At 54.6% G+C, this 72,089-nt stretch overlaps 1 protein-coding gene across 2 annotated transcripts; it reads right to left on the minus strand.

The window, feature by feature from the left end:
* Positions 1 to 9,319: 9,319 nt before the first annotated feature.
* Positions 9,320 to 32,967, minus strand: LOC306769852 (four and a half LIM domains protein 3-like; the record flags this gene model as incomplete). Of its 2 annotated transcripts, none has more annotated exons than XM_079258595.1 (6): positions 32,932 to 32,967; positions 25,998 to 26,170; positions 13,536 to 13,710; positions 13,047 to 13,216; positions 11,952 to 12,138; positions 9,320 to 9,471 (listed from the first exon to the last, which is right to left on the minus strand). In XM_079258595.1, the coding sequence occupies exons 2-6, from the start codon at positions 26,151 to 26,153 to the stop codon at positions 9,320 to 9,322; spliced, it is 840 nt and encodes a 279-aa protein (XP_079114721.1). In that variant the 5' UTR covers positions 26,154 to 26,170; positions 32,932 to 32,967. The 2 variants fall into 2 exon arrangements, with proteins under 2 accessions (XP_079114721.1, XP_079114720.1); XM_079258594.1 differs by lacking the exon at positions 32,932 to 32,967 and adding an exon at positions 32,760 to 32,850.
* Between the last annotated feature and the right edge of the window lie 39,122 nt (positions 32,968 to 72,089).

Consider the following 72,089-nt stretch of genomic DNA (forward strand, 5'->3'; position numbering starts at 1 on the left):
GGACCAGAAACTAGCAAGTTAAGTCAAAAAGACAGAAAGAGAGGTACCTGCTGTTAGTGAATAAACTTGCTGGATGACTCAGTGACTGTGACACATGCAGAACATTCATGCAGAACATTCAGAGTGGAACATGTTCAGAGAAGAGTGATCATGCCAATGTGACCCCCGCCCGCCTACAGCTAGAGGAAGGCCAGGAGAACCCAGAGACCCGGGTAACCGACAGTCACCCCCAGGTACAGATCCCAACCCCCCCACTCCGGAGCCAGCCATGCATCCGCCCAGGAGGTGGCGAAGGAGGTGCCCAACCAGAGTCCCCCGCAGTCAGGGGGAACAGGCCCCAGCAGGCCCAGGCCGGCAAGGGCCGATCCCACCGGGCACCGGCCCCCCAGGGCAGACAGAGCGCAGGCCCCATGGCCCCAAGAGCCCGAGAGCAGCCCCCCGCCCCCGCAGGCAGAGGGCACAGCCCACACCGACGGAGGACCAGGATCCCCAGACCGCCACCCAGCGGCAGCCAGGTCGCACCCCAGCGCACCAGCTGCGCCCCCGGGTACAGGACACCACCCCCCCACCACCAAACCACACACACATATACATGCATACCCCCCCCCCCAACACGCACTCCCCTCACACATATACATGCATACCCCCCCCCCCCCCCCAACACGCACTCCCCTCACACATATACATGCATACCCCCCCCCCCCAACACGCACTCCCCTCACACATATACATGCATAACCCCCCCCCCCCCCCAACACGCACTCCCCTCACACATATACATGCATAACCCCCCCCCCCCCCCCAACACGCACTCCCCTCACACATATACATGCATAACCCCCCCCCCCCCCCCCCAACACGCACTCCCCTCACACATATACATGCATACCCCCCCCCCCAACACGCACTCCCCTCACACATATACATGCATAACCCCCCCCCCCCCCCCCCAACACGCACTCCCCTCACACATATACATGCATAACCCCCCCCCCCCCCAACACGCACTCCCCTCACACATATACATGCATAAACCCCCCCCCCCCCCCAACACGCACTCCCCTCACACATATACATGCATAACCCCCCCCCCCCCCAACACGCACTCCCCTCACACATATACATGCATAACCCCCCCCCCCCCCCCCAACACGCACTCCCCTCACACATATACATGCATACCCCCCCCCCCCAACACGCACTCCCCTCTCAACCCCCATCCACACAACCCTCTGCAATCCATGCACATCATCCATAACATATACAACCCCACCCCACCTCTACTCACTCACCCATACCAAGTCACACGAACCCCAATCGCCCCCGCCCCCACACACGCTCACCCCCCCACACACACGCTCACACCCCGCCACCCCCATCCCTCTACTTCTACCCAACCACACATGCCCCACCAAACACCCCTCCACCACCCATAGCCCCCCTCCAAACTTCACCCTCACTCACACATCCCGTTCCGCATATACACCCCCCCCTACACACACACACACACACACACACACACACACACACACACACACACCCTCACTCCTCCAACACAGGCACACCCCAATACAACCCACGCGCCAACATACCCCTCCACACACACATCTACTCATCCTCACACATCCCTATCCCCTACCCACCTATATCCCCAACCCTAATCCCCCCCCCAGCCATCCCACCATCCATCTGTAACCCCATACACCCACTCCCACACATCCTCACCTCACCCCTCCATCATGTCCCATGTGAGATACCTCAGAGGGGGCAGAGGACAGGATGGCCCCGATCAGGGCCCCCATAATTACCGCCCACCACTCCCAGCGTCCCCCCCCACCACCCCACAGATGCAGCTGACCCAGCACCCCCCCAGGGCCGGCGACAACCCTCCTACAGCCAGGCCAGCCCAGACTTAGGCCTAATGGACGGCACTCTTCCCCCACCCGTACCCCCCCCCAGTAAAGCCCCGAGAGCAGGGGCATGAGAAGACCCTATCGTCCCTGCCTCCCCCCCGCTTATGACTGGTTGTGAAGTATGTATTAGTTGCAATTAAAACTGAGGGAATTGCCACGCGGTGTTGGGAGAGGGACCACCTAAGCAGCCCTGCCCACCATACACCGCATGCTCTTCCCCCTAATCATGTGAGTCGTCAGTGTTTTGGTGTTTGGTGTCTAAGTGTAATTAAAACTGGGAGGTGAGCCGAGGCTGGGTGCAGCGATCAAGACCACCTTGATGGCCTTTCTCACCACCCAGCGCCACGTGCACACCTCCCAATACCCTGCCTGTGTGTGATGGGGAGCGGGGAGGAAGAGGGGTTGAGGGATTTAAGTCTGGAGGAAAGTGAGCTTTCCTCCAGAAGGTGAGCCGCCCGCAGCACTGGGCATGCCCCCTACTCCCAGGGCCCCCCAAGGACCAGGACAAGCCGGGGACAGCCATCCCCGTAACCAGAGCCTTCGGCGACTCTAACCAGAGAGTCATCACCGACCCAAGAGGGGACCAACTCACCACATGCAGAAGGGGGGCACGAGGACAAAGAGGAGGCGGGGCGGCAGAAGGGGAATCCCAGACCGATTGTCCACCGCCCCCTCACTCACAGAGGACACCCCCACCTGGGGACATGAAGTCCCCACCTTGTCCACACATCGGCACTTCACACTGTCTCAGCACAAACCTACAGCCACACACACACACACACACTTCCGGACACATTCAGGTCCACCCAGCCACCCGTTCAGCCCACCCTTAAAACCATCCTCCTGACCCCCACGTCACATCCAAATCTCCCCCACTCCCATCCATCATATCTACACTTATCCACCAACCTACCACACACATGCACCACCCACTCCCCCATACATACACCCCTGCCCCCCCCCACACACACACAGACAGCACGCCCCCCCTCCCCCCTCCTCCCCCCCCATACACACACCCGTATACATGCACCACCGCCACTCCCCACATACACGCATCACCCCACTCCCCTACACACACGGCACTACCCCCCCCCACAGACACCACGACACCCCCCCCCCCCCCACACACATCCACATACCTATGTACCGCCACCAGTCCTCAACGCACACCCCCTACACACATCCCTCCATACACACTCACATCCCATCCACACTATCAAACACCCCCCACTCAACAAGTCCCAGGGTCGCAACCAGGCACCAGAGCACGTACCCGCCCGCCGCCGCAGCGGCAGGTCCAGGTCAGCCCAGCCCCCCCCCGGCACAAGCCGACCCCCCACCCCCAAGAGACAGGGGACAACCCCGGGCACCGGAGCCCGGGACCCCGCCCAGCCCACCCCACGGCGGCACAGGCGCCCGTTACGGAGTCACGCCCGCCAACCCATCCCCCGCCAGCGACCTCGCCCCGCCGCTGGCCCATCCAGGTCCACAGTAGGGCTAGAAACCTAGCCACTCCAGCAATGGAGCAGTCAAAATCCCCCCCCAGGAGCCCACCACAGACCCACAGCCCCCAGAGAACCCCAACCGGCCACCAACCCCGAGCGCAATAAGGTCACATTCTCCCCCCATACTAAGTGATGGAGCTGATCACAGGGGACCAGAGGGAATAAAGTTCAGCCGACTGATCTCTTGAGGAGGCAGACATCATCTCGACACTGATGTGATCTAATAAGAGATTTCTGAACTGCTGGATACACAGACTTTGTTTGCTTTTCCAGTTTAGAAGGATAGTTTTCTTTGCGATACATAAACTGGTGAGGATTAAGTTTGCAGAATTAAATTCTATGTTAATTTCACCCAAGTAACCCAGTAGGCCCAGTTTGGGGTTTGTAGGGATGTTACATTTGAAGCAATTTGACAGATCTTTACATACCTGAAACCAGAATTCCTGGACAGGTGGGCAAGACCACAAAGCATGGTAGTAGCTGTCAGTCGTGTTGCCAGTGCAGTGTGGACAGATGTTTGATTGTGACAGACCCATCCTGAACATCCTGTGTCCTGTATAATGACTTCTATGCAGAATTTTAAATTGTATTAGTTGCATGTTTGAATTCTTAGTCATTGTAAATGTATCTGAACAGATTTGTGACCATTCATTTTGGTCAAAGTTACTGGATAAGTCTGCTTCCCATTTAGAAGTTGGGAGACATATGGAATCGTCTAGCTTTGATAGTAATCTATATATTTTGGATAACAGTTTCGGGGCATTGAGATTTAAGAATTCTGCAGCCCTGATAGGTAGCTGCAAGTTTAATTGATCAGGGGTTTATTTCTTACCTATAATAGATTTAAGTTGGTGGTATTCTAAGAATTTTGTGCTGCTGATTTCATATCGTGAAGTAATTGTATCAAAAGGGAGAAAGTTCCCGTTTTCTATTAAATGTTCTAACTGTTTTATTCCTTTATTCTTCCATTGAGGGAAGTTTATCATTTTCCGGTTTTGCTGGATGTCGGGATTGTTCCAAATAGGTGTAAGTTTGCATGGAATAAGCAAGGATTTGGTTAGTTTAAGAAATTCCCACCAGGCCATTAGTGAGGAGCTGATATTAATGCTTTTAAAGCATTTTTGGCGTTTGACAGCTGTGCTGATAAATGGCAGGTCTGAAATTGCCATATCCTCACACATAGCTTCTTCTATATTAAGCCATGGTTCATCTAGATAGCTAGGTTTAAGCCATTTAGAGATGTATTGTAGTCTATTGCTTATAAAGTAATTTTGGAAATTAGGCAAGTCTAAGCCACCGCTATCTTTAGTCTTCTGGAGTGTTTTTAGACTAATCCGTGGTGGTTTGTCTTTCCAGAGAAATCTAGTAACATTAGAGTCCAGCGATTTAAACCAGGTGGAGGGAGGTTTAATGGGGATCATTGAAAACAGATAATTGATTTTAGGTAGAATCATCATTTTTATAGTTGCAACTCTTCCCATTAGTGATATGGGTAAAGATTTCCACCGTGTGAGATCGTCCTCAATTGTTTTTAGTAGAGGGACATAATTTAGCTTTATAAGGTCTGACAGTCTGGGTGAGATGTTTATTCCCAAGTATCTAATATCTCCTGACTGTAAAGCAGTGTCAGGAGTATTATGGAAGGAACAGTTGATGGGTAGAACGGTGGTTTTAGACCAATTAATGGAATATTCAGAAATTGATGAGAATTTATTGATGAGTGCGATTGTCTGACAGATGGATGATTGTGAATTTTGAAGGAAAAGTAATACATCATCAGCATAAAGACTGGTCTTATGCTCCATATTTCTACAGTTAATGCCTTTAATGTCTTTGTTTTGTCTAATGCTAGCTGCTAAGGGTTCAATAAAGATTGCAAAAAGTGAGGGGGAGAGTGGACAGCCTTGTCTGGTGCCTCTCTGCAAACTGAAGCTGTGAGAAGTTTGATCATTTGTCCTGACGCATGCATTTGGATTGCTATACAGTATCTTTATCCAGTCGATAAACGATGAGCCAAACCCGAATTTTCTTAATGTTGCAAATAAGAATTTCCAGTTCACCCTGTCAAATGCTTTTTCAGCATCTAGAGAGATTATTGTAGTTTCCAGGTTATGTATGGTGGCATAATCAATTAGATTTATTAGTCTGTGCGTATTAGTGGTGGAATGTCGTCCCTTGATAAATCCTGTTTGATCAGGATGTATGATAAGTGGAGTTATTTTTTCTAGTCTTGTAGCAAGCACTTTACTGATTATTTTAAGATCTACGTTCATTAGTGATATTGGACGATAACTAGATGGGAGTTTGGGGTCTTTTCCTGGTTTTAGTATTACTGTAATACTAGCCAAATTCATGTTTTGAGATATTTGGCCTTTTTCCTTAATTTCTAAAACCATTTTATAAAAAGTGGGTGCTAGTATAGACCAAAATTCTTTATAATATTCAACTGGAAAACCGTCTGGTCCTGGAGCTTTATTGCTGGGCATGTGTTTTAAAGCTTCATGTAGTTCCCCTACTGAAATGGGTGCGTCCAAAACCATTTCCTGATCCTGTTGTAACTTTGGAAGATTGAGGTAGCTGAGAAATTCCTCAATGCTGTTGTCTGATGGATCTGTTTCTGAGGAATATAATGTTTTATAGAAATCCCTAAATGTGTCATTTATTCCATCAAGGTCATGGAGGATATTTCCTCTTGAATCTTTAACAGAGGAGATGGTTGTTTTCTCCTTGTTTGCTTTTAATTGATTTGCGAGAAATCTTCCAGATTTGTTGCTATGTTCAAAATTCTCTAAGCGAAGTCTTTGTAGCAAAAACTGGGTTTTTTGGTTAATTATTTCATTCAGCTCTAGTTTAGCCTTTCTTATGTGATTCAGAACTTGCTCTTCTGGAGAAGCCTTGTAGGCATCTTCTAGTGATTTTATTTTAAGCTCTAGTTCAGATATTTTTGAACTCTCCTTCTTTTTCTTATGTGATGAAAATGAAATTATTTTCCCTCTCATTACTGCTTTTCCTGCCTCCCAAAGAACACAAGCTGATGTTCCTGGTATGTCATTGTTTTCTATATACAAAGACCCCTCCGTTTGAAGTAACTGATAAAATCAGGATCTTTAAGTAATGATGTATTAAGTCTCCATTTGCTATAAGATGGTTTAGTTTTCTTATTAATTAGGGTAAATGATACTGGTGCGTGATCACTGATAGTGATGGAATGGATTTTAGTTTCTGAGATATTGTTCATCATAGAGCTGTTAGTGAGGAAGTAGTCTATTCTGGAGTATGAGTGGTGGACAGATGAAAAGTAAGTGTACTCTCTAGCAGTGAGGTGTTGTGAGCGCCAGACATCACAAAGACCAAAATCCTCCATATATTGTTTAACAACTCTTGCTGACTGCCAGACCCTATGTTTCCCTGCTCCGCCCCCCTTGTCCATCCCAGAGTTTAAGGTCATGTTGAGGTCGCCCCCAATGATAAGTGTATTATCAAGGTGATCATATAGTAAGGAGAAGAAGGAATGAAAAAAGGAGGGGTCATCAGTGTTTGGGCCATAAATATTTGCAATGCATAACTTCATGTTTAGGATAGATAATGTCATTATTATGAATCTTCCACCTGGGTCTAAAATTATATTATTAGCAGTAAAATGAATTTTCCTGTTTATCAGAATGGCTACTCCTCTTTGTCTTGAGTTGAAGCAGGCCGAGTACACGTGAGGGAACTGTACTGTAGAGAGTACGTTAGCTGTTGTTTTTAATAAATGAGTCTCCTGTAGCAGGACAATGTCTGCCTGTAGATCATTCAATCTGCTAAACACCTTCAACCTCTTCTCCCTGGAACCAGCTCCCCATATATTCCACGTAACAAACCTCAGGGTGGTCATGCTCAAGCTACTGAAGTGTTTCTATAAAAGTATGTGTGTGTTTGTGTGTGTGCAAGCCCACATTAATGCATGCATGCTGTGTGTAGATTGTGTGCGTATATAAATTCATCTGTGTGTACAATGTTCCTATATGTCTGTCCACATGCTTAGAGTGTGTGTGAGAGTTGGGGGTGAGTGTTGATGTGATTAAACGTGCTCTGTGTTGTAGGTGTGTTATGTGCATGGCATTTAGTGTCTGTGTCATGTGGATGTACGTGCGTACCCTACCTATTATTGTTGTTATGGCATAATAGAATGAAAGAGCAGCTAGAAAGGAAAGGAGTGAGAAAAGCAAACAACTACAACTACACATAAAAAGAAAGAAATAGCACAAACAAAAGAGCAAAAACAAAAGCCCTAAAGGGGGGGGAAGGCCAAAAAACAAAAACAGAACAAAACGAAAGCAACAACAACAGCAAATTTACAAAGACTGGCAGTAAATGTACAGTTCTGGATGACCATAATTAATGTGCTTATAGCAGATTAACATGTAAATTGAACAATAATTAGCTGTATGAGTGATAGATATTACCTGAGGTTAGTAGAGCCAGGGGGTGGTATTTTTGTCACGGTAAAGCTGTCCATTGACGAACAATTTGCCGTGATTTTTGCCGTTAAGCTCCTTGTTAGAGAACAGCAACTTGTGCAAAATTTATTGAAACATTTAACAGTTGGACATGTGCATTTAAAAGCTTAGAGAAGATCACATTAAGTTCACCTGTACAGGTTTGAATGCATTTTAGGCTTGTTGTGAAATTTCACCCAAAAGCTGAATATCCCTAACTTTTTGTGAGTAGTGTATATATATATATATATATATATATATATATATATATATGTATATATATATCATATGTACACACACATATATATATATATATATATATATATATATATATATATATATATATATATATATATATATATATATATATGTATATATATATATATATATATATACATATATATATATATATATAACTTTATTCATTAATTATCTGAACCACTAAATCCCATTAAGGGTCACGTGTTCAGCACCAACAGAAAGCTTAGCAGAAGTTCTGGGAAAAGCTCAGCGCGAAGATGGAAAACAGGATTCCTGAACTCGGATGACTTGGTGGGTTTAAGTTCTACTGAAGACGTTTAAACCAGAATGGATACGAGGTTTACACCAACCATCTGCTGGGACAAGCAGGACCAGCGTCCCCGTCTTCTGTGGGACAGAATTTTCTTCTGCATCTGACTGAGTCAGAGCCTTGGCTCCATGATGGGATATCTGGAATACTTGCTGAGCAGCTTGACTCCCATCCTTCCTCCCCCTCCCCATACTCCTCCTGGGACCAAACAAGACCGTTCTCCTAAATCCTTGAGGACAAGGTCAAACATATTTCAGGAGGAGTCATGGGAAAGGTCCCGGTCCTGCAGGGCCCCGGAGTCCACGTCCTGATGAGATTTTAAAGAAGAGAGTTGTCAACAGACCGGGGTCAAAGCAGGAGGTGATCACATGACCAGATCTTCCCTCTGATCCCAGTCAGAGCCCAACACCCTATCCAGAACTCTGAGTTTCCAGGTTTTTCAGATCAGAACTGGACTCAGTGAAATCTGTCCTTGTTCCCCCTCCTCCTGACATCAACTCCAGTCTGGAACTCGGAACCAACCTGGAAAACCTGGGAAACCTGGAGAACCTGGAAAAACCTTGGCCAGTGTAAACTGGGTTTAAAGGAGGGTGAGGACATCTACGTGGTTTATCGGGCTGAAATTAGAAACCTTGTTGAATTTAATGACAGAAATATTAAATGTTTTATTGTTTGTTCAAAACATTAAAAGAGGAAAAAAATACATTATCTGTTTGTAGATGTACAGGAGCATGGCAGGTGGGGACTAGGATGAGTTTGGACTGAAAGTATTTCAGGTTGACTGGCAGGAACTTGCTGATGCTGATGAAGCTGAACCTTCCAGCTCCTCCTGCCGCCATCATCAGGCTATTCGTCCTCGTGGCAGTCCGTGCACAGGATCTTGTCTCGGTCTGGGAAGAAGCCGGAGCCCACGAGCGACACAGAACAGGTGGAACACTTGAAGCACGGCTGGTGCCACTGCCGGTCTTCAAAGGAAATATATTTCCCATCTCCGAATCCTGCAAGACAAACCGCATCATGATCCAGCTGCAGGACTGATAACACCTGCAGAAAGCAACCAGTTCAGGCTTCCAGGTGAACTGGTCGAGCTGAACTGGAGCCTTTCTGCAACATCTGAAGCCGGATAAACTGCATCTAAACTTATAACCAGCCGATGTGATGAAGTAATAAATGTTGTTTCAGGTGCGAACTGGTGTTTGTTGCAAACAGAATGTGCTCATGGCTCCCAGCACCAAAAACACCTCCAACACAGGTGGACACACCTCCAGGTGGACACACCTCCAGATGGACACACCTCCAGGTGGACACACCTCCAGGTGGACACACCTCCAGATGGACACACCTCCAGATGGACACACCTCCAGGTGGACACACCTCCAGGTGGACACACCTCCAGGTGGACACACCTCCAGGTGGACACACCTCCAGATGGACACACCTCCAGGTGGACACACCTCCAGATGGACACACCTCCAGATGGACACACCTCCAGATGGACACACCTCCAGGTGGACACACCTCCAGATGGACACACCTCCAGGTGAACACACCTCCAGATGGACACACCTCCAGATGGACACACCTCCAGGTGGACACACCTCCAGGTGGACACACCTCCAGGTGGACACACCTCCAGGTGGACACACCTCCAGATGGACACACCTCCAGGTGGACACACCTCCAGATGGACACACCTCCAGATGGACACACCTCCAGGTGGACACACCTCCAGGTGGACACACCTCCAGATGGACACACCTCCAGGTGGACACACCTCCAGATGGACACACCTCCAGGTGAACACACCTCCAGATGGACACACCTCCAGATGGACACACCTCCAGATGGACACACCTCCAGATGGACACACCTCCAGGTGGACACACCTCCAGATGGACACACCTCCAGGTGGACACACCTCCAGGTGGACACACCTCCAGGTGGACACACCTCCAGGTGGACACACCTCCAGATGGACACACCTCCAGGTGGACACACCTCCAGGTGGACACACCTCCAGATGGACACACCTCCAGATGGACACACCTCCAGGTGGACACACCTCCAGGTGGACACACCTCCAGGTGGACACACCTCCAGGTGGACACACCTCCAGGTGGACACACCTCCAGGTGGACACACCTCCAGGTGGACACACCTCCAGATGGACACACCTCCAGGTGGACACACCTCCAGGTGGACACACCTCCAGGTGGACACACCTCCAGGTGGACACACCTCCAGATGGACACACCTCCAGGTGGACACACCTCCAGGTGGACACACCTCCAGGTGGACACACCTCCAGGTGGACACACCTCCAGGTGGACACACCTCCAGATGGACACACCTCCAGGTGGACACACCTCCAGGTGGACACACCTCCAGATGGACACACCTCCAGATGGACACACCTCCAGGTGGACACACCTCCAGGTGGACACACCTCCAGGTGGACACACCTCCAGACCTGCGGGTGGAAATCCCTCCTGTTTTAATCTATCTCCAATATTAGAGATAAGTGAAATAAAGACAGAACTGGTCTACAGGTCGGCTGTAAATCTGGGTTCTTTGTTCCAGGAAAACCTGCTGGACAGCAACATAATTCCCAACTGGTTTTCCATGTATTCGGCGGGCTTAAAGGATGGTTGGTGATGTTTCTCTTAGTTACTGGAAGGATTCATCAGAAAACCAACATTCTGCGCAGCAACACCTGCTCACCTCGTCATCTAAATCTGACCTCCATCCAGAATCTTCTCCAAACAGCTGATTAATACCGTTAACGCTCATTTATGCTAGAAGCTGATTGTTTCCTCTGTCTCCTGCATCGGTTATGTACGTGACTTGGTCCATTTCCATGGAGCTCAGCTGTCCATCACTTCATGCAGAAAATGAAGCGATGCCACCGGAAACCACCGGGGGGCAGTGTTGAGTAGCATAGCTGCACAGATCCATGGAAAGGAACAAACCAGAGAATAAGAAAAGGAACAGGAAGAAGATGAAACCGCAAAATAAAAAACACCTGAAGAAGTTGAGAACAGCGATCTTCATGGCTTTCTTCTTCTTCTGGTATTTTCAGACGGTTGTAAACAACTTCAAAGCGGTGCGTTACTAACGTGAAGGCTGAACTCTCCACTGCCCCCTAGTGGATGAACTGCCAAACAACCATGGCAACGTAAAGACGCGTGGACATACGAGGACGGAGATGTATGGTGTTGTAAAAGGACGTCCTCGTTTCCGTATGTGGAGGAAACGTCTGGATCAGATGATCAATGAGGCGTTTCTGGAGAACAAACTTGGCTGCCTCTGATGTGAGAGAGTGACGCTTGTCATCAGGAATCCCAGACATGGGATGAAGATGGAGGAACAGAAGCAACGCGGATGCATCAGACATTCATCAGACACTCATCAGACCACCTGGACCAGTTTCAGGAGCCAGACTGGAGTCTGGGAAGGGGGAGGACATGCCGTGTCTGACCTGTGATGGCCGTGTTGCAGCCGACACACTTCTTAGCGTACAGGCTACTGAAACACTTGACGCAGTACGGACTTTGGCCCTGCGACGTGAAGGGTTGTCCGGCCAGTGGAGCTCTGCAGCCGCTGCAGAGGAAGCAGTCCTTATGCCAGACCTCGTCCCGGTAGGTCAGCCCTCCTTTGGTCAGAGCCTGCGGGACACGAAACGGACAGAAAGGTTATTCCCACATCTACGCCTTTCCTCCTCCTCTTTCTGGAAGCAGATCTTCTTGTTTCATCTGGAAGGAAATTATTTCCTCTGAATATTTTAAGTGGAGTTAAATGTAGAAATGCTGAATTAGTGTGATCTGTAGATTCCGCTTCGCCACATGTACCTCATGCAAGACAAGTCGGCTCACTCCTACCAAACATTTAACTAAATCCACACAGATGATATCAAAACAAGCGTCTCGATCTGAAAGTGTAAAAACGGCATTTCTGTCGAATCCCAACGAGGGTTTCTGCTGAGATGAAAGAAGGCAGTCCAGTTTGGGACCCGGTAAGTCACCGACAGCTTCACGTAGAAACGTCATGGAAGATTTCCCTCTGAAAGGATGTCTCCATACGTCTTACTGCTCTACCCGCCCCCCCCATGCCAACATGCCACTTCATCTCCAAATGATTCTGGATTTCAAACAATTTCTTCTCGCGTCCAGTTTTTCCTGCACAGACGTGACAGCGTTGGGATTTCTGCTGTCGCCATCGTAGCGACAGGATGTTTTCTGTCCAATCAGCTCAGAGCGCAGAGCTCCCTTCTACTGGCAGCAGCAAGCGGGGTTTCAACTCGGAGTAAAAACAACATAGAGGACAATAAATCTATAAAAATGGGACCTCGGCAGCTCGCTGTTAAAGAATCTTTTCATTTCCAAAGAGACATAAATCTGCAGAAATGTTCTCATTTAATTGAGGTTTATTGATGATTCATTTTCCTTCTCGTATCAACCTGAGCTCTGATTGGTTACGATCAGGCAGAATTCCACATAAATCTGGAATCCGATGTATGTTGCGGTTGAATGTCTGGTCAGGAACAGATCTGACTGGCTGTTGTGGGAACCGGCACCTTGTGGCAGCGGCTGCAGCGTGGCGCGAAGCGGCCCTCGTAGCACGCCGTGCAGTAGAAGCTGCTCTTGTCTGGGACGAAGGACTCGGCTCCGATCGGCTTCTGGCAGCCGTGGCACACGAAGCAGTCCTCGTGCCACGTGGAGCCGCCGAACTCCAACATCCTGGATCCTATGAGAAACAGGACAAGGTCCGAGCTGAGAGCTGCTTCTGATTGGTTCATTCTTTTCTTTTCATCACCCTCCTGCCGCCTGAGTTCAGTCCAGTTCACATGTACGACCCAACTACGTTCCCTTCATCCTATCTGAACCAGAACCAGCATGCCGGTCCGATCAGCCCACAGAAAGTGGTGCTGTAGCGGCCCACATGGTTGGGCTGTAAAACCAGGTAAAGCGAGCCTGAACCTGCTTCTACCAGCTGTGGACTGACAGGGGGAGGTTTCTGGTGGTCTCTGTATCTCTGTGAGCGATGCGGTGGGAAAAGTCTCTACCTGGATCAGCAGCTTTGTTGCAGGCCACACATTTGGAGGAAAACTGGCTGCTGTAGCAGTCGCTGCACACCAGCGCCTCCTCCTGGCTGGTGAAGGGCTCCTCAGCCAGCGAGCGGTCGCAGAGGAAACATCGGAAGCAGTTCTCGTGGTAGAACCGGTCCTCGTAGACAAGCTCCTGGGGGAGGATGGAAAAGACGAGATCAGTAAACCTGTCTGGACTCTTTAAATGTGGGTTTGTTCAGGGAACACACAACTGTACCAGCAGGTTTTAAGTCTTCCAAATAAAGACCTGAATGAGGAAGTCTGGAGGACCTTAGCAGGCCTCAACCTGACAGATTAACTTTGGAATGAATCAGACTCTGAGAAATTCCATCGACACACTGAAACTACCTGGAACGTTTTCCCAGGAGATTCTTCCCAGAATTAATCCCAACGGTTTAACGATGGACATCCCACATGTTCCACTTCTTCTGGACCTTTAGTGTCTCAACGGGACCACTCAGGTTTCTGGACTTCCAGTATACACTCAGTTACGATGAAACATTCAGTTCTGTTCCAACTTTAACAAGATGGAGGGAAACTGTCCACAAGCATCAATAAGCCTTATTCTGGTCTGGTCTGGTCTGGTCTGGTCTGGTCTGGTCTGGTCTGGTCTGGCCTGGTCTGGTCTGGTCTGACTTGGTGTGGCCTGGTCTGGTCTGGTCTGGCCTGGTCTGGTCTGGTCTGGTCTGGCCTGGTCTGGTCTGGTCTGACTTGGTGTGGCCTGGTCTGGTCTGGTCTGGCCTGGTCTGGTCTGGTCTGACTTGGTGTGGCCTGGTCTGGTCTGGTCTGGCCTGGTCTGGTCTGGTCTGGTCTGGCCTGGTCTGGTCTGGTCTGACTTGGTGTGGCCTGGTCTGGTCTGGTCTGGCCTGGTCTGGTCTGGTCTGACTTGGTGTGGCCTGGTCTGGTCTGGTCTGGACTGGTCTGGCCTGGTGTGACCTGGTCTGGTCTGGTCTGGTCTGGTCTGACTTGGTGTGGCCTGGTCTGGTCTGGTCTGGCCTGGTCTGGTCTGGTCTGACTTGGTGTGGCCTGGTCTGGTCTGGTATGGTCTGGCCTGGTCTTGTCTGGTCTGGCCTGGTCTGGTCTGGTCTGACTTGGTGTGACCTGGTCTGGTCTGGTCTGGACTGGTCTGGCCTGGTGTGACCTGGTCTGGTCTGGTCTGGTCTGGTCTGACTTGGTGTGGCCTGGTCTGGTCTGGTCTGGCCTGGTCTGGTCTGGTCTGACTTGGTGTGGCCTGGTCTGGTCTGGTATGGTCTGGCCTGGTCTTGTCTGGTCTGGCCTGGTCTGGTCTGGTCTGACTTGGTGTGACCTGGTCTGGTCTGGTCTGGTCTGACCTGACCTGGTCTGATCTGGTCTGGTCTGGTCTGGTCTGGTCTGGTCTGGCCTGGTCTGGTCTGACCTGACCTGGTCTGACCTGGTGTGGCCTGGTCTGACCTGACCTGGTCTGATCTGGTCTGGTCTGGTCTGGTCTGGCCTGGTCTGGTCTGACCTGGTGTGGCCTGGTCTGGCCTGGTCTGACCTGGTCTGGCCTGGCCTGATCTGGTGTGGCCTGGTCTGGTCTGGCCTGGTCTGATCTGGTCTGGTCTGATCTGGTCTGACCTGACCTGACCTGGTCTGATCTGGTCTGGTCTGGTCTGGTCTGGCCTGGTCTGACCTGGTGTGGCCTGGTCTGGCCTGGTCTGACCTGACCTGACCTGACCTGGTCTGGCCTGGTCTGACCTGGTTTGGTCTGGTCTGGTCTGGTCTGACCTGACCTGACCTGACCTGACCTGACCTGACCTGTTCTGGTCTGGTCTGGTCTGGTCTGATCTGGTCTGACCTGACCTGACCTGGTCTGATCTGGTCTGGTCTGGTCTGACCTGGTCTGGTCTGGTCTGGTCTGGTCTGGTCTGGTCTGATCTGGTCTGGCCTGGCCTGATCTGGTCTGATCTGGTCTGGTCTGGTCTGGTCTGATCTGGTCTGGCCTGGCCTGATCTGGTCTGATCTGGTCTGGTCTGGTCTGGTCTGACCTGACCTGACCTGGTCTGATCTGGTCTGGTCTGACCTGGTTTGGTCTGGTCTGGTCTGGTCTGGTCTGACCTGGCCTGGTCTGATCTGGTCTGGTCTGACCTGGTCTGACCTGGTTTGGTCTGGTCTGGTCTGACCTGACCTGACCTGGTCTGGCCTGGTCTGACCTGGTTTGGTCTGGTCTGGTCTGGTCTGACCTGACCTGGTCTGATCTGGTCTGGTCTGACCTGGTTTGGTCTGGTCTGGCCTGGTCTGGCCTGGTCTGACCTGACCTGACCTGGTCTGGCCTGGTCTGACCTGGTTTGGTCTGGTCTGGTCTGGTCTGACCTGGCCTGATCTGACCTGACCTGACCTGGTCTGATCTGGTCTGACCTGACCTGACCTGACCTGACCTGACCTGACCTGGTCTGGTCTGGTCTGGTCTGGTCTGGCCTGGTCTGGTCTGGTCTGACTTGGTGTGGCCTGGTCTGGTCTGGTCTGGTCTGGTCTGGCCTGGTCTGGTCTGGTCTGACTTGGTGTGGCCTGGTCTGGTCTGGTCTGGTCTGGCCTGGTGTGACCTGGTCTGGTCTGGTCTGGTCTGGTCTGGCCTGGTCTGGTCTGACTTGGTGTGGCCTGGTCTGGTCTGGTCTGGCCTGGTCTGGTCTGGTCTGGCCTGGTCTGGTCTGGTCTGACTTGGTGTGGCCTGGTCTGGTCTGGTCTGGACTGGTCTGGCCTGGTGTGACCTGGTCTGGTCTGGTCTGGTCTGGTCTGGCCTGGTCTGACTTGGTGTGGCCTGGTCTGGTCTGGTCTGGCCTGGTCTGGTCTGGCCTGGTCTGGTCTGGTCTGACTTGGTGTGGCCTGGTCTGGTCTGGTATGGTCTGGCCTGGTCTTGTCTGGTCTGGCCTGGTCTGGTCTGGTCTGACTTGGTGTGACCTGGTCTGGTCTGATGTAAACATGCTGTACATATGATGTAAACAAGATGTAAACAGGATGTAAACATGCTGTACACATGATGTAAACATGCTGTACACATGATGTAAACATGCTGTAAACAAGATGTAGACATGCTGTAAACAGGATGTAAACATGCTGTACACATGATGTAAACATGCTGTAAACAGGATGTAAACATGCTGTACATATGATGTAAACATGCTGTACATATGATGTAAACATGCTGTAAACAGGATGTAAACATGCTGTAAACAAGATGTAAACATGCTGTACACATGATGTAAACATGCTGTAAACAGGATGTAAACATGCTGTACACATGATGTAAACATGCTGTAAACAGGATGTAAACATGCTGTAAACAAGATGTAGACATGCTGTAAACAGGATGTAAACATGCTGTAAACAGGATGTAAACATGCTGTACACATGATGTAAACATGCTGTAAACAAGATGTAAACATGCTGTACACATGATGTAAACATGTTGTAAACAAGATGTAAACATGCTGTACACATGATGTAAACATGCTGTAAACAGGATGTAAACATGCTGTACACATGATGTAAACATGCTGTAAACAAGATGTAAACATGCTGTACACATGATGTAAACATGCTGTAAACAAGATGTAAACATGCTGTACACATGATGTAAACATGCTGTACACATGATGTAAACATGCTGTAAACAGGATGTAAACATGCTGTAAACATGATGTAAACATGCTGTACACATGATGTAAACATGCTGTAAACATGATGTAAACATGCTGTACACATGATGTAAACATGCTGTAAACATGCTGTAAACATGCTGTAAACATGATGTAAACATGCTGTACACATGCTGTAAACATGATGTAAACATGCTGTAAACATGCTGTAAACAGGATGTAAACATGCTGTACACATGATGTAAACATGCTGTAAACAAGATGTAAACATGCTGTACACATGATGTAAACATGCTGTAAACAAGATGTAAACATGCTGTACACATGATGTAAACATGCTGTAAACAGGATGTAAACATGCTGTACACATGATGTAAACATGCTGTAAACAGGATGTAAACATGCTGTACACATGATGTAAACATGCTGTAAACAAGATGTAAACATGCTGTAAACAGGATGTAAACATGCTGTACACATGATGTAAACATGCTGTAAACAAGATGTAAACATGCTGTACACATGATGTAAACATGCTGTAAACAGGATGTAAACATGCTGTACACATGATGTAAACATGCTGTAAACAGGATGTAAACATGCTGTAAACAAGATGTAGACATGCTGTAAACAGGATGTAAACATGCTGTACACATGATGTAAACATGCTGTAAACAAGATGTAAACATGCTGTACACATGATGTAAACATGCTGTAAACAGGATGTAAACATGCTGTACACATGATGTAAACATGCTGTAAACAGGATGTAAACATGCTGTACACATGATGTAAACATGCTGTAAACAATATGTAAACATGCTGTACACATGATGTAAACATGCTGTAAACAGGATGTAAACATGCTGTACACATGATGTAAACATGCTGTACACATGATGTAAACATGCTGTAAACAGGATGTAAACATGCTGTACACATGATGTAAACATGCTGTACATGTCTGGTCTGGTATGGTCTGGTCTGGTCTGACTTGGTGTGACCTGGTCTGGTCTGACCTGACCTGACCTGGTCTGATCTGGTCTGACCTGACCTGGTCTGACCTGGTGTGGCCTGGTCTGGCCTGGTCTGACCTGACCTGGTCTGATCTGGTCTGCTCTGGTCTGGTCTGGTCTGGTCTGGCCTGGTCTGGCCTGGTCTGGTCTGACCTGGTCTGATCTGGTCTGGTCTGGTCTGGTCTGGCCTGGTCTGGTCTGACCTGACCTGGTCTGACCTGGCCTGGCCTGATCTGGTCTGGTCTGGTCTGACCTGACCTGGTCTGATCTGGTCTGGTCTGACCTGGTTTGGTCTGGTCTGGTCTGGTCTGGTCTGGTCTGACCTGACCTGACCTGGTCTGATCTGGTCTGGTCTGACCTGGTCTGATCTGGTCTGGTCTGACCTGGTCTGACCTGGTTTGGTCTGGTCTGGTCTGACCTGACCTGACCTGGTCTGATCTGGTCTGGTCTGACCTGACCTGACCTGGTCTGGTCTGGTCTGGTCTGTTCTGGTCTGGTCTGACCTGACCTGACCTGACCTGGTCTGATCTGATCTGGTCTGGTCTGACCTGGTTTGGTCTGGTCTGGTCTGGTCTGACCTGACCTGACCTGGTCTGATCTGGTCTGGTCTGACCTGGTTTGGTCTGGTCTGGTCTGGTCTGGTCTGACCTGACCTGACCTGACCTGGTCTGATCTGGTCTGGTCTGACCTGGTCTGACCTGGTTTGGTCTGGTCTGGTCTGGTCTGACCTGGTTTGGTCTGGTCTGGTCTGACCTGGTTTGGTCTGGTCTGGTCTGGTCTGGTCTGACCTGGTCTGATCTGGTCTGGTCTGGTCTGGTCTGACCTGGTTTGGTCTGGTCTGGTCTGGTCTGGTCTGACCTGGTCTGATCTGGTCTGGTCTGACCTGGTCTGACCTGGTTTGGTCTGGTCTGGTCTGACCTGACCTGACCTGGTCTGATCTGGTCTGGTCTGACCTGGTTTGGTCTGGTCTGGTCTGGTCTGGTCTGACCTGACCTGACCTGACGTGGTCTGATCTGGTCTGGTCTGGTCTGACCTGACCTGACCTGGTCTGATCTGGTCTGGTCTGACCTGGTTTGGTCTGGTCTGGTCTGACCTGACCTGACCTGGTCTGATCTGGTCTGGTCTGACCTGGTTTGGTCTGGTCTGGTCTGGTCTGGTCTGAACTGACCTGACCTGGTCTGATCTGGTCTGGTCTGACCTGGTTTGGTCTGGTCTGGTCTGGTCTGGTCTGGTCTGACCTGACCTGACCTGGTCTGATCTGGTCTGGTCTGACCTGACCTGACCTGGTCTGATCTGGTCTGGTCTGACCTGGTTTGGTCTCCATGTCAAAGAGTGAAATTTATGTTGAACTTTAATGTTGAATAAAAATGTATATTACTTTACTAGAAAAAGAATTTTTATTGTCACATTGTAATATTAATACAAATTATTTTAATGATCATATTTACAGGAAACATTGCCGATGGGAAGGACAACAGCAGGGTCCCTGGAACCACCGAACACTGGCGGTAACAGCTGAGAAGTAAAACATCTAAATTATTTAAATTCATTCACCTGAATGAGTTAAATAAATTTAATTATACGTAATAATATCATGTTTTTATGCGGATGATTAGTTATCATAAGGCCACATGCCCTGCCCACCTGGAGACACTCAGTTGATTCAGATTTGGAAGACTTTATCCTTATTGCAGCTGAAGTGGAATGTGTGGGTCATGTGATCAGGAATGGCTTTCATTATGTTGACATTCATAGACAGCTTGTATATTGTAAGCTCGGGTAAACATGCTGTAAACATGGTGTTCACAAGCTGTAAACAGGATGTAAACATGCTGTACACATGATGTAAACATAATTTACACATACTGTAAACATGCTGTAAACATGATGTAAACATGCTGTACACATGATGTAAACATGCTGTAAACATGATGTAAACATAATTTACACATACTGTAAACATGCTGTAAACATGATGTAAACATGCTGTAAACATGATGTAAACATAATTTACACATACTGTAAACATGCTGTAAACATGCTGTAAACATGATGTAAACATGCTGTAAACATGCTGTACACATGATGTAAACATAATTTACACATACTGTAAACATGATGTAAACAGGATGTAAACAGGATGTACACATGATGTAAACATGCTGTAAACATGATGTAAACATGATGTAAACAAGATGTAAACATGCTGTAAACATGCTGTACACATGATCTAAACATAATTTACACATACTGTAAACATGATGTAAACAGGATGTACACATGATGTAAACATGCTGTAAACATGATGTAAACAAGATGTAAACAGGATGTACACATGATGTAAACATGCTGTAAACATGATGTAAACATGACGTAAACAAGATGTAAACATGCTGTAAACATGCTGTACACATGATCTAAACATAATTTACACATACTGTAAACATGATGTAAACAGGATGTACACATGATGTAAACATGCTGTAAACATGATGTAAACAAGATGTAAACAGGATGTACACATGATGTAAACATGCTGTAAACATGATGTAAACAAGATGTAAACAGGATGTAAACATGCTGTACACATGATGTAAACATGCTGTACACATGATGTAAACATGCTGTAAACAAGATGTAGACATGCTGTAAACAGGATGTAAACATGCTGTACACATGATGTAAACATGCTGTAAACAGGATGTAAACATGCTGTACATATGATGTAAACATGCTGTAAACAGGATGTAAACATGCTGTAAACAAGATGTAAACATGCTGTACACATGATGTAAACATGCTGTAAACAGGATGTAAACATGCTGTACACATGATGTAAACATGCTGTAAACAGGATGTAAACATGCTGTAAACAAGATGTAGACATGCTGTAAACAGGATGTAAACATGCTGTACACATGATGTAAACATGCTGTAAACAAGATGTAAACATGCTGTACACATGATGTAAACATGCTGTAAACAAGATGTAAACATGCTGTACACATGATGTAAACATGCTGTAAACAGGATGTAAACATGCTGTACACATGATGTAAACATGCTGTAAACAAGATGTAAACATGCTGTACACATGATGTAAACATGCTGTAAACAAGATGTAAACATGCTGTACACATGATGTAAACATGCTGTACACATGATGTAAACATGCTGTAAACAGGATGTAAACATGCTGTAAACATGATGTAAACATGCTGTACACATGATGTAAACATGCTGTAAACATGCTGTAAACATGATGTAAACATGCTGTACACATGATGTAAACATGCTGTAAACATGCTGTAAACATGATGTAAACATGCTGTAAACAGGATGTAAACATGCTGTACACATGCTGTAAACATGATGTAAACATGCTGTAAACAGGATGTAAACATGCTGTACACATGATGTAAACATGCTGTAAACAAGATGTAAACATGCTGTACACATGATGTAAACATGCTGTAAACAAGATGTAAACATGCTGTACACATGATGTAAACATGCTGTAAACAGGATGTAAACATGCTGTACACATGATGTAAACATGCTGTAAACAGGATGTAAACATGCTGTACACATGATGTAAACATGCTGTAAACAAGATGTAAACATGCTGTAAACAGGATGTAAACATGCTGTACACATGATGTAAACATGCTGTAAACAAGATGTAAACATGCTGTACACATGATGTAAACATGCTGTAAACAGGATGTAAACATGCTGTACACATGATGTAAACATGCTGTAAACAGGATGTAAACATGCTGTAAACAAGATGTAGACATGCTGTAAACAGGATGTAAACATGCTGTACACATGATGTAAACATGCTGTAAACAAGATGTAAACATGCTGTACACATGATGTAAACATGCTGTAAACAGGATGTAAACATGCTGTACACATGATGTAAACATGCTGTAAACAAGATGTAAACATGCTGTACACATGATGTAAACATGCTGTAAACAAGATGTAAACATGCTGTACACATGATGTAAACATGCTGTACACATGATGTAAACATGCTGTAAACAGGATGTAAACATGCTATAAACATGATGTAAACATGCTGTACACATGATGTAAACATGCTGTAAACATGCTGTAAACATGATGTAAACATGCTGTACACATGATGTAAACATGCTGTAAACATGATGTAAACATGCTGTAAACAGGATGTAAACATGCTGTACACATGCTGTAAACATGATGTAAACATGCTGTAAACATGCTGTAAACAGGATGTAAACATGCTGTACACATGATGTAAACATGCTGTAAACAAGATGTAAACATGCTGTACACATGATGTAAACATGCTGTAAACAAGATGTAAACATGCTGTACACATGATGTAAACATGCTGTAAACAGGATGTAAACATGCTGTACACATGATGTAAACATGCTGTAAACAGGATGTAAACATGCTGTACACATGATGTAAACATGCTGTAAACAAGATGTAAACATGCTGTAAACAGGATGTAAACATGCTGTACACATGATGTAAACATGCTGTAAACAAGATGTAAACATGCTGTACACATGATGTAAACATGCTGTAAACAGGATGTAAACATGCTGTACACATGATGTAAACATGCTGTAAACAGGATGTAAACATGCTGTAAACAAGATGTAGACATGCTGTAAACAGGATGTAAACATGCTGTACACATGATGTAAACATGCTGTAAACAAGATGTAAACATGCTGTACACATGATGTAAACATGCTGTAAACAGGATGTAAACATGCTGTACACATGATGTAAACATGCTGTACACATGATGTAAACATGCTGTAAACAATATGTAAACATGCTGTACACATGATGTAAACATGCTGTAAACAGGATGTAAACATGCTGTACACATGATGTAAACATGCTGTACACATGATGTAAACATGCTGTAAACATGATGTAAACATGCTGTAAACAGGATGTAAACATGCTGTAAACATGATGTAAACATGCTGTAAACATGATGTAAACATGCTGTAAACAGGATGTAAACATGCTGTACACATGATGTAAACATGCTGTAAACAAGATGTAAACATGCTGTACACATGATGTAAACATGCTGTAAACAAGATGTAAACATGCTGTACACATGATGTAAACATGCTGTAAACAGGATGTAAACATGCTGTACACATGATGTAAACATGCTGTAAACAGGATGTAAACATGCTGTACACATGATGTAAACATGCTGTAAACAAGATGTAAACATGCTGTAAACAGGATGTAAACATGCTGTACACATGATGTAAACATGCTGTAAACAAGATGTAAACATGCTGTACACATGATGTAAACATGCTGTAAACAGGATGTAAACATGCTGTACACATGATGTAAACATGCTGTAAACAGGATGTAAACATGCTGTAAACAAGATGTAGACATGCTGTAAACAGGATGTAAACATGCTGTACACATGATGTAAACATGCTGTAAACAAGATGTAAACATGCTGTACACATGATGTAAACATGCTGTAAACAGGATGTAAACATGCTGTACACATGATGTAAACATGCTGTACACATGATGTAAACATGCTGTAAACAATATGTAAACATGCTGTACACATGATGTAAACATGCTGTAAACAGGATGTAAACATGCTGTACACATGATGTAAACATGCTGTAAACAGGATGTAAACATGCTGTACACATGATGTAAACATGCTGTACACATGATGTAAACATGCTGTAAACAGGATGTAAACATGCTGTAAACAAGATGTAGACATGCTGTACACATGATGTAAACATGCTGTAAACAGGATGTAAACATGATGTAAACAAGATGTATACATGCTGTACACATGATGTAAACATGCTGTAAACAGGATGTAAACATGCTGTACACATGATGTAAACATGCTGTAAACATGATGTAAACATGCTGTAAACAGGATGTAAACATGCTGTACACATGCTGTAAACATGCTGTAAACATGATGTAAACATGCTGTAAACAGGATGTAAACATGCTGTACACATGATGTAAACATGCTGTAAACAGGATGTAAACATGCTGTACACATGATGTAAACATGCTGTAAACAGGATGTAAACATGCTGTAAACATGATGTAAACATGCTGTAAACATGCTGTAAACATGATGTAAACATGCTGTAAACATGCTGTAAACAGGATGTAAACATGCTGTACACATGATGTAAACATGCTGTAAACAGGATGTAAACATGCTGTACACATGATGTAAACATGCTGTACACATGATGTAAACATGCTGTAAACAGGATGTAAACATGCTGTAAACAAGATGTAAACATGCTGTACACATGATGTAAACATGCTGTAAACAGGATGTAAACATGATGTAAACAAGATGTATACATGCTGTACACATGATGTAAACATGCTGTAAACAGGATGTAAACATGCTGTACACATGATGTAAACATGCTGTACACATGATGTAAACATGCTGTAAACAGGATGTAAACATGCTGTAAACAAGATGTAGACATGCTGTACACATGATGTAAACATGCTGTAAACAGGATGTAAACATGATGTAAACAAGATGTATACATGCTGTACACATGATGTAAACATGCTGTAAACAGGATGTAAACATGCTGTACACATGATGTAAACATGCTGTAAACATGATGTAAACATGCTGTAAACAGGATGTAAACATGCTGTACACATGCTGTAAACATGATGTAAACATGCTGTAAACATGCTGTAAACAGGATGTAAACATGCTGTACACATGATGTAAACATGCTGTAAACAGGATGTAAACATGCTGTACACATGATGTAAACATGCTGTAAACAGGATGTAAACATGCTGTAAACATGATGTAAACATGCTGTAAACATGCTGTAAACATGATGTAAACATGCTGTAAACATGCTGTAAACAGGATGTAAACATGCTGTACACATGATGTAAACATGCTGTAAACAGGATGTAAACATGCTGTACACATGATGTAAACATGCTGTAAACAGGATGTAAACATGCTGTAAACAGCATGCCTGAATTCACAAACAGAAATGAGTGAATGACAGACAGCAGCTTAGCTGGTAGGACAGATCCAGATTCCTTTTCCCCTCGAGAATCCCATTAGAGACACGTGGTGGTCCTGAACTGGATCAGTCTGAGCCTGGTGGGCCTGACAAGTCTGAAACTAGTAAATCTACGTCAGATATCAAGTTCCCTTCGTGAATAATCATTAGTGGGCGTGGCTTCTAAGCTTGCAAGGTGGGGAACTGCCTTTACTTCCGGAGGAGGGGTGTGTGGAGGCGTAGAAGAGCACTGTTTCCTGTGACATTGTAAAAAAACAAAACTGGTTCTACGTTGTAGGCAGCATTTTGAGTCACTTCAACCCACAAAATCCAGATTTTTAAAAGAAAATAGTAATTTTGACAACAATATTGCTGCTTTTCATCACAACGAAGTCAAACTGCTCCTTTAGTGACACACTGACTCCTTTTGACCATAATATTTTGGTTTTATTGATGCTAAAAGCGAGCAGCTCTGGAGAAAGTGCTCATACGGGCTACAGGTGTCATATGGACCCATTCTGTTAGTTTCATGAAGATATTCCTATTCAAAAGTAAATCTAGTTAAAAGGAAGAAGCGGTCCATTGACAGGTCTACAAGTCGATCCAGGATCCATGCATGTCGTTTGCAGTTATAAAGTCATTAAAACAGAAACTTCCACCTGGACTTGTGAAAGAAGCGAGCAGTGGCTCCATCAGTACCTTTGTGTTGTGGCTGATGATCTCGTTACAGGTGTGGCAGGTGTTGGCGAACAGCCGGTCGTAGCAGGCGATGCAGTGCGGCTTCTCCTCCACCTGGATGTACTTCCGTCCATACAGAGACTCGTTGCAGCTCCAGCAGTCGAAGCGCTCGCTCATGGTGGTTTTCTGGGGTCCTGCAGAAGATGTAGTACGATTTCAGGATGAGTGGCGAGCAGGAAGTTTACACAGTGTTTTAACAGCTTCTTCCTTTGTTCCTCACTTAGAAGGAAAACCTGGAATTCCTCTGCCTCACTATGAGGAAAACCGGACCCCTTGTGGACCCCTTGTCCAACCCCCCAGAGCTTGGTCTGCATTGCCAGCAGGAAGTTAGATTGGTTTCCAGTGAGGACTGGACTCCTCCGAAGCTGAACTTCATCATCCATCCTGTTCAGAACTTTTTTATGGACACAATGTTTGGGATCAGCCGAGGTGTTGAGGGGATCCGGGTGGACTCAGAATCGGGTCGCTGCACATTGCAGTTATTGTGGTTCTGTTGACGTCATTAGGTTGTGGTCCCCAGCTGTCACTGGAGCGATTCACTGCTGGGATGAATTCAGCACCATAAAACCTAGTACTCGGCTGGAAGGGGTGGTCCTGTCTGAGTCCAGAATGAGGACCTCTCCCCAGTGGAGGAGTATCTGACTCAAACCTGGTATCTGGTTTCAATTCAATTCAACTTTATTGATATGGCGTCAAATCACAGCAATGCCATCTCAAGACGCTTTACAGACAGAGAAGAAAACATCATGAAAGCCAATTCATAACAGCCTATATAAGGAAACCAACAGGTTTGAGTCTGGTTCGGCTCTGGTTTGGGTTTGGTTTGGGTCAGTTAGCGGTTCCGGTTTGGGTTTGGTTTGGGTCAGTTAGCGGTTCCGGTTTGGGTCTGGTTTGGGTCAGTTAGCGGTTCCGGTTTGGGTTTGGTTTGGGTCAGTTAGCGGTTCCGGTTTGGGTTTGGTTTGGGTCAGTTAGCGGTTCCGGTTTGGGTTTGGTTTGGGTCAGTTAGCGGTTCCGGTTTGGGTTTGGTTTGGGTCAGTTAGCGGTTCCGGTTTGGGTCTGGTTTGGGTCAGTTAGTGGTTCCGGTTTGGGTCTGGTTTGGGTCAGTTAGTGGTTCCGGTTTGGGTCTGGTTTGGGTCAGTTAGTGGTTCCGGTTTGGGTTTGGTTTGGGTCAGTTAGCGGTTCCGGTTTGGGTTTGGTTTGGGTCAGTTAGCGGTTCCGGTTTGGGTTTGGTTTGGGTCAGTTAGCGGTTCCGGTTTGGGTTTGGTTTGGGTCAGTTAGCGGTTCCGGTTTGGGTTTGGTTTGGGTCAGTTAGCGGTTCCGGTTTGGGTTTGGTTTGGGTCAGTTAGCGGTTCCGGTTTGGGTCTGGTTTGGGTCAGTTAGCGGTTCCGGTTTGGGTCTGGTTTGGGTCAGTTAGTGGTTCCGGTTTGGGTCTGGTTTGGGTCAGTTAGTGGTTCCGGTTTGGGTTTGGTTTGGGTCAGTTAGCGGTTCCGGTTTGGGTTTGGTTTGGGTCAGTTAGCGGTTCCGGTTTGGCGGTTTGGGTTTGGTTTGGGTCAGTTAGCGGTTCCGGTTTGGGTCTGGTTTGGGTCAGTTAGCGGTTCCGGTTTGGGTTTGGTTTGGGTCAGTTAGCGGTTCCGGATTGGGTCTGGTTTGGGTCAGTTAGTGGTTCCGGTTTGGGTCAGTTAGTGGTTCCGGTTTGGGTTTGGTTTGGGTCAGTTAGTGGTTCCGGTTTGGGTTTGGTTTGGGTCAGTTAGTGGTTCCGGTTTGGGTCAGTTAGTGGTTCCGGTTTGGGTCTGGTTTGGGTCAGTTAGTGGTTCCGGTTTGGGTTTGGTTTGGGTCAGTTAGTGGTTCCGGTTTGGGTTTGGTTTGGGTCAGTTAGTGGTTCCGGTTTGGGTCAGTTAGTGGTTCCGGTTTGGGTCTGGTTTGGGTCAGTTAGTGGTTCCGGTTTGGGTCTGGTTTGGGTCAGTTAGTGGTTCCGGTTTGGGTTTGGTTTGGGTCAGTTAGCGGTTCCGGTTTGGGTCTGGTTTGGGTCAGTTAGTGGTTCCGGTTTGGGTTTGGTTTGGGTCAGTTAGTGGTTCCGGTTTGGGTTTGGTTTGGGTCAGTTAGCGGTTCCGGTTTGGGTTTGGTTTGGGTCAGTTAGCGGTTCCGGTTTGGGTTTGGTTTGGGTCAGTTAGCGGTTCCGGTTTGGGTTTGGTTTGGGTCAGTTAGCGGTTCCGGTTTGGGTCTGGTTTGGGTCAGTTAGTGGTTCTGGTTCGGCTCTGGTTTGGAACATTTGCCCGGGAGGTCCGGTAGACAGGAGAAGATCCAGAACAAACTGATGGCGGTTTTCCTTGTGTTCATCTTTCCGTATGTCCGAGTGGTCGGACTGGAGCAGTTTCCATTCCTGCCATCTCTGAAGGCTTCCAGTCCTTCACTGCTTCAGTCCAAGCCTGAGGGAGGAGCTAAGCTTGGGAAGCAAACTGACATGGAGGAAAAGCCTCACATCCTCCGTCTGGAAGAGGAAATCAGCACAACTTCGCTCCCGCCACGCCGACGGAGCTTCTGGCTGCTACTCCAGGCTGCCGGACAGAACAATGGCTTTCCTTCCGCTCATAGTTCTTCTTCATGTTTCTCTTCCTGCACCACAACATCTGCAAACGCCTTGTGTGGCCTCCAGCTGTCGTCTGTCTTCATGCTTCGGACTGGAGCCAAAACCCAGCCCGCCTCATTAAAACCCATCCTTGCTAAACCCAGAACTCCATGCTTGCTGTAAAAAACCATGCTCAACATCTGCTGATGGAGAGGAACCCTCCAACCCCGGGACAATGAGGGACACGGAGGATGTTCTGTAACACATTAGACAGACCAGATCCATCTCTCTGCTGTCACTCATCTGTGATTAAACAGTCTGACTCCGGTTTAATCTGGTTTAATCCGGTTTATTCTAGTTTTATCCGGTTTAATCTAGTTTAATTCGGTTTAATATGGCTTAATCCGGTTTAATCTAGTTTAATCCGGTTTAATCTGGTTTAATCCGGTTTTATTTAGTTTAATCCGGTTTAATCTGGTTTAATCCGGTTTAATCTAGTTTTATCTGGTTTAATCCGGTTTAATCTGGGTTAATCCGGTTTAATATGGTTTAATCTGGTTTAATCCGGTTTGATATGGTTTAATCTGGTTTAATCTAGTTTAATCCGGTTTAATCTGGCTTAATCCGGTTTATTCTAGTTTTATCTGGTTTAATCCGGTTTAATCTAGTTTAATCTGGTTTAATCCGGTTTGATATGGTTTAATCTAGTTTAATCCGGTTTAATCTGGTTTAATCCGGTTTAATCCGGTTTAATCTGGTTTAAGATGGTTTAATCCGGTTTGATATGGTTTAATCTGGCTTAATCCGGTTTAATCTAGTTTAATCTGTCTTTATCCGGTTTAATCTGGTTTAATCCGGTTTAATCTGGTTTAATCCGGTTTAATCTAGTTTAATCCGGTTTAATCTAGTTTAATCCGGTTTAATCTGGTTTTAAAGCCATTCAGTTTGGACTAAACCAAGCAGGTCCAGACCAGGACCTACTGGGAGCGTCGAAGTGAAACCCAAACAGCATCGTCCGCCAGACGACCTTCATGTCCCTCCTCATTTCCACGTAGACAACGGATGACATGTCTGTCAGCCTGAACCGGGTCTGAACTGGGCCTGAACCCGGTCTGAACCGGGCCTGAACCCGGTCTGAACCAGGTCTGAACTGGGTTTGAACCAGGCCAGAACCGGGCCCGAACCCGGTCTGAACCAGGTCTGAACTGGGTTTGAACCAGGCCAGAACCGGGCCCGAACCCGGTCTGAACCAGGCCAGAACCGGGCCCGAACCCGGTCTGAACTGGGTTTGAACCAGGCCAGAACCGGGCCCGAACCCGGTCTGAACCAGGTCTGAACTGGGTTTGAACCAGGCCAGGACCGGGCCCGAACTCGGTCTGAACCAGGTCTGAACTGGGTTTGAACCAGGCCAGGACCGGGCCCGAACCCGGTCTGAACCAGGTCTGAACTGGGTTTGAACCAGGCCAGGACCGGGCCCGAACTCGGTCTGAACCAGGTCTGAACTGGGTTTGAACCAGGCCAGAACCGGGCCCGAACCCGGTCTGAACCAGGTCTGAACTGGGTTTGAACCAGGCCAGGACCGGGCCCGAACTCGGTCTGAACCAGGTCTGAACTGGGTTTGAACCAGGCCAGAACCGGGCCCGAACCCGGTCTGAACCAGGTCTGAACTGGGTTTGAACCAGGCCAGGACCGGGCCCGAACTCGGTCTGAACCAGGTCTGAACTGGGTTTGAACCAGGCCAGGACCGGGCCCGAACCCGGTCTGAACCAGGTCTGAACTGGGTTTGAACCAGGCCAGGACCGGGCCCGAACTCGGTCTGAACCAGGTCTGAACTGGGTTTGAACCAGGCCAGGACCGGGCCCGAACCCGGTCTGAACCAGGTCTGAACTGGGTTTGAACCAGGCCAGGACCGGGCCCGAACTCGGTCTGAACCAGGTCTGAACTGGGTTTGAACCAGGCCAGGACCGGGCCCGAACTCGGTCTGAACCAGGTCTGAACTGGGTTTGAACCAGGCCAGAACCGGGCCCGAACCCGGTCTGAACCAGGTCTGAACTGGGTTTGAACCAGGCCAGAACCGGGCCCGAACCCGGTCTGAACCAGGTCTGAACTGGGTTTGAACCAGGCCAGAACCGGGCCCGAACCCGGTCTGAACCAGGTCTGAACTGGGTTTGAACCAGGCCAGAACCGGGCCCGAACCCGGTCTGAACCAGGTCTGAACTGGGTTTGAACCAGGCCAGAACCGGGCCCGAACTCGGTCTGAACCAGGTCTGAACTGGGTTTGAACCAGGCCAGAACCGGGCCCGAACCCGGTCTGAACCAGGTCTGAACTGGGTTTGAACCAGGCCAGAACCGGGCCCGAACCCGGTCTGAACCAGGTCTGAACTGGGTTTGAACCAGGCCAGAACCGGGCCCGAACTCGGTCTGAACCAGGTCTGAACTGGGTTTGAACCAGGCCAGAACCGGGCCCGAACCCGGTCTGAACCAGGTCTGAACTGGGTTTGAACCAGGCCAGAACTGGGCCTGAACCCGGTCACAGCTTCAAGACCTCCTGGTTGCTGTGTGGTGACACAGCCTCGGGGTTTCCCTGAGTGTGAGCAGATCAAGCAGGAAAACTGTGGTGGGGAGTTTAACGTCGGCCTGCTGGCTTGACTGGTTCCCATGAAGCCCAGTGTTCTGATGAACAGCTGCTCTGATGAAATGAAAATAATTGCAGAACTTTTCTAAATGATAACCCAAAATCAGGTTGTTGTTGTAAAAGTCTCGGACTAAACTGACTAAAGTGATCTTGAAACAGAAAATAGAAAAGCACCAGAAGTAGTTGAGACCAGTAAAATAAAATCATGGTTTTCTTCTTCCTCTGGTCTCTTTAATACTTTAATAAAAAGGTCATCGCTACCAACCGTGTCGGAACATGGAAGTGACCTCTGAACCCAGCACTGCCCACTAGGAACCACCAGTAACCATGGCAACGTGAAATAAGCATGAGGACAGAGATGAATGACGACAATTGAAACTGATATCTACATTTAAGTAATTTTTTTGCTGTTCTCTTCAACTTCTAGAGATTACTTCTTCTGCTTCTTTTGGTGGTAGGCCTGTCACGGTAAATGTTGCCACAATTAATTGTCCCAGAAATTATTGCGATAAATGATAATATTGCACTAAGCGATTATTGTTGTCAATGCAGGTCCACTGGTGCAAACTCCCTCAGATTATATCTCTCGGCTGGCCTGGGAACGCCTCGGGATCCCCCCGCAGAGTTGGCAAATGTGGCTGGGGAGAGGGAAGTCTGGGCTTCCCTGGTTAGGCTGCTGCCCCCACAACCCGACCCCGGATAAGCAGCATGAAGACGAGACATATTTTATATATATATATATATATATATATATATATATATATATATATATATATATATTACCTATTGATCCTTTAAAGTGGAACTATTATGTTCATTTCAGGCTAATTTATTTTTATTTCTGAGACCAGAAGGGCTGGGATTGATGGAGTTATTGTCACAAATGGCTTTATTTACTTCAGACCGACCCTCTCCGTAGGCTGTCAGATCAGCCTGCGGGCAAAACGAGTGGATTGAGACTCTTCCGCATTAAGCCCCGCCTCCCGCCACTGCACTACATCGGGAGCGCGCACCGCACCTGCTTTCACCGTCATTGTAACGTCTCATAAACAGAAGGATTAGGCTCATATGAACTCAATAAAAAAACAAACTACAATGTCAACACATAGCATCCAGCCCTACATGTTGGAACCTGAATCAGAGCCTGAAAACGAAGTGGAAAACAGCAACCCACAGCAACGAATGCAGCAGGATGTCTCTCTTTGGTAAACTCACCAGCCATCGTTGGAAATAACTTTATCCCACGTTTTCCACCCGCCTGATGCATTTGTACATGCCCTTGTTAACCAGTAGAAGGTAACCAATCACCCAACCTTATCCCCCGGGACGTCACAAGGATTTCCACGTAGAAAAAACTCTCTGAAACCACGCGTTTTTCATCGCCATGGAAACCGAACGGAAAGCGTGCTGGAACTCAAACTCAAACTCAAACATGCGTTTAGGTGATAAAAAACTGTCGTTCACATGTCTGATGAGGATTCAACACTGTAACACTGTAGAAAGCTCAGAAAACTCCACATACCAGAATAGGAACCCTTTAACGACCATGGGTGTGAATCAGCTGATTTCAGTCCAACCACGACTCGCATTCAGTCAGGCGAAGCACGTGAGCACGCTCAGGTAAACCCCCCCCTGCGTCAGGAACCCCCCCCCAGAACGGCTGCTGGGTACGGTGGGTGTGTTGGTGGACTCACCGCTCCTCACGCTGCTGAAGAGATAAATCCTCGGAGGGACTGTGGAGATGGCGGTGCTGCAGGCAGAGTGAGGCTGGAAGCCCCGCCCCCTCTTCCTCCTCCTCCCATCCAGGATGATGTCGCTGAACTCTGGAGGTCAGTCCTCTCCTCTGGCGCTGATGAGGAGGAGTGGTGAAGGTCAGTGTTCCTGACATGAGAGGATTCTGCCCCCTGCTGGCAGAAAAGTGGAAAACGTCCAACCTGATTCTGTTTCAGGCTTTATTTCCTATAAACATCAGTTCTCAACCTTTATTTACAAACACACATCTCACACACACGAGAAAGGGTTTCCTCCAGCGGGACGGTTCTGGAAGATTCTCTGACTGGGTGACAGATAAGGGTGTCAGGATTGGGTATAAAAGAAGCAGCCAAACTGTTTGCAGCATGAAGAGACACATGTTCCTGGACTGCTGAGCAGCTGAAACCGTCTGATCCAGCAGGAATAAAGTCCAGAGGACCAGAACAATCCAGGTCCTGATTTCTTCTAAAAGCCTCGACACAAAGACGTTCCCACTACGATCCGTTAATCAGTCCTTAAAGGTCCACCCCGAAGACATACGTCCCGTCTTCTCCCCGGAGACATACGTCCCGTCTTCTCCCCGGAGACATACGTCCCGTCTTCACCCCGAAGACATACGTCCCGTCTTCTCCCCGGAGACATACGTCCCGTCTTCACCCCGGAGACATACGTCCCGTCTTCACCCCGGAGACATACGTCCCGTCTTCACCCCGGAGACATACGTCCCGTCTTCACCCCGAAGACATACGTCCCGTCTTCTCCCCGGAGACATACGTCCCGTCTTCTCCCCGGAGACATACGTCCCGTCTTCTCCCCGGAGACATACGTCCCGTCTTCTCCCCGGAGACATACGTCCCGTCTTCTCCCCGGAGACATACGTCCCGTCTTCTCCCCGGAGACATACGTCCCGTCTTCACCCCGAAGACATACGTCCCGTCCTCTCCCCGAAGACATACGTCCCGTCCCGTCTTCACCCCGAAGACATACGTCCCGTCTTCTCCCCGAAGACATACGTCCCGTCTTCTCCCCGGAGACATACGTCCCGTCTTCACCCCGAAGACATACGTCCCGTCTTCTCCCCGGAGACATACGTCCCGTCTTCTCCCCGGAGACATACGTCCCGTCTTCACCCCGGAGACATACGTCCCGTCTTCTCCCCGGAGACATACGTCCCGTCTTCACCCCGGAGACATACGTCCCGTCTTCACCCCGGAGACATACGTCCCGTCTTCACCCCGAAGACATACGTCCCGTCTTCTCCCCGGAGACATACGTCCCGTCTTCTCCCCGGAGACATACGTCCCGTCTTCACCCCGAAGACATACGTCCCGTCTTCTCCCCGGAGACATACGTCCCGTCTTCTCCCCGGAGACATACGTCCCGTCTTCACCCCGGAGACATACGTCCCGTCTTCACCCCGGAGACATACGTCCCGTCTTCTCCCCGGAGACATACGTCCCGTCTTCTCCCCGGAGACATACGTCCCGTCTTCACCCCGGAGACATACGTCCCGTCTTCTCCCCGGAGACATACGTCCCGTCTTCACCCCGGAGACATACGTCCCGTCTTCTCCCCGGAGACATACGTCCCGTCTTCTCCCCGGAGACATACGTCCCGTCTTCTCCCCGAAGACATACGTCCCGTCTTCTCCCCGGAGACATACGTCCCGTCTTCTCCCCGGAGACATACGTCCCGTCTTCTCCCCGGAGACATACGTCCCGTCTTCTCCCCGAAGACATACGTCCCGTCCCGTCTTCACCCCGAAGACATACGTCCCGTCTTCTCCCCGGAGACATACGTCCCGTCTTCTCCCCGGAGACATACGTCCCGTCTTCTCCCCAGAGACATACGTCCTGTCTTCTCCGTCTCCTCTTCTCCCCGAAGACATATGTCCCGTCTTCTCCCCAGAGACATACGTCCCGTCTTCTCCCCGGAGACATACGTCCCGTCTTCTCCCCAGAGACATACGTCCCGTCTTCTCCGTCTCGTCTTCTCCCCGGAGACATACGTCCCGTCTTCTCCCCAGACACATACGTCCCGTCTTCACCCCGAAGACATATGTCCCGTCTTCTCCCCGGAGACATACGTCCCGTCTTCACCCCGAAGACATACGTCCCGTCTTCTCCCCGGAGACATACGTCCCGTCTTCACCCCGGCGACATACGTCCCGTCTTCTCCCCGGAGACATACGTCTCGTCTTCTCCCCAGACACATACGTCCCGTCTTCACCCCGAAGACATATGTCCCGTCTTCTCCCCGGAGACATACGTCTCGTCTTCTCCCCGGAGACATACGTCCCGTCTTCACCCCGAAGACATATGTCCCGTCTTCTCCCCGGAGACATACGTCTCGTCTTCTCCCCAGACACATACGTCCCGTCTTCACCCCGAAGACATATGTCCCGTCTTCTCCCCGGAGACATACGTCCCGTCTTCTCCCCGGAGACATACGTCCCGTCTTCACCCCGAAGACATACGTCCCGTCTTCTCCCCGGAGACATACGTCTCGTCTTCTCCCCAGACACATACGTCCCGTCTTCACCCCGAAGACATATGTCCCGTCTTCTCCCCGGAGACATACGTCCCGTCTTCTCCCCGGAGACATACGTCCCGTCTTCACCCCGGCGACATACGTCCCGTCTTCTCCCCGGAGACATACGTCTCGTCTTCTCCCCGGAGACATACGTCCCGTCTTCACCCCGGAGACATATGTCCCGTCTTCTCCCCGGAGACATACGTCCCGTCTTCTCCCCGGAGACATACGTCCCGTCTTCTCCGTCTCGTCTTCTCCCCGGAGACATACGTCCCGTCTTCTCCCCAGACACATACGTCCCGTCTTCACCCCGAAGACATATGTCCCGTCTTCTCCCCGGAGACATACGTCCCGTCTTCTCCCCAGAGACATACGTCCCGTCTTCTCCGTCTCGTCTTCTCCCCGGAGACATACGTCCCGTCTTCACCCCGAAGACATACGTCCCGTCCCGTCTTCTCCCCGGAGACATACGTCCCGTCTTCTCCCCGGAGACATACGTCTCGTCTTCTCCCCAGACACATACGTCCCGTCTTCTCCCCAGACACATACGTCCCGTCTTCACCCCGAAGACATATGTCCCGTCTTCTCCCCGGAGACATACGTCCCGTCTTCTCCCCGGAGACATACGTCCCGTCTTCACCCCGAAGACATACGTCCCGTCTTCTCCCCGGAGACATACGTCTCGTCTTCTCCCCAGACACATACGTCCCGTCTTCACCCCGGAGACATACGTCCCGTCTTCTCCCCGGAGACATACGTCCCGTCTTCACCCCGGAGACATACGTCCCTTCTTCTCCCCGGAGACATACGTCCCGTCTTCACCCCGGAGACATACGTCCCGTCTTCTCCCCGGAGATATACGTCCCATCTTCTCCCCGGAGACATACGTCCCGTCTTCTCCCCGGAGACATACGTCCCGTCTTCTCCCCGGAGACATACGTCTCGTCTTCTCCCCGGAGACATACGTCCCGTCTTCACCCCGGAGACATACGTCCCGTCTTCTCCCCGGAGACATACGTCCCTTCTTCTCCCCGGAGACATACGTCCCGTCTTCACCCCGGAGACATACGTCCCGTCTTCTCCCCGGAGATATACGTCCCATCTTCTCCCCGGAGACATACGTCCCGTCTTCTCCCCGGAGACATACGTCCCGTCTTCTCCCCGGAGACATACGTCTCGTCTTCTCCCCGGAGACATACGTCCCGTCTTCACCCCGGAGACATACGTCCCATCTTCTCCCCGGAGACATACGTCCCGTCTTCTCCCCAGACACATACGTCCCGTCTTCTCCCCGGAGACATACGTCCCGTCTTCACCCCGAAGACATACGTCCCGTCTTCTCCCCGGAGACATACGTCCCGTCTTCTCCCCGGAGACATACGTCCCGTCTTCACCCCGGAGACATACGTCCCGTCTTCTCCCCGGAGACATACGTCCCGTCTTCACCCCGGAGACATACGTCCCGTCTTCTCCTCGGAGACATACGTCCCGTCTTCTCCCCGGAGACATACGTCTCGTCTTCTCCCCGGAGACATACGTCCCGTCTTCACCCCGGAGACATACGTCCCGTCTTCTCCCCGGAGACATACGTCCCGTCTTCTCCCCAGACACATACGTCCCGTCTTCTCCCCGGAGACATACGTCCCGTCTTCACCCCGAAGACATACGTCCCGTCTTCTCCCCGGAGACATACGTCCCGTCTTCACCCCGGAGACATATGTCCCGTCTTCTCCCCGGAGACATACGTCCCGTCTTCACCCCGAAGACATACGTCCCGTCCCGTCTTCTCCCCGGAGACATACGTCCCGTCTTCTCCCCGGAGACATACGTCCCGTCTACTCCCCGGAGACATACGTCCCGTCTTCTCCGTCTCGTCTTCTCCCCGGAGACATACGTCCCGTCTTCTCCCCAGACACATACGTCCCGTCTTCACCCCGAAGACATACGTCCCGTCTTCTCCCCGGAGACATACGTCCCGTCTTCTCCCCGGAGACATACGTCCCGTCTTCTCCCCGGAGACATACGTCCCGTCTTCACCCCGGCGACATACGTCCCGTCTTCTCCCCGGAGACATACGTCTCGTCTTCTCCCCGGAGACATACGTCCCGTCTTCTCCCCAGACACATACGTCCCGACTTCACCCCGAAGACATACGTCCCGTCCCGTCTTCACCCCGAAGACATACGTCCCGTCCCGTCTTCTCCCCGGAGACATACGTCCCGTCTTCTCCCCGGAGACATACGTCTCGTCTTCTCCCCGGAGACATACGTCCCGTCTTCTCCCCGGAGACATACGTCCCGTCTTCACCCCGGAGACATACGTCCCGTCTTCTCCCCGGAGACATACGTCCCGTCTTCACCCCGGAGACATACGTCCCGTCTTCTCCCCGGAGACATACGTCCCGTCTTCACCCCGGAGACATACGTCCCTTCTTCTCCCCGGAGACATACGTCTCGTCTTCTCCCCGGAGACATACGTCCCGTCTTCACCCCGGAGACATACGTCCCTTCTTCACCCCGGAGACATACGTCCCGTCTTCACCCCGGAGACATACGTCCCGTCTTCTCCCCGGAGATATACGTCCCATCTTCTCCCCGGAGACATACGTCCCGTCTTCACCCCGGAGACATACGTTCCGTCTTCTCCCCGGAGACATACGTCCCGTCTTCTCCCCGGAGACATACGTCCCGTCTTCTCCCCGGAGACATACGTCCCGTCTTCACCCCGGAGACATACGTCACGTCTTCTCCCCGGAGACATACGTCCCGTCTTCACCCCGGAGACATACGTCTCGTCTTCTCCCCGGAGACATACGTCTCGTCTTCTCCCCGGAGACATACGTCCCGTCTTCTCCCCGGAGACATACGTCTCGTCTTCTCCCCGGAGACATACGTCCCGTCTTCTCCCCGGAGACATACGTCCCGTCTTCACCCCGGAGACATACGTCTCGTCTTCTCCCCGGAGACATACGTCCCGTCTTCTCCCCGGAGACATACGTCCCGTCTTCACCCCGGAGACATACGTCCCGTCTTCACCCTGGAGACATACGTCCCGTCTTCTCCCCGGAGAAATACGTCCCGTCTTCTCCCCGGAGACATACGTCCCGTCTTCTCCCCGGAGACATACGTCCCGTCTTCAGGAGGACCTCGCATCCTCTACACGTCTTCACGTCCTCGTCACGTCGTCACGTCCTCGCCACTTCCTCAGGTCCTCGTCACGTCATCGCCACTTCCTCAGGTCCTCGTCACGTCCTCGTCCCGTCCTCAGGTCCTCGTCATGTCCTCGTCACGTCCTCGTCACGTCCTCGTCACGTCCTCGTCACGTCCTCAGGTCCTCGTCACGTCCTCAGGTCCTCGTCACGTCCTCAGGTCCTCGTCACGTCCTCGTCACGTCCTCAGGTCCTCGTCACATCCTCAGGTCCTCGTCACGTCCTCAGGTCCTCGTCACGTATTCAGGTTCCCGTCACGTCCTCAGGTCCTCGTCACGTCCTCAGGTCCTCGTCACGTCCTCGTCACTTCCTCAGGTCCTCGTCACGTCCTCGTCACGTCCTCAGGTCCTCGTCACGTCCTCGTCCCGTCCTCAGGTCCTCGTCACGTCCTCAGGTCCTCGTCACGTCCTCAGGTCCTCGTCACATCCTCGTCACGTCCTCAGGTCCTCGTCACGTCCTCGTCCCGTCCTCAGGTCCTCGTCACGTCCTCAGGTCCTCGTCACGTATTCAGGTTCCCGTCACGTCCTCGTCACGTCCTCAGGTCCTCGTCACGTCCTCGTCCCGTCCTCAGGTCCTCGTCACGTCCTCGTCACGTCCTCAGGTCCTCGTCACGTCCTCGTCACTTCCTCAGGTCCTCGTCACGTCCTCGTCACGTCCTCAGGTCCTCGTCACGTCCTCGTCCCGTCCTCAGGTCCTCGTCACGTCCTCAGGTCCTCGTCACGTCCTCGTCACGTCCTCAGGTCCTCGTCACGTCCTCGTCACGTTCTCAGGTCCTCCTCACGTCCTCAGGTCCTCCTCACGTCCTCAGGTCCTCGTCACGTCCTCAGGTCCTCGTCACGTCCTCAGGTCCTCGTCACGTCCTCGTCACGTCCTCAGGTCCTCGTCATGTCCTCACGTCCTCGTCCCGTCCTCGTCACGTAATCAGGTCCTCGTCACGTCCTCAGGTCCTCGTCATGTCCTCACGTCCTCGTCACGTCCTCGTCATGTCCTCAGGTCCTCGTCACGTCCTCAGGTCCTCGTCACGTCCTCAGGTCCTCGTCACGTCCTCAGGTCCTCGTCACGTCCTCGTCACGTCCTCAGGTCCTCGTCACGTCCTCGTCACGTCCTCGTCACGTCCTCAGGTCCTCGTCACGTCCTCGTCACGTCCTCAGGTCCTCGTCACGTCCTCGTCACGTCCTCAGGTCCTCGTCACGTCCTCAGGTCCTCGTCACGTCCTCGTCACGTCCTCGTCACGTCCTCGTCACGTCCTCAGGTCCTCGTCACGTCCTCAGGTCCTCGTCACGTCCTCGTCACGTCCTCGTCACGTCCTCAGGTCCTCGTCACATCCTCAGGTCCTCGTCACGTATTCAGGTTCCCGTCACGTCCTCAGGTCCTCGTCACGTCCTCGTCACGTCCTCAGGTCCTCGTCACGTCCTCAGGTCCTCGTCACGTCCTCGTCACGTCCTCACGTCCTCGTCACGTCCTCGTCACGTCCTCAGGTCCTCGTCACGTCCTCAGGTCCTCGTCACGTCCTCGTCACGTCCTCGTCACGTCCTCAGGTCCTCGTCACGTCCTCAGGTCCTCGTCACGTCCTCACGTCCTCGTCACGTCCTCGTCACGTCCTCGTCACGTCCTCAGGTCCTCTACATGTCCTCGTCACCTCCTCAGGTCCTCGTCACCTCCTCAGGTCCTCGTCACGTACTCACGTCCTCGTCACGTCCTCACGTCCTCGTCACGTCCTCAGGTCCTCGTCACGTCCTCAGGTCCTCGTCACGTCCTCACGTCCTCGTCACGTCCTCGTCACGTCCTCAGGTCCTCTACATGTCCTCGTCACCTCCTCAGGTCCTCGTCACGTCCTCAGGTCCTCGTCACGTCCTCGTCACGTCCTCAGGTCCTCGTCACGTCCTCGTCACGTTCTCAGGTCCTCCTCACGTCCTCAGGTCCTCCTCACGTCCTCAGGTCCTCGTCACCTCCTCAGGTCCTCGTCACCTCCTCAGGTCCTCGTCACCTCCTCAGGTCCTCGTCACGTCCTCGTCACGTCCTCAGGTCCTCGTCACGTCCTCGTCACGTTCTCAGGTCCTCGTCACGTCCTCACGTCCTCGTCACGTCCTCAGGTCCTCCTCACGTCCTCAGGTCCTCCACATGTCCTAGTCACCTCCTCAGGTCCTCGTCACGTCCTCAGGTCCTCTACATGTCCTCGTCACCTCCTCAGGTCCTCGTCACGTCCTCAGGTCCTCTACATGTCCTCGTCACCTCCTCAGGTCCTCGTCACGTCCTCAGGTCCTCGTCACGTCCTCAGGTCCTCTACATGTCCCCGTCACGTCCTCAGGTCCTCCTCACGTCCTCAGGTCCTCTACATGTCCTCGTCACGTCCTCAGGTCCTCGTCACGTCCTCAGGTCCTCTACATGTCCTCGTCACGTCCTCAGGTCCTCGTCACGTCCTCAGGTCCTCGTCACGTCCTCACGTCCTCGTCACGTCCTCAGGTCCTCGTCACGTCCTCGCCACTTCCTCAGGTCCTCGTCACGTCCTCGTCACGTCCTCACGTCCTCGTCATGTCCTCGTCACGTCCTCGTCCCGTCCTCAGGTCCTCGTCATGTCCTCGTCACGTCCTCGTCACGTCCTCGTCACGTCCTCGTCACGTCCTCAGGTCCTCGTCACGTCCTCAGGTCCTCGTCACGTCCTCAGGTCCTCGTCACGTCCTCGTCACGTTCTCAGGTCCTCCTCACGTCCTCACGTCCTCAGGTCCTCGTCACCTCCTCAGGTCCTCGTCACCTCCTCAGGTCCTCGTCACGTCCTCAGTTCCTCGTCACGTCCTCAGGTCCTCGTCACGTCCTCAGGTCCTCGTCACGTCCTCGTCACGTTCTCAGGTCCTCGTCACGTCCTCACGTCCTCGTCACGTCCTCAGGTCCTCCTCACGTCCTCAGGTCCTCCTCACGTCCTCAGGTCCTCTACATGTCCTAGTCACCTCCTCAGGTCCTCGTCACGTCCTCAGGTCCTCTACATGTCCTCGTCACCTCCTCAGGTCCTCGTCACGTCCTCAGGTCCTCTACATGTCCTCGTCACCTCCTCAGGTCCTCGTCACGTCCTCAGGTCCTCGTCACGTCCTCAGGTCCTCTACATGTCCCCGTCACGTCCTCAGGTCCTCCTCACGTCCTCAGGTCCTCTACATGTCCTCGTCACGTCCTCAGGTCCTTGTCACGTCCTCAGGTCCTCTACATGTCCTCGTCACGTCCTCAGGTCCTCGTCAGGTCCTCAGGTCCTCGTCACGTCCTCAGGTCCTCGTCACGTCCTCAGGTCCTCGTCACGTCCTCGTCACGTCCTCACGTCCTCGTCATGTCCTCGTCACGTCCTCGTCCCGTCCTCAGGTCCTCGTCATGTCCTCGTCACGTCCTCGTCACGTCCTCGTCACGTCCTCGTCACGTCCTCAGGTCCTCGTCACGTCCTCAGGTCCTCGTCACGTCCTCAGGTCCTCGTCACATCCTCAGGTCCTCGTCACGTATTCAGGTTCCCGTCACGTCCTCAGGTCCTCGTCACATCCTCAGGTCCTCGTCACGTCCTCGTCACGTCCTCAGGTCCTCGTCACGTCCTCGTCACGTCCTCAGGTCCTCGTCACGTCCTCGTCACGTCCTCACGTCCTCGTCACGTCCTCGTCACGTCCTCAGGTCCTCGTCACGTCCTCAGGTCCTCGTCACGTCCTCAGGTCCTCGTCACGTCCTCGTCACGTCCTCAGGTCCTCGTCACGTCCTCGTCACGTCCTCAGGTCCTCGTCACGTCCTCGTCACTTCCTCAGGTCCTCGTCACGTCCTCGTCACGTCCTCAGGTCCTCGTCACGTCCTCAGGTCCTCGTCACGTCCTCAGGTCCTCGTCACGTCCTCAGGTCCTCGTCACGTCCTCAGGTCCTCGTCACGTCCTCGTCACGTCCTCAGGTCCTCGTCACGTCCTCAGGTCCTCGTCACGTCCTCAGGTCCTCGTCACGTCCTCGTCACGTCCTCAGGTTCCCGTCACGTCCTCAGGTCCTCGTCACGTCCTCGTCACGTCCTCAGGTCCTCGTCACGTCCTCGTCACGTCCTCAGGTCCTCGTCACGTCCTCGTCACGTCCTCACGTCCTCGTCACGTCCTCGTCACGTCCTCAGGTCCTCGTCACGTCCTCAGGTCCTCGTCACGTCCTCGTCACGTCCTCGTCACGTCCTCAGGTCCTCGTCACGTCCTCAGGTCCTCGTCACGTCCTCACGTCCTCGTCACGTCCTCGTCACGTCCTCGTCACGTCCTCATCACGTCCTCAGGTCCTCGTCACGTCCTCGTCACGTTCTCAGGTCCTCCTCACGTCCTCAGGTCCTCCTCACGTCCTCAGGTCCTCGTCACCTCCTCAGGTCCTCGTCACCTCCTCAGGTCCTCGTCACGTCCTCAGTTCCTCGTCACGTCCTCGTCACGTCCTCAGGTCCTCGTCACGTCCTCGTCACGTTCTCAGGTCCTCGTCACGTCCTCACGTCCTCGTCACGTCCTCAGGTCCTCCTCACGTCCTCAGGTCCTCCTCACGTCCTCAGGTCCTCTACATGTCCTAGTCACCTCCTCAGGTCCTCGTCACGTCCTCAGGTCCTCTACATGTCCTCGTCACCTCCTCAGGTCCTCGTCACGTCCTCAGGTCCTCTACATGTCCTCGTCACCTCCTCAGGTCCTCGTCACGTCCTGAGGTCCTCGTCACGTCCTCAGGTCCTCTACATGTCCCCGTCACGTCCTCAGGTCCTCCTCACGTCCTCAGGTCCTCTACATGTCCTCGTCACGTCCTCAGGTCCTCGTCACGTCCTCAGGTCCTCTACATGTCCTCGTCACGTCCTCAGGTCCTCGTCACGTCCTCAGGTCCTCGTCACGTCCTCACGTCCTCGTCACGTCCTCAGGTCCTCGTCACGTCCTCGCCACTTCCTCAGGTCCTCGTCACGTCCTCGTCACGTCCTCACGTCCTCGTCATGTCCTCGTCACGTCCTCGTCCCGTCCTCAGGTCCTCGTCATGTCCTCGTCACGTCCTCGTCACGTCCTCGTCACGTCCTCAGGTCCTCGTCACGTCCTCAGGTCCTCGTCACGTCCTCGTCACGTTCTCAGGTCCTCCTCACGTCCTCAGGTCCTCCTCACGTCCTCAGGTCCTCGTCACCTCCTCAGGTCCTCGTCACCTCCTCAGGTCCTCGTCACGTCCTCAGGTCCTCGTCACGTTCTCAGGTCCTCGTCACGTCCTCACGTCCTCGTCACGTCCTCAGGTCCTCCTCACGTCCTCAGGTCCTCCTCACGTCCTCAGGTCCTCTACATGTCCTAGTCACCTCCTCAGGTCCTCGTCACGTCCTCAGGTCCTCTACATGTCCTCGTCACCTCCTCAGGTCCTCGTCACGTCCTCAGGTCCTCTACATGTCCTCGTCACCTCCTCAGGTCCTCGTCACGTCCTCAGGTCCTCGTCACGTCCTCAGGTCCTCTACATGTCCCCGTCACGTCCTCAGGTCCTCCTCACGTCCTCAGGTCCTCTACACGTCCTCGTCACCTCCTCAGGTCCTCGTCACGTCCTCGTCACGTTCTCAGGTCCTCGTCACGTCCTCGTCACGTCTTCACGTCCTCGTCACGTCCTCAGGTCCTCGTCACGTCCTCAGGTCCTCGTCACGTCCTCGTCACGTCCTCAGGTCCTCGTCACGTCCTCGTCACGTCCTCGTCACGTTCTCAGGTCCTCGTCACGTTCTCAGGTCCTCGTCACGTCCTCACGTCCTCGTCACGTCCTCAGGTCCTCCTCACGTCCTCAGGTCCTCCTCACGTCCTCAGGTCCTCTACATGTCCTAGTCACCTCCTCAGGTCCTCGTCACGTCCTCAGGTCCTCTACATGTCCTCGTCACCTCCTCAGGTCCTCGTCACCTCCTCAGGTCCTCCTCACGTCCTCAGGTCCTCCTCACGTCCTCAGGTCCTCTACATGTCCTAGTCACCTCCTCAGGTCCTCGTCACGTCCTCAGGTCCTCTACATGTCCTCGTCACCTCCTCAGGTCCTCGTCACCTCCTCAGGTCCTCTACATGTCCTCGTCACCTCCTCAGGTCCTCCTCACGTCCTCAGGTCCTCTACATGTCCTCGTCACGTCCTCAGGTCCTCGTCACGTCCTCAGGTCCTCTACATGTCCTCGTCACGTCCTCAGGTCCTCGTCACGTCCTCAGGTCCTCGTCACGTCCTCACGTCCTCGTCACGTCCTCAGGTCCTCCTCACGTCCTCAGGTCCTCCTCACGTCCTCAGGTCCTCTACATGTCCTCGTCACCTCCTAAGGTCCTCGTCACGTCCTCAGGTCCTCGTCACGTCCTCAGGTCCTCTACATGTCCTCGTCACGTCCTCAGGTCCTCGTCACGTCCTCAGGTCCTCGTCACGTCCTCACGTCCTCGTCACGTCCTCAGGTCCTCCTCACGTCCTCAGGTCCTCCTCACGTCCTCAGGTCCTCTACATGTCCTCGTCACCTCCTAAGGTCCTCGTCACGTCCTCAGGTCCTCGTCACGTCCTCAGGTCCTCTACATGTCCCCGTCACGTCCTCAGGTCCTCTACATGTCCTCGTCACCTCCTCAGGTCTTCGTCACGTCCTCAGGTCCTCTACATGTCCTCGTCACCTCCTCAGGTCTTCGTCACGTCCTCAGGTCCTCTACATGTCCTCGTCACCTCCTCAGGTCCTCTACATGTCCTCGTCACCTCCTCAGGTCTTCGTCACGTCCTCAGGTCCTCTACATGTCCTCGTCACGTCCTCAGGTCCTCTACACGTCCTCGTCACCTCCTCAGGTCCTCGTCACCTCCTCAGGTCCTCGTCACGTCCTCAGGTCCTCGTCACGTCCTCGTCACGTTCTCAGGTCCTCGTCACGTCCTCAGGTCCTCGTCACGTCCTCAGGTCCTCTACATGTCCTCGTCACCTCCTCAGGTCCTCGTCACGTCCTCAGGTCCTCTACATGTCCCCGTCACGTCCTCAGGTCCTCTACATGTCCTCGTCACCTCCTCAGGTCCTCGTCACGTCCTCAGGTCCTCTACATGTCCCCGTCACGTCCTCAGGTCCTCTACATGTCCTCGTCACCTCCTCAGGTCCTCGTCACGTCCTCAGGTCCTCTACATGTCCTCGTCACCTCCTCAGGTCCTCGTCACGTCCTCGTCACGTCCTCAGGTCCTGAGGACGTGACGAGGTCCTCGTCACGTCCTCAGGACGTGACGAGGACGTGAGGACGTGACGAGGACCTGAGGACGTGACGAGGACCTGAGGACGTGACGAGGACCTGAGGACGTGACGAGGACCTGAGGAGGTGACGAGGACATGACGAGGACGTGACGAGGACGTGAGGACGTGACGAGGACCTGAGGACGTGACGAGGACCTGAGGACGTGACGAGGACGTGAGGACGTGACGAGGACGTGAGGACGTGACGAGGACGTGAGGACGTGACGAGGACCTGAGGAGGTGACGAGGACCTGAGGAGGTGACGAGGACATGTAGAGGACCTGAGGACGTGACGAGGACGTGACGAGGACGTGACGAGGACGTGAGGACGTGACGAGGACCTGAGGACGTGACGAGGACCTGAGGACGTGACGAGGACGTGACGAGGACGTGACGAGGACCTGAGGACGTGAGGAGGACCTGAGGACGTGACGAGGACGTGAGGACGTGACGAGGACCTGAGAACGTGACGAGGACCTGAGAACGTGACGAGGACGTGACGAGGACGTGACGAGGACCTGAGGACGTGACGAGGACGTGACGAGGACCTGAGGACGTGACGAGGACCTGAGGACGTGACGAGGACGTGAAGACGTGACGAGGACGTGACGAGGACCTGAGAACGTGACGAGGACGTGACGAGGACCTGAGGAGGTGACGAGGACCTGAGGACGTGACGAGGACCTGAGAACGTGACGAGGACGTGACGAGGACCTGAGGACGTGACGAGGACCTGAGAACGTGACGAGGACCTGAGGACGTGACGAGGAAGTGAGGACGTGACGAGGACCTGAGGACGTGACGAGGACCTGAGAACGTGACGAGGACGTGACGAGGACCTGAGGACGTGACGAGGACCTGAGGAGGTGACGAGGACCTGAGGACATGTAGAGGACCTGAGGACGTGACGAGGACCTGAGGAGGTGACGAGGACCTGAGGAGGTGACGAGGACATGTAGAGGACCTGAGGACGTGACGAGGACGTGACGAGGACGTGAGGACGTGACGAGGACCTGAGGACGTGACGAGGACCTGAGGACGTGACGAGGACCTGAGGACGTGACGAGGACGTGAGGACGTGAAGAGGACGTGAGGACGTGACGAGGACCTGAGGAGGTGACGAGGACCTGAGGAGGTGACGAGGACATGTAGAGGACCTGAGGACGTGACGAGGACGTGACGAGGACGTGACGAGGACGTGAGGACGTGACGAGGACCTGAGGACGTGACGAGGACCTGAGGACGTGACGAGGACGTGACGAGGACGTGACGAGGACCTGAGGACGTGACGAGGACCTGAGGACGTGACGAGGACGTGACGAGGACGTGAGGACGTGACGAGGACGTGACGAGGACCTGAGGACGTGACGAGGACGTGACGAGGACCTGAGGACGTGACGAGGACGTGACGAGGACCTGAGGATGTGACGAGGACCTGAGGACGTGACGGGAACCTGAATACGTGACGAGGACCTGAGGATGTGACGAGGACCTGAGGACGTGACGAGGACCTGAGGACGTGACGAGGACGTGACGAGGACATGACGAGGACCTGAGGACGTGACGAGGACGTGACGAGGACATGACGAGGACCTGAGGACGTGACGAGGACGTGACGAGGACATGACGAGGACCTGAGGACGGGACGAGGACGTGACGAGGACCTGAGGACGTGACGAGGACGTGACGAGGACCTGAGGAAGTGGCGAGGACGTGACGAGGACCTGAGGACGTGACGAGGACCTGAGGAGGTGACGAGGACATGTAGAGGACCTGAGGACGTGAGGAGGACCTGAGGACGTGACGGGGACATGTAGAGGACCTGAGGACGTGACGAGGACCTGAGGACGTGACGAGGACCTGAGGAGGTGACGAGGACATGTAGAGGACCTGAGGACGTGAGGAGGACCTGAGGACGTGAGGAGGACCTGAGGAGGTGACGAGGACATGTAGAGGACCTGAGGACGTGAGGAGGACCTGAGGAGGTGACTAGGACATGTAGAGGACCTGAGGACGTGAGGAGGACGTGACGAGGACCTGAGGAGGTGACGAGGACATGTAGAGGACCTGAGGAGGTGACGAGGACCTGAGGAGGTGACGAGGACATGTAGAGGACCTGAGGAGGTGACGAGGACCTGAGGAGGTGACGAGGACATGTAGAGGACCTGAGGACGTGACGAGGACCTGAGGAGGTGACTAGGACATGTAGAGGACCTGAGGACGTGACGAGGACCTGAGGACGTGAGGAGGACCTGAGGACGTGACGAGGACCTGAGGAGGTGACGAGGACATGTAGAGGACCTGAGGACGTGACGAGGACCTGAGGAGGTGACGAGGACATGTAGAGGACCTGAGGACGTGACGAGGACCTGAGGAGGTGACTAGGACATGTAGAGGACCTGAGGACGTGACGAGGACCTGAGGACGTGAGGAGGACCTGAGGACGTGACGAGGACGTGAGGACGTGACGAGGACCTGAGGACGTGACGAGGACCTGAGGACGTGACGAGGACCTGAGGACGTGAGGAGGACCTGAGGACGTGACGAGGACGTGAGGACGTGACGAGGACCTGAGGACGTGACGAGGACCTGAGGACGTGACGAGGACGTGACGAGGACGTGACGAGGACCTGAGGACGTGACGAGGACCTGAGGAGGTGACGAGGACCTGAGGAGGTGACGAGGACCTGAGGACGTGAGGAGGACCTGAGGACGTGAGGAGGACCTGAGGACGTGACGAGGACGTGAGGAGGTGACGAGGACCTGAGGAGGTGACGAGGACATGTAGAGGACCTGAGGACGTGAGGAGGACCTGAGGACGTGAGGAGGACCTGAGGACGTGACGAGGACGTGAGGACGTGACGAGGACCTGAGAACGTGACGAGGACGTGACGAGGACCTGAGGACGTGACGAGGACGTGACGAGGACGTGACGAGGACCTGAGGACGTGACGAGGACCTGAGGAGGTGACGAGGACCTGAGGAGGTGACGAGGACCTGAGGACGTGAGGAGGACCTGAGGACGTGACGAGGACCTGAGGACGTGAGGAGGACCTGAGAACGTGACGAGGACGTGACGAGGACCTGAGGACGTGACGAGGACCTGAGGAGGTGACGAGGACATGTAGAGGACCTGAGGACGTGACGAGGACGTGACGAGGACGTGAGGACGTGACGAGGACCTGAGGACGTGACGAGGACCTGAGGACGTGACGAGGACGTGAGGACGTGACGAGGACGTGAGGACGTGACGAGGACGTGAGGACGTGACGAGGACCTGAGGACGTGACGAGGACGTGACGAGGACGTGACGAGGACGTGACGAGGACGTGACGAGGACCTGAGGACGTGACGAGGACCTGAGGACGTGACGAGGACGTGACGAGGACCTGAGGACGTGACGAGGACGTGAGGACGTGACGAGGACGTGAGGACGTGACGAGGACCTGAGGACGTGACGAGGACGTGACGAGGACCTGAGGACGTGACGAGGACCTGAGGACGTGACGAGGACCTGAGGACGTGACGAGGACGTGACGAGGACGTGAGGACGTGACGAGGACCTGAGGACGTGACGAGGACCTGAGGACGTGACGAGGACGTGACGAGGACGTGACGAGGACCTGAGGACGTGACGAGGACCTGAGGACGTGACGAGGACCTGAGAACGTGACGAGGACGTGAGGACGTGACGAGGACGTGACGAGGACCTGAGGACGTGACGAGGACGTGACGAGGACCTGAGGACGTGACGAGGACGTGACGAGGACCTGAGGACGTGACGAGGACCTGAGGACGTGACGGGAACCTGAGGACGTGACGAGGACGTGACGAGGACCTGAGGACGTGACGAGGACCTGAGGACGTGACGAGGACCTGAGGACGTGACGAGGACGTGACGAGGACCTGAGGACGTGACGAGGACCTGAGGACGTGACGAGGACCTGAGGACGTGACGAGGACCTGAGGACGTGACGAGGACGTGACGAGGACCTGAGGACGTGACGAGGACCTGAGGACGTGACGAGGACCTGAGGACGTGACGAGGACGTGACGAGGACGTGACGAGGACCTGAGGACGTGACGAGGACGTGACGAGGACCTGAGGACGTGACGAGGACGTGACAAGGACCTGAGGACGTGACGAGGACGTGAGGACGTGACGAGGACGTGAGGACGTGACGAGGACGTGAGGACGTGACGAGGACCTGAGGACGTGACGAGGACGTGACGAGGACGTGACGAGGACCTGAGGACGTGACGAGGACCTGAGGACGTGACGAGGACGTGACGAGGACCTGAGGACGTGACGAGGACCTGAGGACGTGACGAGGACGTGACGAGGACGTGAGGACGTGACGAGGACCTGAGGACGTGACGAGGACGTGACGAGGACCTGAGGACGTGACGAGGACGTGACGAGGACCTGAGGACGTGACGAGGACCTGAGGACGTGACGAGGACGTGACGAGGACGTGACGAGGACGTGACGAGGACGTGAGGACGTGACGAGGACCTGAGGACGTGACGAGGACCTGAGGACGTGACGAGGACGTGACGAGGACGTGACGAGGACCTGAGGACGTGACGAGGACCTGAGGACGTGACGAGGACCTGAGGACGTGACGAGGACGTGACGAGGACGTGAGGACGTGACGAGGACGTGACGAGGACCTGAGGACGTGACGAGGACGTGACGAGGACCTGAGGACGTGACGAGGACGTGACGAGGACCTGAGGACGTGACGAGGACCTGAGGACGTGACGGGAACCTGAGGACGTGACGAGGACGTGACGAGGACCTGAGGACGTGACGAGGACCTGAGGACGTGACGAGGACCTGAGGACGTGACGAGGACGTGACGAGGACCTGAGGACGTGACGAGGACCTGAGGACGTGACGAGGACGTGACGAGGACCTGAGGACGTGACGAGGACCTGAGGACGTGACGAGGACCTGAGGAGGTGACGAGGACCTGAGGACGTGAGGAGGACCTGAGGACGTGACGAGGACGTGACGAGGACCTGAGGACGTGACGAGGACCTGAGGACGTGACGAGGACGTGACGAGGACGTGACGAGGACGTGACGAGGACATGACGAGGACCTGAGGACGGGACGAGGACGTGACGAGGACATGACGAGGACGTGAGGACGTGACGAGGACGTGACGAGGACCTGAGGAAGTGGCGAGGACGTGACGAGGACCTGAGGACGTGACGAGGACGTGAGGACGTGACGAGGACCTGAGGACGTGACGAGGACCTGAGGACGTGACGAGGACATGTAGAGGACCTGAGGACGTGACGAGGACATGTAGAGGACCTGAGGACGTGAGGAGGACCTGAGGACGTGACGGGGACATGTAGAGGACCTGAGGACGTGACGAGGACCTGAGGACGTGACGAGGACCTGAGGAGGTGACGAGGACATGTAGAGGACCTGAGGACGTGACGAGGACCTGAGGAGGTGACGAGGACATGTAGAGGACCTGAGGACGTGACGAGGACCTGAGGAGGTGACTAGGACATGTAGAGGACCTGAGGACGTGAGGAGGACCTGAGGACGTGAGGAGGACCTGAGGACGTGACGAGGACGTGAGGACGTGACGAGGACCTGAGAACGTGACGAGGACGTGACGAGGACCTGAGGACGTGACGAGGACGTGACGAGGAACTGAGGACGTGACGAGGACCTGAGGAGGTGACGAGGACCTGAGGAGGTGACGAGGACCTGAGGACGTGAGGAGGACCTGAGGACGTGAGGAGGACCTGAGAACGTGACGAGGACGTGACGAGGACCTGAGGACGTGATGAGGACGTGACGAGGACGTGACGAGGACGTGACGAGGACGTGAGGACGTGACGAGGACCTGAGGACGTGACGAGGACCTGAGGACGTGACGAGGACGTGACGAGGACGTGACGAGGACCTGAGGACGTGACGAGGACCTGAGGACGTGACGAGGACGTGACGAGGACGTGAGGACGTGACGAGGACGTGACGAGGACCTGAGGACGTGACGAGGACGTGACGAGGACCTGAGGACGTGACGAGGACGTGACGAGGACCTGAGGACGTGACGAGGACCTGAGGACGTGACGGGAACCTGAGGACGTCCTCGTCCCGTCCTCAGGTCCTCGTCATGTCCTCGTCACGTCCTCGTCACGTCCTCGTCACGTCCTCGTCACGTCCTCAGGTCCTCGTCACGTCCTCAGGTCCTCGTCACGTCCTCAGGTCCTCGTCACATCCTCAGGTCCTCGTCACGTATTCAGGTTCCCGTCACGTCCTCAGGTCCTCGTCACATCCTCAGGTCCTCGTCACGTCCTCGTCACGTCCTCAGGTCCTCGTCACGTCCTCGTCACGTCCTCAGGTCCTCGTCACGTCCTCGTCACGTCCTCACGTCCTCGTCACGTCCTCGTCACGTCCTCAGGTCCTCGTCACGTCCTCAGGTCCTCGTCACGTCCTCAGGTCCTCGTCACGTCCTCGTCACGTCCTCAGGTCCTCGTCACGTCCTCGTCACGTCCTCAGGTCCTCGTCACGTCCTCGTCACTTCCTCAGGTCCTCGTCACGTCCTCGTCACGTCCTCAGGTCCTCGTCACGTCCTCAGGTCCTCGTCACGTCCTCAGGTCCTCGTCACGTCCTCAGGTCCTCGTCACGTCCTCGTCACGTCCTCAGGTCCTCGTCACGTCCTCAGGTCCTCGTCACGTCCTCAGGTCCTCGTCACGTCCTCGTCACGTCCTCAGGTCCTCGTCACGTCCTCGTCACGTCCTCAGGTCCTCGTCACATCCTCGTCACGTTCTCAGGTCCTCCTCACGTCCTCAGGTCCTCCTCACGTCCTCAGGTCCTCGTCACCTCCTCAGGTCCTCGTCACGTCCTCAGGTCCTCGTCACGTCCTCGTCACGTTCTCAGGTCCTCGTCACGTCCTCAGGTCCTCGTCACGTCCTCACGTCCTCGTCACGTCCTCAGGTCCTCGTCACGTTCTCAGGTCCTCGTCACGTCCTCAGGTCCTCGTCACGTCCTCGTCACGTTCTCAGGTCCTCGTCACGTCCTCAGGTCCTCGTCACCTCCTCAGGTCCTCGTCACGTCCTCGTCACGTCTTCACGTCCTCGTCACGTCCTCGTCACGTTCTCAGGTCCTCGTCACGTCCTCAGGTCCTCGTCACGTCCTCGTCACGTTCTCAGGTCCTCGTCACGTCCTCAGGTCCTCGTCACGTCCTCGTCACGTCTTCACGTCCTCGTCACGTCCTCAGGTCCTCGTCACGTCCTCAGGTCCTCGTCACGTCCTCGTCACGTCCTCAGGTCCTCGTCACGTCCTCGTCACGTCCTCGTCACGTTCTCAGGTCCTCGTCACGTTCTCAGGTCCTCGTCACGTCCTCACGTCCTCGTCACGTCCTCAGGTCCTCCTCACGTCCTCAGGTCCTCCTCACGTCCTCAGGTCCTCTACATGTCCTAGTCACCTCCTCAGGTCCTCGTCACGTCCTCAGGTCCTCTACATGTCCTAGTCACCTCCTCAGGTCCTCGTCACGTCCTCAGGTCCTCTACATGTCCTCGTCACCTCCTCAGGTCCTCGTCACCTCCTCAGGTCCTCTACATGTCCTCGTCACGTCCTCAGGTCCTCGTCACGTCCTCAGGTCCTCTACATGTCCTCGTCACGTCCTCAGGTCCTCGTCACGTCCTCAGGTCCTCGTCACGTCCTCACGTCCTCGTCACGTCCTCAGGTCCTCCTCACGTCCTCAGGTCCTCCTCACGTCCTCAGGTCCTCTACATGTCCTCGTCACCTCCTAAGGTCCTCGTCACGTCCTCAGGTCCTCGTCACGTCCTCAGGTCCTCTACATGTCCTCGTCACGTCCTCAGGTCCTCGTCACGTCCTCAGGTCCTCGTCACGTCCTCACGTCCTCGTCACGTCCTCAGGTCCTCCTCACGTCCTCAGGTCCTCCTCACGTCCTCAGGTCCTCTACATGTCCTCGTCACCTCCTAAGGTCCTCGTCACGTCCTCAGGTCCTCGTCACGTCCTCAGGTCCTCTACATGTCCCCGTCACGTCCTCAGGTCCTCTACATGTCCTCGTCACCTCCTCAGGTCTTCGTCACGTCCTCAGGTCCTCTACATGTCCTCGTCACCTCCTCAGGTCTTCGTCACGTCCTCAGGTCCTCTACATGTCCTCGTCACCTCCTCAGGTCTTCGTCACGTCCTCAGGTCCTCTACATGTCCTCGTCACGTCCTCAGGTCCTCTACACGTCCTCGTCACCTCCTCAGGTCCTCGTCACCTCCTCAGGTCCTCGTCACGTCCTCAGGTCCTCTACATGTCCTCGTCACGTCCTCAGGTCCTCGTCACGTCCTCAGGTCCTCGTCACGTCCTCACGTCCTCGTCACGTCCTCAGGTCCTCCTCACGTCCTCAGGTCCTCCTCACGTCCTCAGGTCCTCTACATGTCCTCGTCACCTCCTAAGGTCCTCGTCACGTCCTCAGGTCCTCGTCACGTCCTCAGGTCCTCTACATGTCCCCGTCACGTCCTCAGGTCCTCTACATGTCCTCGTCACCTCCTCAGGTCTTCGTCACGTCCTCAGGTCCTCTACATGTCCTCGTCACCTCCTCAGGTCTTCGTCACGTCCTCAGGTCCTCTACATGTCCTCGTCACCTCCTCAGGTCTTCGTCACGTCCTCAGGTCCTCTACATGTCCTCGTCACGTCCTCAGGTCCTCTACACGTCCTCGTCACGTTCTCAGGTCCTCGTCACGTCCTCACGTCCTCGTCACGTCCTCAGGTCCTCGTCACGTCCTCAGGTCCTCTACATGTCCTCGTCACCTCCTCAGGTCCTCGTCACGTCCTCAGGTCCTCTACATGTCCTCGTCACCTCCTCAGGTCCTCGTCACGTCCTCAGGTCCTCTACATGTCCCCGTCACGTCCTCAGGTCCTCTACATGTCCTCGTCACCTCCTCAGGTCCTCGTCACGTCCTCAGGTCCTCTACATGTCCTCGTCACCTCCTCAGGTCCTCGTCACCTCCTCAGGTCCTCTACATGTCCTCGTCACCTCCTCAGGTCCTCGTCACGTCCGCGTCACGTCCTCAGGTCCTCTACATGTCCCCGTCACGTCCTCAGGTCCTCTACATGTCCTCGTCACCTCCTCAGGTCCTCGTCACGTCCTCAGGTCCTCTACATGTCCTCGTCACGTCCTCAGGTCCTCGTCACGTCCTCAGGTCCTCTACATGTCCTCGTCACCTCCTCAGGTCTTCGTCACGTCCTCAGGTCCTCTACATGTCCTCGTCACCTCCTCAGGTCCTCGTCACGTATTCAGGTTCCCGTCACCTCCTCAGGTCCTCGTCACGTCCTCAGGTCCTCTACATGTCCTCGTCACCTCCTCAGGTCCTCGTCACGTCCTCAGGTCCTCGTCACGTCCTCAGGTCCTCTACATGTCCTCGTCACCTCCTCAGGTCCTCGTCACCTCCTCAGGTCCTCGTCACGTCCTCAGGTCCTCGTCACGTCCTCAGGTCCTCCTCACGTCCTCAGGTCCTCTACATGTCCTCGTCACGTCCTCAGGTCCTCGTCACGTCCTCAGGTCCTCTACATGTCCTCGTCACGTCCTCACGTCCTCGTCACGTCCTCGTCACGTTGTCAGGTCCTCGTCACGTCTTCACGTCCTCGTCACGTCCTCGTCACGTCCTCAGGTCCTCGTCATGTCCTCAGGTCCTCGTCACGTCCTCGTCACGTCCTCAGGTCCTCCTCACGTCCTCAGGTCCTCGTCACGTCCTCAGGTCCTCGTCACGTCCTCGTCACGTTGTCAGGTCCTCGTCACGTCTTCACGTCCTCGTCACGTCCTCAGGTCCTCTACATGTCCCCGTCACGTCCTCGTCACGTCCTCGTCACGTCCTCAGGTCCTCGTCACGTCCTCAGGTCCTCTACATGTCCCCGTCACGTCCTCAGGTCCTCCTCACGTCCTCAGGTCCTCTACATGTCCTCGTCACGTCCTCAGGTCCTCGTCACGTCCTCAGGTCCTCATCACGTCCTCGTCACGTCCTCGTCACGTCCTCGTCACGTCCTCAGGTCTTCGTCACGTCCTCGTCACGTCCTCGTCACGTCCTCGTCACGTCCTCAGGTCCTCGTCACGTCCTCGTCACGTCCTCAGGTCCTCGTCACGTCCTCAGGTCCTCGTCACGTCCTCGTCACGTCCTCAGGTCCTCGTCACGTCTTCACGTCCTCGTCACGTCCTCGTCACGTCCTCAGGTCCTCGTCACGTCTTCACGTCTTCACGTCCTCGTCACGTCCTCGTCACGTCTTCACGTCCTCGTCACGTCCTCGTCACGTCCTCACGTCCTCGTCACGTCCTCCTCACGTCCTCAGGTCCTCGTCACGTCCTCAGGTCCTCGTCACGTCCTCAGGTCCTCCTCACGTCCTCAGGTCCTCCTCACGTCCTCGTCACCTCCTCAGGTCCTCGTCACGTCCTCAGGTCCTCGTCACGTCCTCAGGTCCTCTATATGTCCTCGTCACGTCCTCAGGTCCTCTACATGTCCTCGTCACCTCCTCAGGTCCTCGTCACGTCCTCAGGTCCTCTACATGTCCCCGTCACCTCCTCAGGTCCTCGTCACCTCCTCAGGTCCTCGTCACGTCCTCAGGTCCTCTACATGTCCCCGTCACCTCCTCAGGTCCTCGTCACCTCCTCAGGTCCTCGTCACGTCCTCAGGTCCTCTACATGTCCTCGTCACCTCCTCAGGTCCTCGTCACGTCCTCAGGTCCTCTACATGTCCTCGTCACCTCCTCAGGTCCTCGTCACGTCCTCAGGTCCTCTACATGTCCTCGTCACCTCCTCAGGTCCTCGTCACGTCCTCAGGTCCTCGTCACGTCCTCAGGTCCTCTACATGTCCCCGTCACGTCCTCAGGTCCTCTACATGTCCTCGTCACGTCCTCAGGTCCTCCTCACGTCCTCAGGTCCTCTACATGTCCTCGTCACGTCCTCAGGTCCTCGTCACGTCCTCAGGTCCTCTACATGTCCTCGTCACGTCCTCAGGTCCTCGTCACGTCCTCGTCACGTCCTCGTCACGTTGTCAGGTCCTCGTCACGTCTTCACGTCCTCGTCACGTCCTCAGGTCCTCGTCACGTCCTCAGGTCCTCGTCACGTCCTCGTCACGTCCTCGTCACGTTGTCAGGTCCTCGTCACGTCTTCACATCCTCGTCACGTCCTCAGGTCCTCTACATGTCTTCACGTCCTCGTCACGTCCCCGTCACGTCCTCAGGTCCTCCTCACGTCCTCAGGTCCTCTACATGTCCTCGTCACGTCCTCGGTTCCTCGTCACGTCCTCGTCACGTCCTCGTCACGTCCTCGTCACGTCCTCAGGTCCTCTACATGTCCCCGTCACGTCCTCGTCACGTCCTCAGGTCCTCGTCACGTCCTCAGGTCCTCGTCACGTCCTCGTCACGTCCTCACGTCCTCGTCACGTCCTCAGGTCCTCGTCACGTCCTCGTCACGTCCTCAGGTCCTCGTCACGTCCTCAGGTCCTCGTCACGTCTTGACGTCCTCGTCACGTCCTCGTCACGTCCTCAGGTCCTCGTCACGTCTTCACGTCCTCGTCACGTCCTCGTCACGTCCTCAGGTCCTCGTCACGTCCTCAGGTCCTCGTCACGTCTTCACGTCCTCGTCACGTCCTCGTCACGTCCTCAGGTCCTCGTCACGTCCTCGTCACGTCCTCAGGTCCTCGTCACGTCCTCGTCACGTCCTCAGGTCCTCGTCACGTCCTCGTCACGTTCTCAGGTCCTCGTCACGTCCTCACGTCCTCGTCACGTCCTCAGGTCCTCCTCACGTCCTCAGGTCCTCCTCACGTCCTCAGGTCCTCTACATGTCCTCGTCACGTCCTCAGGTCCTCGTCACGTCCTCGTCACGTCCTCGTCACGTTGTCAGGTCCTCGTCACGTCTTCACGTCCTCGTCACGTCTTCACGTCCTCGTCACGTCCTCAGGTCCTCGTCACGTCCTCAGGTCCTCGTCACGTCCTCGTCACGTCCTCGTCACGTTGTCAGGTCCTCGTCACGTCTTCACATCCTCGTCACGTCCTCAGGTCCTCTACATGTCTTCACGTCCTCGTCACGTCCCCGTCACGTCCTCAGGTCCTCCTCACGTCCTCAGGTCCTCTACATGTCCTCGTCACGTCCTCAGGTCCTCGTCACGTCCTCGTCACGTCCTCAGGTCCTCTACATGTCCCCGTCACGTCCTCGTCACGTCCTCAGGTCCTCGTCACGTCCTCAGGTCCTCGTCACGTCCTCGTCACGTCCTCACGTCCTCGTCACGTCCTCAGGTCCTCGTCACGTCCTCGTCACGTCCTCAGGTCCTCGTCACGTCCTCAGGTCCTCGTCACGTCTTGACGTCCTCGTCACGTCCTCGTCACGTCCTCAGGTCCTCGTCACGTCTTCACGTCCTCGTCACGTCCTCGTCACGTCCTCGTCACGTCCTCAGGTCCTCGTCACGTCCTCAGGTCCTCGTCACGTCTTCACGTCCTCGTCACGTCCTCGTCACGTCCTCAGGTCCTCGTCACGTCCTCGTCACGTCCTCAGGTCCTCGTCACGTCCTCGTCACGTCCTCAGGTCCTCGTCACGTCCTCGTCACGTTCTCAGGTCCTCGTCACGTCCTCACGTCCTCGTCACGTCCTCAGGTCCTCTACATGTCCTCGTCACCTCCTCAGGTCCTCGTCACGTCCTCAGGTCCTCTACATGTCCCCGTCACGTCCTCGTCACGTCCTCGTCACGTCCTCGTCACGTCCTCGTCACGTCCTCAGGTCCTCGTCACGTCCTCAGGTCCTCGTCACGTCCTCAGGTCCTCGTCACGTCTTCACGTCCTCGTCACGTCCTCAGGTCCTCGTCACGTCCTCGTCACGTCCTCACCACGTCCTCGTCACGTCTTCACGTCTTCACGTCCTCGTCACGTCCTCGTCACGTCCTCAGGTCCTCGTCACGTCCTCAGGTCCTCGTCACGTCTTCACGTCCTCGTCACGTCCTCACGTCCTCGTCACGTCCTCAGGTCCTCGTCACGTCCTCAGGTCCTCTACATGTCCTCGTCACCTCCTCAGGTCCTCGTCACGTCCTCGTCACGTCCTCAGGTCCTCGTCACGTCCTCGTCACGTCCTCAGGTCCTCGTCACGTCCTCACGTCCTCGTCACGTCCTCAGGTCCTCCTCACGTCCTCAGGTCCTCTACATGTCCTAGTCACCTCCTCAGGTCCTCGTCACGTCCTCAGGTCCTCTACATGTCCTCGTCACGTCCTCAGGTCCTCCTCACGTCCTCAGGTCCTCTACATGTCCTAGTCACCTCCTCAGGTCCTCGTCACGTCCTCAGGTCCTCTACATGTCCTCGTCACCTCCTCAGGTCCTCCTCACGTCCTCAGGTCCTCCTCACGTCCTCAGGTCCTCTACATGTCCTAGTCACCTCCTCAGGTCCTCGTCACGTCCTCAGGTCCTCTACATGTCCTCGTCACCTCCTCAGGTCCTCGTCACCTCCTCAGGTCCTCTACATGTCCTCGTCACCTCCTCAGGTCCTCGTCACCTCCTCAGGTCCTCTACATGTCCTCGTCACCTCCTCAGGTCCTCGTCACCTCCTCAGGTCCTCGTCACGTCCTCCTCACGTCCTCAGGTCCTCTACATGTCCTCGTCACCTCCTCAGGTCCTCCTCACGTCCTCAGGTCCTCTACATGTCCTCGTCACCTCCTCAGGTCCTCCTCACGTCCTCAGGTCCTCTACATGTCCCCGTCACGTCCTCAGGTCCTCGTCACGTCCTCAGGTCCTCGTCACGTCCTCAGGTCCTCTACATGTCCCCGTCACGTCCTCAGGTCCTCCTCACGTCCTCAGGTCCTCTACATGTCCTCGTCACGTCCTCAGGTCCTCGTCACGTCCTCAGGTCCTCTACATGTCCTCGTCACGTCCTCAGGTCCTCGTCACGTCCTCAGGTCCTCGTCACGTCCTCACGTCCTCGTCACGTCCTCAGGTCCTCGTCACGTCCTCAGGTCCTCGTCACGTCCTCGTCCCGTCCTCAGGTCCTCGTCACGTCCTCAGGTCCTGTTCTTGTCACGTCCTCAGGTTCCCGTCACGTCCTCAGGTCCTCGTCACATCCTCAGGTCCTCGTCACGTCCTCGTCACGTCCTCAGGTCCTCGTCACGTCCTCGTCACGTCCTCAGGTCCTCGTCACGTCCTCGTCACGTCCTCGTCACGTCCTCAGGTCCTCGTCACGTCCTCAGGTCCTCGTCACGTCCTCGTCACGTCCTCAGGTCCTCGTCACGTCCTCAGGTCCTCGTCACGTCCTCACGTCCTCGTCACGTCCTCGTCACGTCCTCAGGTCCTCTACATGTCCTCGTCACCTCCTCAGGTCCTCGTCACGTCCTCAGGTCCTCGTCACGTCCTCGTCACGTTCTCAGGTCCTCCTCACGTCCTCAGGTCCTCGTCACGTTCTCAGGTCCTCCTCACGTCCTCAGGTCCTCCTCACGTCCTCAGGTCCTCGTCACCTCCTCAGGTCCTCGTCACCTCCTCAGGTCCTCGTCACGTCCTCAGGTCCTCGTCACGTCCTCGTCACGTCCTCAGGTCCTCGTCACGTCCTCGTCACGTTCTCAGGTCCTCGTCACGTCCTCACGTCCTCGTCACGTCCTCAGGTCCTCCTCACGTCCTCAGGTCCTCCTCACGTCCTCAGGTCCTCTACATGTCCTCGTCACCTCCTCAGGTCCTCGTCACGTCCTCAGGTCCTCCTCACGTCCTCAGGTCCTCCTCACGTCCTCAGGTCCTCTACATGTCCTCGTCACCTCCTCAGGTCCTCGTCACGTCCTCGTCACGTCCTCAGGTCCTCGTCACGTCCTCGTCACGTCCTCAGGTCCTCGTCACGTCCTCAGGTCCTCTACATGTCCTCGTCACCTCCTCAGGTCGTCGTCACCTCCTCAGGTCCTCTACATGTCCTCGTCACCTCCTCAGGTCCTCGTCACGTCCTCGTCACGTCCTCAGGTCCTCGTCACGTCCTCGTCACGTCCTCAGGTCCTCGTCACCTCCTCAGGTCCTCGTCACGTCCTCAGGTCCTCTACATGTCCTCGTCACCTCCTCAGGTCGTCGTCACCTCCTCAGGTCCTCGTCACGTCCTCGTCACGTCCTCAGGTCCTCGTCACCTCCTCACGTCCTCCTCACGTCCTCAGGTCCTCTACATGTCCTCGTCACCTCCTCAGGTCCTCGTCACCTCCTCAGGTCCTCGTCACGTCCTCAGGTCCTCTACATGTCCTCGTCACCTCCTCAGGTCCTCCTCACGTCCTCAGGTCCTCGTCACGTCCTCAGGTCCTCTACATGTCCCCGTCACGTCCTCAGGTCCTCCTCACGTCCTCAGGTCCTCTACATGTCCTCGTCACCTCCTCAGGTCCTCGTCACGTCCTCAGGTCCTCCTCACGTCCTCAGGTCCTCCTCACGTCCTCAGGTCCTCTACATGTCCTAGTCACCTCCTCAGGTCCTCGTCACGTCCTCAGGTCCTCTACATGTCCTCGTCACCTCCTCAGGTCCTCGTCACCTCCTCAGGTCCTCTACATGTCCTCGTCACCTCCTCAGGTCCTCGTCACCTCCTCAGGTCCTCTACATGTCCTCGTCACCTCCTCAGGTCCTCGTCACCTCCTCAGGTCCTCGTCACGTCCTCCTCACGTCCTCAGGTCCTCTACATGTCCTCGTCACCTCCTCAGGTCCTCCTCACGTCCTCAGGTCCTCTACATGTCCTCGTCACCTCCTCAGGTCCTCCTCACGTCCTCAGGTCCTCTACATGTCCCCGTCACGTCCTCAGGTCCTCGTCACGTCCTCAGGTCCTCGTCACGTCCTCAGGTCCTCTACATGTCCCCGTCACGTCCTCAGGTCCTCCTCACGTCCTCAGGTCCTCTACATGTCCTCGTCACGTCCTCAGGTCCTCGTCACGTCCTCAGGTCCTCTACATGTCCTCGTCACGTCCTCAGGTCCTCGTCACGTCCTCAGGTCCTCGTCACGTCCTCACGTCCTCGTCACGTCCTCAGGTCCTCGTCACGTCCTCAGGTCCTCGTCACGTCCTCGTCCCGTCCTCAGGTCCTCGTCACGTCCTCAGGTCCTGTTCTTGTCACGTCCTCAGGTCCTCGTCACGTCCTCAGGTCCTCGTCACATCCTCAGGTCCTCGTCACGTATTCAGGTTCCCGTCACGTCCTCAGGTCCTCGTCACATCCTCAGGTCCTCGTCACGTCCTCGTCACGTCCTCAGGTCCTCGTCACGTCCTCGTCACGTCCTCAGGTCCTCGTCACGTCCTCGTCACGTCCTCGTCACGTCCTCAGGTCCTCGTCACGTCCTCAGGTCCTCGTCACGTCCTCGTCACGTCCTCAGGTCCTCGTCACGTCCTCAGGTCCTCGTCACGTCCTCACGTCCTCGTCACGTCCTCGTCACGTCCTCAGGTCCTCTACATGTCCTCGTCACCTCCTCAGGTCCTCGTCACGTCCTCAGGTCCTCGTCACGTCCTCGTCACGTTCTCAGGTCCTCCTCACGTCCTCAGGTCCTCGTCACGTTCTCAGGTCCTCCTCACGTCCTCAGGTCCTCCTCACGTCCTCAGGTCCTCGTCACCTCCTCAGGTCCTCGTCACCTCCTCAGGTCCTCGTCACGTCCTCAGGTCCTCGTCACGTCCTCGTCACGTCCTCAGGTCCTCGTCACGTCCTCGTCACGTTCTCAGGTCCTCGTCACGTCCTCACGTCCTCGTCACGTCCTCAGGTCCTCCTCACGTCCTCAGGTCCTCCTCACGTCCTCAGGTCCTCTACATGTCCTCGTCACCTCCTCAGGTCCTCGTCACGTCCTCAGGTCCTCCTCACGTCCTCAGGTCCTCCTCACGTCCTCAGGTCCTCTACATGTCCTCGTCACCTCCTCAGGTCCTCGTCACGTCCTCGTCACGTCCTCAGGTCCTCGTCACGTCCTCGTCACGTCCTCAGGTCCTCGTCACGTCCTCAGGTCCTCTACATGTCCTCGTCACCTCCTCAGGTCCTCGTCACGTCCTCAGGTCCTCTACATGTCCTCGTCACCTCCTCAGGTCGTCGTCACCTCCTCAGGTCCTCTACATGTCCTCGTCACCTCCTCAGGTCCTCGTCACGTCCTCGTCACGTCCTCAGGTCCTCGTCACGTCCTCGTCACGTCCTCAGGTCCTCGTCACGTCCTCGTCACGTCCTCAGGTCCTCGTCACCTCCTCAGGTCCTCGTCACGTCCTCAGGTCCTCTACATGTCCTCGTCACCTCCTCAGGTCGTCGTCACCTCCTCAGGTCCTCGTCACGTCCTCGTCACGTCCTCAGGTCCTCGTCACCTCCTCACGTCCTCCTCACGTCCTCAGGTCCTCTACATGTCCTCGTCACCTCCTCAGGTCCTCGTCACCTCCTCAGGTCCTCGTCACGTCCTCAGGTCCTCTACATGTCCTCGTCACCTCCTCAGGTCCTCCTCACGTCCTCAGGTCCTCGTCACGTCCTCAGGTCCTCGTCACGTCCTCAGGTCCTCTACATGTCCCCGTCACGTCCTCAGGTCCTCCTCACGTCCTCAGGTCCTCTACATGTCCTCGTCACCTCCTCAGGTCCTCGTCACGTCCTCAGGTCCTCGTCACGTCCTCGTCACGTCCTCAGGTCCTCGTCACGTCCTCGTCCCGTCCTCAGGTCCTCGTCATGTCCTCGTCACGTCCTCGTCACGTCCTCGTCACGTCCTCAGGTCCTCGTCACGTCCTCAGGTCCTCGTCACGTCCTCAGGTCCTCGTCACATCCTCAGGTCCTCGTCACGTATTCAGGTTCCCGTCACGTCCTCAGGTCCTCGTCACATCCTCAGGTCCTCGTCACGTCCTCGTCACGTCCTCAGGTCCTCGTCACGTCCTCAGGTCCTCGTCACGTCCTCGTCACGTCCTCACGTCCTCGTCACGTCCTCGTCACGTCCTCAGGTCCTCGTCACGTCCTCAGGTCCTCGTCACGTCCTCGTCACGTCCTCAGGTCCTCGTCACGTCCTCAGGTCCTCGTCACGTCCTCGTCACGTCCTCACGTCCTCGTCACGTCCTCGTCACGTCCTCAGGTCCTCGTCACGTCCTCAGGTCCTCGTCACGTCCTCACGTCCTCGTCACGTCCTCACGTCCTCGTCACGTCCTCAGGTCCTCGTCACGTCCTCAGGTCCTCGTCACGTCCTCACGTCCTCGTCACGTCCTCAGGTCCTCGTCACCTCCTCAGGTCCTCGTCACGTCCTCACGTCCTCGTCACGTCCTCACGTCCTCGTCACGTCCTCAGGTCCTCGTCACGTCCTCAGGTCCTCGTCACGTCCTCACGTCCTCGTCACGTCCTCGTCACGTCCTCGTCACGTCCTCAGGTCCTCTACATGTCCTCGTCACCTCCTCAGGTCCTCGTCACGTCCTCAGGTCCTCGTCACGTCCTCGTCACGTCCTCAGGTCCTCGTCACGTCCTCGTCACGTTCTCAGGTCCTCCTCACGTCCTCAGGTCCTCGTCACCTCCTCAGGTCCTCGTCACCTCCTCAGGTCCTCCTCACGTCCTCAGGTCCTCCTCACGTCCTCAGGTCCTCCTCACGTCCTCAGGTCCTCTACATGTCCTAGTCACCTCCTCAGGTCCTCGTCACCTCCTCAGGTCCTCTACATGTCCTCGTCACCTCCTCAGGTCCTCGTCACCTCCTCAGGTCCTCTACATGTCCTCGTCACCTCCTCAGGTCCTCCTCACGTCCTCAGGTCCTCTACATGTCCTCGTCACCTCCTCAGGTCCTCGTCACGTCCTCAGGTCCTCGTCACGTCCTCAGGTCCTCTACATGTCCCCGTCACGTCCTCAGGTCCTCCTCACGTCCTCAGGTCCTCTACATGTCCTCGTCACGTCCTCAGGTCCTCGTCACGTCCTCAGGTCCTCTACATGTCCTCGTCACGTCCTCAGGTCCTCGTCACGTCCTCAGGTCCTCGTCACGTCCTCACGTCCTCGTCACGTCCTCAGGTCCTCCTCACGTCCTCAGGTCCTCCTCACGTCCTCAGGTCCTCTACATGTCCTCGTCACCTCCTAAGGTCCTCGTCACGTCCTCAGGTCCTCGTCACGTCCTCAGGTCCTCGTCATGTCCTCGTCACGTCCTCAGGTCCTCTACATGTCCCCGTCACGTCCTCAGGTCCTCGTCACGTCCTCAGGTCCTCTACATGTCCCCGTCACGTCCTCAGGTCCTCGTCACGTCCTCAGGTCCTCTACATGTCCCCGTCACGTCCTCAGGTCCTCCTCACGTCCTCAGGTCCTCTACATGTCCTCGTCACGTCCTCAGGTCCTCGTCACGTCCTCAGGTCCTCTACATGTCCTCGTCACGTCCTCAGGTCCTCGTCACGTCCTCAGGTCCTCGTCACGTCCTCACGTCCTCGTCACGTCCTCAGGTCCTCCTCACGTCCTCAGGTCCTCTACATGTCCTCGTCACCTCCTAAGGTCCTCGTCACGTCCTCAGGTCCTCGTCACGTCCTCGTCACGTCCTCAGGTCCTCTACATGTCCTCGTCACCTCCTAAGGTCCTCGTCACGTCCTCAGGTCCTCGTCACGTCCTCAGGTCCTCTACATGTCCCCGTCACGTCCTCAGGTCCTCTACATGTCCTCGTCACCTCCTCAGGTCTTCGTCACGTCCTCAGGTCCTCTACATGTCCTCGGCACCTCCTCAGGTCTTCGTCACGTCCTCAGGTCCTCTACATGTCATCGTCACCTCCTCAGGTCCTCGTCACCTCCTCAGGTCCTGGTCACCTCCTCAGGTCCTCGTCACGTCCTCAGGTCCTCGTCACGTCCTCAGGTCCTCGTCACGTCCTCAGGTCCTCTACATGTCCCCGTCACGTCCTCAGGTCCTCTACATGTCCTCGTCACCTCCTCAGGTCTTCGTCACGTCCTCAGGTCCTCTACATGTCCTCGTCACCTCCTCAGGTCTTCGTCACGTCCTCAGGTCCTCTACATGTCATCGTCACCTCCTCAGGTCCTCGTCACGTCCTCGTCACGTCCTCAGGTCCTCGTCACGTCCTCGTCACGTTCTCAGGTCCTCGTCACCTCCTCACGTCCTCGTCACGTCCTCAGGTCCTCTACATGTCCTCGTCACGTCCTCAGGTCCTCGTCACCTCCTCAGGTCCTCGTCACGTCCTCAGGTCCTCTACATGTCCTCGTCACGTCCTCAGGTCCTCCTCACGTCCTCAGGTCCTCTACATGTCCTCGTCACGTCCTCAGGTCCTCGTCACCTCCTCAGGTCCTCGTCACGTCCTCAGGTCCTCTACATGTCCTCGTCACGTCCTCAGGTCCTCGTCACGTCCTCAGGTCCTCTACATGTCCCCGTCACGTCCTCAGGTCCTCTACATGTCCTCGTCACCTCCTCAGGTCCTCTACATGTCCTCGTCACCTCCTCAGGTCTTCGTCACGTCCTCAGGTCCTCGTCACGTCCTCAGGTCCTCGTCACGTCCTCAGGTCCTCTACATGTCCCCGTCACGTCCTCAGGTCCTCTACATGTCCTCGTCACCTCCTCAGGTCCTCGTCACGTCCTCAGGTCCTCTACATGTCCCCGTCACGTCCTCAGGTCCTCTACATGTCCTCGTCACCTCCTCAGGTCCTCGTCACCTCCTCAGGTCCTCGTCACGTCCGCGTCACGTCCTCAGGTCCTCTACATGTCCCCGTCACGTCCTCAGGTCCTCCTCACGTCCTCAGGTCCTCGTCACGTCCTCAGGTCCTCGTCACGTCCTCACGTCCTCGTCACGTCCTCAGGTCCTCTACATGTCCTCGTCACCTCCTCAGGTCCTCGTCACCTCCTCAGGTCCTCGTCACGTATTCAGGTTCCCGTCACCTCCTCAGGTCCTCCTCACGTCCTCAGGTCCTCTACATGTCCTCGTCACCTCCTCAGGTCCTCGTCACGTCCTCAGGTCCTCGTCACGTCCTCAGGTCCTCTACATGTCCTCGTCACCTCCTCAGGTCCTCGTCACCTCCTCAGGTCCTCGTCACGTCCTCAGGTCCTCGTCACGTCCTCAGGTCCTCCTCACGTCCTCAGGTCCTCTAATTGTCCTCGTCACGTCCTCAGGTCCTCGTCACGTCCTCAGGTCCTCTACATGTCCTCGTCACGTCCTCAGGTCCTCGTCACGTCCTCGTCACGTTGTCAGGTCCTCGTCACGTCTTCACGTCCTCGTCACGTCCTCGTCACGTCCTCAGGTCCTCGTCACGTCCTCAGGTCCTCGTCACGTCCTCGTCACGTTGTCAGGTCCTCGTCACGTCTTCACGTCCTCGTCACGTCCTCACGTCCTCAGGTCCTCTATATGTCCCCGTCACGTCCTCGTCACGTCCTCGTCACGTCCTCAGGTCCTCGTCACGTCCTCAGGTCCTCTACATGTCCCCGTCACGTCCTCAGGTCCTCCTCACGTCCTCAGGTCCTCTACATGTCCTCGTCACGTCCTCAGGTCCTCATCACGTCCTCGTCACGTCCTCGTCACGTCCTCAGGTCCTCGTCACGTCCTCAGGTCCTCGTCACGTCCTCACGTCCTCGTCACGTCCTCAGGTCCTCGTCACGTCCTCGTCACGTCCTCAGGTCCTCGTCACGTCCTCAGGTCCTCGTCACGTCCTCGTCACGTCCTCAGGTCCTCTACATGTCCTCGTCACGTCCTCAGGTCCTCGTCACGTCCTCAGGTCCTCATCACGTCCTCGTCACGTCCTCGTCACGTCCTCGTCACGTCCTCAGGTCCTCGTCACGTCCTCGTCACGTCCTCAGGTCCTCGTCACGTCCTCAGGTCCTCGTCACGTCCTCGTCACGTCCTCAGGTCCTCTACATGTCCTCGTCACGTCCTCAGGTCCTCGTCACGTCCTCAGGTCCTCATCACGTCCTCGTCACGTCCTCGTCACGTCCTCGTCACGTCCTCAGGTCCTCGTCACGTCCTCGTCACGTCCTCAGGTCCTCGTCACGTCCTCAGGTCCTCGTCACGTCCTCAGGTCCTCGTCACGTCCTCGTCACGTCCTCAGGTCCTCGTCACGTCTTCACGTCCTCGTCACGTCCTCGTCACGTCCTCAGGTCCTCGTCACGTCCTCGTCACGTCCTCACGTCCTCGTCACGTCCTCGTCACGTCTTCACGTCTTCACGTCCTCGTCACGTCCTCGTCACGTCCTCAGGTCCTCGTCACGTCCTCAGGTCCTCCTCACGTCCTCAGGTCCTCCTCACGTCCTCGTCACCTCCTCAGGTCCTCGTCACGTCCTCAGGTCCTCGTCACGTCCTCAGGTCCTCTACATGTCCCCGTCACGTCCTCAGGTCCTCTACATGTCCTCGTCACCTCCTCAGGTCCTCGTCACGTCCTCAGGTCCTCTACATGTCCTCGTCACCTCCTCAGGTCCTCGTCACGTCCTCAGGTCCTCGTCACGTCCTCAGGTCCTCTACATGTCCCCGTCACGTCCTCAGGTCCTCTACATGTCCTCGTCACCTCCTCAGGTCCTCGTCACGTCCTCAGGTCCTCGACATGTCCCCGTCACGTCCTCAGGTCCTCCTCACGTCCTCAGGTCCTCTACATGTCCTCGTCACGTCCTCAGGTCCTCGTCACGTCCTCAGGTCCTCTACATGTCCTCGTCACGTCCTCAGGTCCTCGTCACGTCCTCGTCACGTCCTCAGGTCCTCGTCACGTCCTCACGTCCTCGTCACGTCCTCGTCACGTTGTCAGGTCCTCGTCACGTCTTCACATCCTCGTCACGTCCTCAGGTCCTCTACATGTCTTCACGTCCTCGTCACGTCCCCGTCACGTCCTCAGGTCCTCTACATGTCCTCGTCACGTCCTCAGGTCCTCGTCACGTCCTCGTCACGTCCTCGTCACGTCCTCAGGTCCTCTACATGTCCCCGTCACGTCCTCGTCACGTCCTCAGGTCCTCGTCACGTCCTCAGGTCCTCGTCACGTCCTCGTCACGTCCTCACGTCCTCGTCACGTCCTCAGGTCCTCGTCACGTCCTCGTCACGTCCTCAGGTCCTCGTCACGTCCTCAGGTCCTCGTCACGTCTTCACGTCCTCGTCACGTCCTCGTCACGTCCTCAGGTCCTCGTCACGTCTTCACGTCCTCGTCACGTCCTCGTCACGTCCTCGTCACGTCCTCAGGTCCTCGTCACGTCCTCAGGTCCTCGTCACGTCTTCACGTCCTCGTCACGTCCTCGTCACGTCCTCAGGTCCTCGTCACGTCCTCGTCACGTCCTCAGGTCCTCGTCACGTCCTCGTCACGTCCTCAGGTCCTCGTCACGTCCTCGTCACGTTCTCAGGTCCTCGTCACGTCCTCACGTCCTCGTCACGTCCTCCTCACGTCCTCAGGTCCTCCTCACGTTCTCAGGTCCTCTACATGTCCTCGTCACCTCCTCAGGTCCTCGTCACGTCCTCAGGTCCTCTACATGTCCCCGTCACGTCCTCGTCACGTCCTCGTCACGTCCTCGTCACGTCCTCGTCACGTCCTCAGGTCCTCGTCACGTCCTCGTCACGTCCTCAGGTCCTCGTCACGTCCTCAGGTCCTCGTCACGTCTTCACGTCCTCGTCACGTCCTCAGGTCCTCGTCACGTCCTCGTCACGTCCTCACCACGTCCTCGTCACGTCTTCACGTCTTCACGTCCTCGTCACGTCCTCGTCACGTCCTCAGGTCCTCGTCACGTCCTCAGATCCTCGTCACGTCTTCACGTCCTCGTCACGTCCTCACGTCCTCGTCACGTCCTCAGGTCCTCGTCACGTCCTCACGTCCTCGTCACGTCCTCGTCACGTCCTCAGGTCCTCGTCACGTCCTCAGGTCCTCGTCACGTCCTCAGGTCCTCGTCACGTCCTGGTCACGTCCTCAGGTCCTCGTCACGTCCTCGTCACGTCCTCAGGTCCTCGTCACGTCCTCGTCACGTCCTCAGGTCCTCGTCACGTCCTCGTCACGTCTTCACGTCCTCGTCACGTCCTCACGTCCTCGTCACGTCCTCAGGTCCTCTACATGTCCTCGTCACGTCCTCAGGTCCTCGTCACGTCCTCAGGTCCTCGTCACGTCCTCGTCACGTCCTCAGGTCCTCATCACGTCCTCAGGTCCTCGTCACGTCTTCACGTCCTCGTCACGTCCTCAGGTCCTCGTCACGTCCTCAGGTCCTCGTCACGTTGTCAGGTCCTCGTCACGTCCTCAGGTCCTCGTCACGTCCTCGTCTCGTCGTCACGTCTTCACGTCTTCGTCACGTCCTCAGGTCCTCAGGTCCTCGTCACGTCCTCAGGTCCTCGTCACGTCCTCGTCACGTCCTCAGGTCCTCGTCACGTCCTCAGGTCCTCGTCACGTTGTCAGGTCCTCGTCACGTCCTCAGGTCCTCGTCACGTCCTCGTCTCGTCGTCACGTCTTCACGTCTTCGTCACGTCCTCAGGTCCTCGTCACGTCCTCAGGTCCTCGTCACGTCCTCGTCAAGTCCTCAGGTCCTCGTCACGTCCTCGTCACGTCTTCACGTCTTCACGTCTTCACGTCTTCGTCACGTCCTCGTCACGTCCTCAGGTCCTCGTCACGTCCTCAGGTCCTCGTCACGTCCTCGTCACGTCCTCAGGTCCTCGTCACGTCTTCACGTCCTCGTCACGTCCTCGTCACGTCCTCAGGTCCTCGTCACGTCCTCGTCACGTCCTCAGGTCCTCGTCACGTCCTCGTCACGTCCTCGTCACGTCCTCAGGTCCTCGTCACGTCTTCACGTCCTCGTCACGTCCTCGTCACGTCCTCAGGTCCTCGTCACGTCCTCGTCACGTCCTCAGGTCCTCGTCACGTCCTCGTCACGTCCTCGTCACGTCCTCAGGTCCTCGTCACGTCTTCGTCACGTTGTCAGGTCCTCGTCACGTCTTCACGTCCTCGTCACGTCCTCAGGTCCTCTACATGTCCCCGTCACGTCCTCGTCACGTCCTCATCACGTCCTCAGGTCCTCGTCACGTCTTCACGTCCTCGTCACGTCCTCAGGTCCTCTACATGTCCTCGTCACGTCCTCAGGTCCTCGTCACGTCCTCAGGTCCTCTACATGTCCCCGTCACGTCCTCCGGTCCTCCTCACGTCCTCAGGTCCTCTACATGTCCTCGTCACGTCCTCAGGTCCTCATCACGTCCTCAGGTCCTCGTCACGTCCTCGTCACGTCCTCAGGTCCTCGTCACGTCCTCAGGTCCTCGTCACGTCCTCGTCACGTCCTCACGTCCTCGTCACGTCCTCAGGTCCTCGTCACGTCCTCGTCACGTCCTCACGTCCTCGTCACGTCCTCAGGTCCTCGTCACGTCCTCAGGTCCTCGTCACGTCTTCAGGTCCTCGTCACGTCCTCGTCACGTCCTTGTCACGTCCTCAGGTCCTCGTCACGTCCTCGTCACGTCCTCGTCACGTCCTCAGGTCCTCGTCACGTCCTCGTCACGTCCTCAGGTCCTCGTCACGTCCTCAGGTCCTCGTCACGTCCTCAGGTCCTCGTCACGTCCTCGTCACGTTCTCAGGTCCTCGTCACGTCCTCAGGTCCTCGTCACGTCCTCGTCACGTTCTCAGGTCCTCGTCACGTCCTCGTCACGTCCTCAGGTCCTCGTCACGTCCTCACGTCCTCGTCACGTCCTCAGGTCCTCGTCACGTCCTCGTCACGTCCTCAGGTCCTCGTCACGTCTTCACGTCCTCGTCACGTCCTCGTCACGTCCTCGTCACGTCCTCAGGTCCTCGTCACGTCTTCACGTCCTCGTCACGTTGTCAGGTCCTCGTCACGTCCTCAGGTCCTCGTCACGTCCTCGTCTCGTCGTCACGTCTTCACGTCTTCGTCACGTCCTCAGGTCCTCAGGTCCTCGTCACGTCCTCAGGTCCTCGTCACGTCCTCGTCACGTCCTCAGGTCCTCGTCACGTCCTCAGGTCCTCGTCACGTTGTCAGGTCCTCGTCACGTCCTCAGGTCCTCGTCACGTCCTCGTCTCGTCGTCACGTCTTCACGTCTTCGTCACGTCCTCAGGTCCTCGTCACGTCCTCAGGTCCTCGTCACGTCCTCGTCAAGTCCTCAGGTCCTCGTCACGTCCTCGTCACGTCCTCACGTCTTCACGTCTTCACGTCTTCGTCACGTCCTCGTCACGTCCTCAGGTCCTCGTCACGTCCTCAGGTCCTCGTCACGTCCTCGTCACGTCCTCAGGTCCTCGTCACGTCTTCACGTCCTCGTCACGTCCTCGTCACGTCCTCAGGTCCTCGTCACGTCCTCGTCACGTCCTCAGGTCCTCGTCACGTCCTCG

This window comes from Telmatherina bonti, assembly GCF_933228915.1.
Source record: "Telmatherina bonti genome assembly, chromosome: 19".
Taxonomy (NCBI): Eukaryota; Metazoa; Chordata; class Actinopteri; order Atheriniformes; family Telmatherinidae; genus Telmatherina; species Telmatherina bonti.